Source organism: Moschus berezovskii, chromosome 4 (assembly GCF_049115385.1).
Source record: "Moschus berezovskii isolate FMDL1 chromosome 4, NW_MosBer_1.0, whole genome shotgun sequence".
Classification (NCBI taxonomy): Eukaryota; Metazoa; Chordata; class Mammalia; order Artiodactyla; family Moschidae; genus Moschus; species Moschus berezovskii.
In genome coordinates, this window is record NC_142463.1 from 112,451,309 (window position 1) to 112,523,397 (window position 72,089).

The following is a 72,089-nucleotide window of genomic DNA, read 5'->3' on the forward strand; positions in this document are numbered from 1 at the left end:
GGCTCCTCCACCCATGGGATTTTCCAGGCAAGAGTACTGGAATGGGTTGCCATTGCCTTAGAAAATGGCAACCCACTCCAGTATTCTTGCCTAGAGAATCCCGTGAACAGAGGAGCCTGGTGGGCTGCTGTTCATGGAATCACACAGAGTCAGACATGAGTGAAGTAACTTAGCATGCATGCATGCATTGGAGAAGGAAATGGCAACCCACTCCAGTATTCTTGCCTGGAGAATCCCAGGGACAGAGGAGCCTGGTGGGATGCTGTCTATGGGGTCGCACAGAGTTGGACAGGACTGAAGCGACTTAGCAGCAGCAGCCCATTAAACAGAATGTTTTTTTTTTTTTAATCTTAACACTGATGTATATTTCATGAAGAAATAGTATATCTGTGGACAGAATGAAGCTTTTTGGTCATTTGCAGTGGGTAGCTGGAACAACGCATGTGCACCAGAACATCATCAGTGACACTATCAACAAAAATGGAAAGGGAAACAAGATGTTTAGAACAAACAAATTGTTTATGTACAGACAGTACCCTAGAAGCTTTTGATCCCTCTCAGTTCAACTTTCAATGAATGCATCCTTGTGATCCTGGCTAGACTGCTTTTCCCTTCTCTTTAACAGGCCCAGGAGCTGAAGGCCTACCTGCCTTGCCTTCACAAGTATCCCCACTGTGAAAAGATTGCAGAATTTACTCAAATGTTCCTCACTATGTTCCTAGAGAACACACAGACTTGGGCACAGAAGAAGTTGACAGAACTTTCACACAGTCTCACATCCCCCAGTCCAGTCTTTTGGGATGCTGAGCACTGGAGGGAAAGAAAAGTATGGCCAGAGATAACCGAGACAGTGACAGGCTGCTTCACAGGGTCTCTGTGAGCCACTGTGGGTACAGAGCTAGCGGTCTAAGGCTGATAATATGCCTGGAACATTCTCATAGTTTTCTGCAGCATCTTCAAGGTCACTATCTTCAATGTTGGCTTGCCCTGTGGAGTCATCTGGATGTGCCTTCTTCAAATCTGAATAGATGACTGTGGGTTCCTAGTGGGGAGGGGAAAAGCACAAACAGTTAATACCAAAATATAAGTAAGGAAGAGCAGAGGGGAAAGAAAGCCAGGAAATGTGACTCACCTTATCTTCCCAATGTTTCTTTGGTGAATTTGCTGTTGAATTGGAAGAGGAAAGAAAAGTATTAAACTGTGGGTAATATATTGTAACTTACAATATACTCACAACGCATTCTAAACCAATTTTTACTCTGCTGACTCATTTCCTAACTATCTCTTCTGATGAATTCTTTCAAGTCCTCACAGACCAAGTATTCTATCCTCACACACACACAATAAAGCCTTTCCTCTGCCTTAAAATGTCCAGAATGACTTTTCTGAAAATATCTTTCTTTCTCCACTGCTCATCACAACTATAGCAGAGAAGCCCTGCTATTTCTACCTCCCCACCTCTATTAGCACCTCTATGGCTTCCAACAACACAAAAGATGACTCTACACATGGACATCACCAGGTGGTCATTATGGAAATCAGATTGATTATATTCTTTGCAGCTGAAGATGGAGACGCACTATACAGTCTTCAAAAATAAGACCTGAAGCTGACTGTGGCTCATATCAGTTCAGTCAGTTCAGTTCAGTCACTCAGTCGTGTCCGATTCTGCGCGACCCCATGAATCACAGCACGCCAGGCCTCCCTGTCCATCACCAACTCCCGGAGTTCACTCAAACTCATGTCCACAAAGTCGGTGATCCCATCTAGACATCTCATTCTCTGTCGTCCCCTTCTCCTCCCGCCCCCAACCTTTCCCAGCATCAGAGTCTTTTCCAGTGAGTCAACTCGTCGCATGAGGTGGCCAAAGTATTGCAGTTTCAGCTTTAGCATCAGTCCTTCCAATGAACATCCAGGACTGATCTCCTTTAGAATGGACTGGTTGGGTCTCCTTGCTGTACAAGGGACTCTCAAGAGTCTTCTCCAACACCACAGTTCAAAAGCATCAATTCTTCAGCGATCAGCCTTCTTCACAGTCCAAATCTCACATCCATACATGACCACGGAAAAAACCATAGCCTTGACTAGACGGACCTTTGTTGGCAAAGTAATGTCTCTGCTTTTTAATATATTATCAAGGTTGATCATAACTTTCCTTCCAAGCAGTAAGTGTCTTTTAATTTCATGGCTGCAATCAGCATCTGCAGTGATTTTGGAGCCCAAAAAAATAAAGTCTGACACTGTTTCCATTATTTTTCCATCTATTTCCCATGAAGTGATGGGACCAGATGCCATGATCTTTGTTTTCTGAATGTGGAGCTTCAAGCCAACCTTTTCACTCTCCTCTTTCACTTTCATCAAGAGGCTTTTGAGTTCCTCTTCACTTTCTGCCATAAGGGTGGTGTCATCTGCATATCTGAGATTATTGATATTTCTCCCAGCAATCTTGATTCCAGCTTGTGCTTCTTCCAGCCCAGCGTTCCTCATGATGTACTCTGCATATAAGTTAAATAAGCAAGGTGACAATATACAGCCTTGACGTACTCCTTTTCCTATTTGGAACCAGTCTGTTGTTTCATGTACAATTCTGACTGTTGCTTCATATCATCAGCTGCTTATTGCAAAATTCAGGCTCAGATTGAAGGAAGTAGGGAAAACCACTAGGTCATTCATGTATGACCTAAATCAAGTCCCTGTGATTACACAGTGAATAGATTCAAGGGACTAGATCTGGTAGACAGAGTGCCTGAAAAACTATGGATGGACATTCATAACACTGCACAGGAGGCAGTAACCAAAACCATACCCAAGAAAAAGAAATGCAAGAGGCAAGGTGGTTGTCTGAGGAGGCCTCACAAATAGCTGAGAAAAAAAGAGAAATGAAAGCAAAGGAGAAAGGGACAGATATACTCAACTGAAAACAGAGTTTCAGAAAATAGCAAGGAGAGATAAGAAGGCCTTCTAAAGTAAACAATGTAAAGAAATAGAGGGAAACAAGAGAATGGGGAAGACTAGCAATCTCTTTAAGAAAATTGGAGATACCAAGGGAACATTTCATGCCAAGACAGGCACAATAAAGGACAAAAATGGCAAGGACTTAACAGAAGAGGAGGCACTACACAGAATATACAGAACTGTATGAAAAGCTCTTAATGCCCCCAGATAACCATGATGGTATGGTCACTCACCTAGAGCCAGACATTCTAGAGTGTAAAGTCAAGTGAGCCTTAGGAAAGATTGCTACAAACAAAGCTAGTGCAGGTGATGGAATTCCAGCTGAGCTATTTCAAATCCTAAAAGATGATGATGTTAAAGCACTGCACTCAATATACCAGCAAATTTGGAAAACTTAGCAGTGGCCACAGGATTGGAAAAGGTGAGTTTTCATGCTAATGTCAAAGAAAGGTAAGGCCAAAGAATGTTCAAATTACTGTACAATTGCACTCATTTCACATGCTAGCAAGATTTTGCTCAAAATCCTTCAAGCTAGGCTTCAGCAGTAAGTGAACCAAGAACTTCCAGATGTACAATTGCCAACACATGCTGGATCATAGAAAAAGCAATGGAATTCCAACAAAACATCTACTTCTGTTTCATAGACTATGCTACAGCCTTTGACTGTGTGGATCACAACAAACTGTGGAATATTCTTAAAGAGATGGGAATACAAGACCACATTACCTGCCTCCTGAGAGACCTGTATACAGGACAAGAAGCAACAGTTTGAACTGTACATGGAACAGTGGACTGGTTCAAAATTGGAAAAGGAATACATGAACTTTGTATATTGTCAGTCTCCTTATTTAACTTACATGCAGAGTACATCATACAAAATGCAGGGCTGGATGACTCACAAGCTGGAATCAAGATTGCTGGGAGAAATATCAACAGCCTCAGACATGCAGGTGATACCATTTAGTGGCAGAAAGTGAAGAGGAACTAAAAGCCTCTTGATGAAGGTGAAAGAGGAAAGTGAAAAAGCTGACTTAAAACTCAACATTCAAAAACTGAAGATCATGGCATCTGGTCCCATCACTTCATGGCAAATAGAGGAAAAGTGGAAGCAGTGGCAGATTTAATCTTCTTGGGCTCCAAAATCACTGGGGATGGTGACTGCAGCTATGAAATTAAAAGATGCTTGCTCCCTGGAAGAAAATCTGTGACAAACCCAGGTAAGTGTATTAAAAAGCAAAGACATCACTTTGCCAACAAAGGTCATTTAGTCAAAGTTATGGTTTTTTTTCCGGTAGTCATGTACAGATGTGAGAGTTGGACAGTAAAGCAATTCTTCTCTGGACACTGAAGAATTGATGCTTTCAAACTGTAGTACTGGAGAAGACTCTTGAGAGTCTTTGGACAGCAAGAAGATCAAATCAGTCAATCCTAAAGGAAATCAGTCCTGGAAGAACTGATGCTGAAGATGAAGCTGCAAAACTTTGGCCACCTGATGAGAAGAGCTGACTCATTGGAAAAGACCCCAATGGTGGGAAAGATGGAGGACAGGAGGAGAAGGGGACAACCGAGGATGAGATGGTTGGATGTCATCACCAACTCAATGGACATGAGTTTGAGCAAACTCAGGGAGATACTGAAGGGCAGGGAAATCTGGTCTGCCTCAGTCCATGGGGTCACAAAGAGCCGGACACAGCTTAGCAACTAAGCAACAACAACAATGTCTATATTGGTCACTTGGGAGAAGGAAGTAAATATGATTCACTTCTCTCTGCACAGAGAAATTGGGGGAGGCTTCTCCAATGGCAGCTTGGGATTCTAAGATCACAAAGACAATTCCCAGTAAGCCAAAGATTTGCAGCGTTAACACTGAGAAAATCCAGTGTGTGTATTTCTCCTATTCTTCCAAGAGACTATTTGGATTTTTTTCATTTACTTAATCACCCAATCATTCAGTGATTCACTGCATGCTTATTCAGTGAATAATGACCTCCTATTAAGCATTAGTTGGAGAAGGAAATGGTAATCCACTCCAGTATTCTTGCCTGGAGAATCTCATGGATGGAGAAGCCCAGTTGGCTACAGTCCATGGGGTCGCAAAGAGTCAGACACGACTGAGCGACTGAACTGAACTGAACTGAATCTATAAGGAGGAAAAAATGACACAAACTCAGTGCATATGATCAGAAATCTTACCAGTAAGGAGAAAAATACAGATGATAACAAATTCAACAAGTATTATAAGCACCAAGATAAAAATGCTTATTAAAATATGCTGCTGCCCCAAAGAGTAATCAGTTCCTCTCAGGTTTGGAGATATGGAGAGCTGGTGGGAATCATTGTGAATTCCATAGTGATAACTGAATTATGCCTTGAAATGTGACTAAGGTTTATAGGCCAACTAGAGGCAAGAACATTACAAGACAGATAAGAAGCACAAAATAGCTCAGTTTGATCAGGGAAATGCTGAGAGTTTAACATGGCTAAAGCAAGTACATAAGGCAGAGCTTAGAAGAAGGACAAAAGCATGGAGGGAGGCAAAGGTCATGCTTTAAAATGAAGAATCACTGAGGACAGTTAATCTAGACAATGATGTGATCAATTGTGCATCTCAGAGGGATCATGCTGGAAACAGATTGTTAGAAGGTTGGAAAGTTAAAGTCACTCAGTCGTGTCCGACTCTTTGCAGCCCCATGGACTATACATTCCATGAAATTCTCCAGTCCAGAAAACTAGTTGATAGCCTTTCCCTTCTCCAGGGGATCTTTCCAATCCAGGAACCCAGTGATCAAACCCAAGGTTGGAAGGAGAACAATATTGGAAATAAAGAGACCAGTTAAAAGAATTACAATTGTTTACTCACTAGATAATAAAAGGCTTAATTTAGTAATTATGTTCATTCATTCACTAAAAAAACTATTTGAGGGGGCCTATAGTTTTCAAAGCATAGTACTAGATGCTATTGACATATTAGCAAAGAAATACAGTATCTGTCCTTAAAGAATCTATGGGGTAATGATGGCAGTGTACACAAGTAAGAAGGAATACATATGATTATAGGATTTGTAATATAAGAAGAATAGTTAATGCCTTTCATGTTGGATTCATATTTGAGATGACTCTTTGATCAAAACTCCCTTGCTGGATCTGATAAAACACTGCCACCTTACCTCTACTAATTTCAAGTTTGTCTTACCTGAATTTTCTTTTGTATGTTGGGTGCTCCAGATCTGGCAATAAACCAGGTCGCTATCTCCAGGATTCACTGTGAAAGAATAGATTACAGTTGGCTATAGTCAAGACCTCACACTACAGACTCTTCTTCCAGTCACCAAGTTTATAACCACCTTCTATCCCTGACATAAGGTAATAAATGACGTTTTAAAACTGAATACGACTGAACCATGGGCTGTTGCTCAATCTCTCTTCCCTCCCTGATTCATTCCTGGAGCTCTCTGTCCCTTAGGAAGTCCTCACCATTGTCATACACTGGCTGCTGTTCCACTGGGTCTGGTGGCTCTTGAGGATTTGGGTTGGAGGTTCTGGAAGGTTCCTTAAACTCCCTGGGACTGTAACTGTAACGAGGGGATGAGAGAAAAAAGAGAAATGTATTTGTGGATTATATAGAATTTCAGGAAAATCAATACGCAGGAAGAGCCCAGCATGCTTATGTAAAATATCATGACTGCTTACTCTAAGAGTCTGCATGGCTCTTTTGAAAAATGTCGGAACTATGGTGCAAGATATAGCCAGGGCAACATTACAGAGAAGACCAGCTGAGGCAAGGTCAGAGGGCAAAGACTACACAGTTCAAGATCCCTTTGATAGAGTAAACACTTGTATTTATCTATTTTTAAAATTATTTTCAAAAGTTGAAATGCTTCAACATCAATTAAGAGAGGCTTCTACATTCCCTCAGAAATTGGCCTTTGTCTTTTTTTAAGGTCCCTTTCAGTTTTCTACCTCATATTATAATGATCTACCTTTCCTGTAAAATACTATGAAAGCTCTTCAGGAAATGTATTTTTTTCCAATTTCATTTCGTTCCACAGTTAACATTGTGAGTTGACCACTGCCAGCATTCAATCATAGTCTCCTGAATAAGTGTATGAGTGGGAAAATGAATAAGGGAATAAATAAATAAAGCCTTCAGAAAGATGATGTCATTAAGTGGTCAGTTCTCTGCTGGGGCACACTTAACGAAGAAGATAAATTAAGATGGATGGATAGTAAATAACATTAATTCCATGTATAAGTAAGTATTTTGTTGTTCAGTTGCTCAGTCATGTCTGACTCTTTGCAACCCCGTGGACTACAGCATGCCAGGCTTCCCCGCCCTTCACCATCTACCAGAATTTGCTCAAACTCATGTCTATGGAGTCTGTGATGTCATCCAACCATCTCATTCTCTGTCGTCCCCTTCTCCTCCTGCCTTCAGTCTTTCCCAGCATAAGGTCTATTCTGATGAGTCAGCTCTTCACATCAGGCGGGCAAAGTATTGGAGCTTCAACTTCAGCACCAGTCCTTCCAATGTATATTTAGGGTTGATTTCCTTTAGGATTGACTGGTTTGATCTCCTTTCAGCCCAAGGGACTCTCAAGAGTCTTCTCCAATACCACAGTTCAAAAGTATCAATTCTTTGGCACTTAGTCTTCTTTATACTCCAAGTATAAGTATGCTCATTCATAACTATGATTGAAAGTAGCCTTCCGAACCACATTTCAGTTCAGTTCAGTTCAGTCACTCAGTCATGTCTCACTCCTTGCATCCTCATGGACTGCAGCATGCCAGGCCTCCCTGTCCATCACCAACTCCTGGAGTCCACCCAAACCCATGTCCATTGAGTTGGTGATGCCATCCAGCTATCTCATCCTCTGTCGTCCCCTTCTCCTCCTGCCATCAATCTTTCCCAGCATCAGGGTCTTTTCCAATGAGTCACTTCTTAGCATCAGATGGCCAAAGTATTGGAGTTTCAGCTTCAGCATCAGTCCTTCCAATGAACAGTCAGGACTGATCTCCTTTAGGATGGACTGGTTGGATCTCCTTGCAGTCCAAGGGACTCTCAAGAGTCTTCTCCAACACCACAGTTCAAAAGCATCAATTCTTCAGTGCTCAGATTTTTTTATAGTGCAACTCTCACATTCATACATGACCACTGGAAAAACCATAGCCTTGCGTAGACAGACCTTTGTTGGCAAAGTAGTGTCTCTGCTTTTTAATATGCTGTCTAGGTTGGTCATAACTTTCCTTCCAAGGAGTAAGGTTCTTTTAATTTCATGGATGCAGTCACTATCTGCAGTACCACATTTATGTCATAAGAATTTGAAACTAAAAAAAAATTTATTGTTGTATAAGCTGCAATGTTGTGTTAATTTCAGGTGTACAGCAAAGTGAATCTGTTATAATATATACATATATCTACCCTTTTTTTGTCCTTTATCAAGCCCATCGTTGCATGAAATATTCCCTTGGTATCTCTAATTTTCTTGAAGAGATCTCTTGTCTTTCCTATTCTGTTGTTTTCCTCTATTTCTTTGCATTGATCGCTGAGGAAGGCTTTCTTATCTCTCCTTGCTATTCTTTGGAACTCTGCATTCAGATGCTTATATCTTTCCTTTTCTCCTTTGTTTTTCACTTCTCTTCTTTTCACAGCTATTTGTAAGGCCTCCTCAGACAGCCATTTTGCTTTTTTGCATTTCTTTTCCATGGGGATGGGGATGGTCTTGATCCCTGTCTCATGTACCATGTCACGAACCTCCGTCCATAGTTCATCAAGTACTCTATCAGATCTAGTCCCTTAAATCTATTCCTCACTTCCACTGTATAATTGTAAGGGATTTGATTTAGGTCATATCTGAATGGTCTAGTGGTTTTCCCTACTTTCTTCAATTTAAGTCTGAATTTGGCAATAAGGAGTTCATGATCTGAGCCACAGTCAGCTCCTGGTCTTGTTTTTGCTAACTCTATAGAGCGTCTCCATCTTTGGCTGCAAAGAATACAATCAATCTGATTTCAGTGTTGACCATCTGGTGATGTCCACGTGAAGAGTCTTCTCTCATGTTGTTGAAAGAGGGTGTTTGCTATGACCAGTGCGTTCTCTTGGCAAAACCCTATTAGCCTTTGCCCAGCTTCATTTCATGTTCCAAGGCCAAATTTGCCTGTTACTCCAGGTGTTTCTTGACTTCCTACTTTTGCATTCCAGTCCCCTATAATAAAAAGGACATCTTTTCTGGGTGTTAGTTCTAAAAGGTCTTGTAGGTCTTCATAGAACCGTTCAACTTCAGCTTCTTCAGCATTCCTGGTTGAAGCATAGGCTTGGATTACTGTAATATTAAATGGTTTGCCTTGGAAACGAACAGAGATCACTCTGTTGTTTTTGAGATTGCATCCAAGTACTGCATTTCAGACTCTTTTGTTGACCATGATGGCTACTCCATTTCTTCTAAGGGATTCTTGCCCACAGTAGTAGATATAATGGTCATCTGAGTTAAATTCACCCATTCCAGTCCATTTTAGTTCACTGATTCCTAGAATGTCGACGTTCACTCTTGCCATCTCCTGTTTGACCACTTCCAATTTGCCTTGATTCATGGACCTAACATTCCAGGTTCCTATGCAATATTGTTCTTTACAGCACTGGACCTTGCTTCTGTCACCAGTCACATCCACAACTGCGTATTGTTTTTCCTTTGGCTCCATCCCTTCATTCCTTCTGGATTTATTTCTCCATTCTAAAGGAGATCAGTCCTGGGTGTACATTGGAAGGACTGATGCTAAAGCTGAAACTCCAATACTTTGGCCACCTCATGCGAAGAGTTGACTCACTGGAAAAGACTCTGATGCTGGGAGGGGTTGGGGACAGGAGGAGAAGGGGACGACAGAGAATGAGATGGCTCAATGGCATCACCAACTTGATGGACATGAGTTTAAGTGAACTCCGGGAGTTGGTGATGGACAGGAAGGCCTGGTGTGCTGTGATTCATGGGATCGCAGAGAGTCGCACATGACTGAACTACTGAACTGAACCCTTTTTTAGCTTCTTTTTCCATGTAAGCCATTACAGAATATTGAGTAGAGTTCCCTATGCTATACAGTAGGTCCTTATTAGTTATCTATCTTATTGATACATATTGTAATGTGTGTGTGTCAATCCTGTTCTAATTTATCCCTCCCCACCAAGCATTTGAAAATTCTAATAGGAAATCAGTAAAATACTTTTAAATGCACGTAGTTTCATGTTCTATCCTGGAAACATAAATTAAAAGAAAAGGCTGGCAGCACCAGAAGCAGAAACCTTACCTGGGTGTTCCAGTGGTGGAAAGTCTTTCTGAAAAACAACAAAGGAACATTGATGATAAGTGATCTGTGTGGACAATGTGCTATATGTTAGAATGTCCTTTCCCAGAAATCAAATTCATCCTAGATTTCAGCTATGGCAAATCTTTGAGAACATCTGGCTCCACCCCATGGGTCATGTTATAGAGAAGGAAGGTGGGATCTGAAGAGCTTTTTGCACAGAATCACAATTATTCTCAGTCATTCAATCAATAGAATGAACTCTACATAGTTTGTAACTGAGTAGCAGAAGAGAGACAACTTAATGTTTAACTCTAGGCCAAGTGCTAACCCTACTCCCACTTCTCTATTCTGACTGCAGCCCCATGAGGTGGAGACAAGGAGACTGTAGCTTAGAGAGGGGTTAAAATTAATGCTGAATTGTTACACAAGTATGATTCAATGGGACTACAAGACTCTTGTAGTCAGACCTTCCTTTATCTATGACCTTGCAAGTCCATTTCAACAGCATTTGGTGCATATTGTTTTCTCCATATCGCTTCTTTCCTTCCCTTTCACCTAATTCCAATTTATCCTTCCTCCTCCAGAGCTTCCTCTGATGCACATAGGACCCTGCTATATTAAAATTACCATATTGCATTGTAATCATCAATTTCTGTTTTTGCCTCTAACACTGCTTCATGAAAGGCTGTGTTACTTGAAGGTACAAAACTCGTCTTAATTATTTTTGTATTTCCTGTGCTTAGAAGTTTGAAAATATTTAATAAAGATTTGCTAAACAACTGAAAAAATTAAACTATGTACTACAAGGACTAGAAAACAAGTTGACAATTACCTGAAGTGAAGTGGAGTGGCTCAGTTGTGTCCAACTCTTTGGGACTCCATGGACTGTAGCCTGCAGGCTCCTCCATCCATGAGATTTTCCAGGCAAGAATACTGGAGTGGGTTGCTATTTCCTTCTCCAGGAGATCTTCCCGACCCAGGGATTGAACCCGGGTCTCCTGCATTGTAGGCAGATGCTTTACCATCTGAGCCACAAGGGAAGACAATTATCTAATTGGTGATTAAATGTAATCCTAACCTGGAAGCCTACTCCATCAGCCTTAAAAATATATCATATTTCCATCAACACTGCAATATTGAAGTCTTTCTGACCTGTCCAATACAACCCTCCTGCTAAGCTTCCCATCTCTGCCCTTTACCTTTTGCCTATGATTCTGTATCTGTCTGGAGAAGGCAATGGCAACCAACTCCAGTACTCTTGCCTGGAAAATCCCATGGACGGAGGAGCCTGGTGGGCTGCAGTCCATGGGGTCGCGAAGAGTCAGACACAACTGAGTGACTTCACTTTCACTTTTCACTTTCATGCGTTGGAGAAGGAAATAGCAACCCACTCCAGTGTTCTTGCCTGGAGAATCCCAGGGATGGCGGAGCCTGGTGGGCTGCCATCTATGGGGTCACACAGAGTCGGACACGACTGAAGCGACTTAGCAGCAGCCGCACACTGTATCTGTCTCACTGGGCTTAGAGAACACAGGTTATTGCCCAAAGTAGACATATTCAGGCTTGTGCGTGTGCTCAGTCACTCAGTCATGTCCAACTCTTTGAGACTCTATGGACTGTAGCCCACCAGGCTCCTCTGTCCATGGGACAGACTCTATGGACTGTAGCCTGCCAGGCTCCTCCATCCATGAGATTTTCCAGGCAAGAATACTGGAGTGGGTTGTCAGTTTGTTCTCCAGGGGATCTTCCTGACCCAGGGACCGTACCCATGTTTCCTGTGTCTCCTGCATTGGCAGGTGGATTCTTTACCATTGAGCCACCTTTACATGCCACAGAAGAAGACTGATTCATGCCTGCAGACCCTGTCTTCGGGAACCAGGTGTCCTGAGTTAAACTAAAGGCATGTAAGTGGGACCCTGGCCTGTATCTCTCTCCTCTGGAATTGTAACCTCATCAATCAACAACCAATATTCTTACTTGTAGAGAGGTTATCTCGGAGAAGGCAATGGCAAGCCACTCCAGTACTCTTGCCTAGAAAATCCCATGGACAGAGGAGCCTGGTAGGCTGCAGTTCATGGGGTCGCTACAAGTCAGACATGACTGAGCGACTTCACTTTCACTTTTCACTTTCACACATTGGAGAAGGAAATGGCAACCCACTCCAGTGTTCTTGCCTGGAGAATCCCAGGGACGGGGGAGCCTGGTGGGCTGCCGTCTCTGGGGTCGCACAGAGTCGGACACGACTGAAGTAACTTAGCAGCAGCAGCAGCAGCAGAGAGGTTAACTAAGTTCAGGGTGCATCTGAGAGTCAGACTATCTGTTCATTTGCCTGAAGGAAAACAGACCCAAAATGTGGCTATTTATAAATAAGCTAATATTCACTGAAAATATTTTGGCCAGGCACTGGGCTCAGCAGTTTACATAGATTGTCTCATAGGGCCTATAATGTAGATATTATTATCATGACCATCAAAGAGCTAAGGAAACTGGGGTTTGGAGGGCATTACATTACCAGAATGCTAATCCAAGCAGTTATAGAGCTAATAAATATACCACTCTTTTTGGTAACTTGGAGGAAACAATTAGGCTTAAGGAGCAGAATTCTTCATTTTTAGAAGAATTTGGAAGGCCTGAGCTCTTCCCTGAGAAGACTGGTCAGTAATGAGAAGGAAGACTTTGCTTGGAGGGAATTACAGTAGGCAAGATTTTGAGCTGTGATAGGCGGAGACCCTCTGATTGGTAGCCTGTCAGAATTTCTTAGTCATGTTTGATATTCAAAACAGCAATCTACCCTTAGTCTGGAGGGCAGAACCTCCTGGGCCTCTGCCCTCATGGACCACATAAAACGATGATTGGTAATCTTTCCTTCTCTTGTGTTATTTGGTGTTGTACTGACAGCAATCTGTTTTTGTTTTTTAATATTATCAACTGAAATACTGAGGTTCTCATGTCTGCATGTCTAGTATATTACTGATTAATAAATGAAATCCAGACAGGCAATGACATAGAAAAGTAACTTTTTAAAGTAGGAGGTACAACGAGCATTTTACAAGTCACCAAGATGTAATGGGAGCTTCCCTCATAGCTCAGTGGTAAAGAATCTGCTTGCAATGAAAGAGACCTGGGTTCAATCCCTGGGTTGGGAAGATCCCCTGGAGAAGGGAAAGGCTACCCACACCAGTATTCTGGCCTGGAGAATTCCATGGACTGTATAGTCCATGGGGTCTCTAAGAGTCAGACAAGACTGAGTGACTTTAAAAAAAAAGATGTAATGGAGAGAATATGGACTTAAGGGCTAGGGAGACCCCAGTTATGCCCTAAATCTGACTCTTACTAGATATACATGAATCTAGAAAGGTTGTTAAGTACCCTAATTCTTCATTTCTTCATCTTCAATATAGTTATAACAATAGTGGTTGAATTGAAGTCAAATGTACACAAAACTGTTCACATTAAAAAATCACATATAATAGATTCCAAATGAATGGTAGATTTTATGATGAGTGCTATCAGGGTTACACTCATTGCATTGGTCATATAAATGCCCTCTTCCAACAACCCAGAGAAGATTCTATACATGGACATCACCAAATGGTCAATACCAAAATTAGATTGATTATATTTGTTGCAGCCGAAGATGGAGAAGCTCTATACAGTCAGCAAAAACAGGACTGGGAGTTGACTGTGGGTCAGATAAATAGCTCCTTATTGCAAAATTCAGACTTAAATTGAAGAAAGTAGGGGAAACCACTAGACAATTCAGGTATGACATAAAACAAATCCCTTACAGTTATACAGTGGAAATGACAGATTCAAGGGATTAGACCTGATAGACAGGGTGCCTTAAGATCTATGGACACAGACATTTGTGATATGGTACAGGAGGTAGTGATCAAGACCATCCCCAAGAAAAAGACATGCAAAAAAGGCAAACTGGTTGTCTAAGGATGCCTTACAAATAGCTGAGAAAAGAAGAGAAGGGAAAGGTAAAGGAGAAAAGGAAAGATATACCCATTTGAATGCAGAGTTCCAAAGAATAGCAAGGAGAGATAAAAAGCCTTCCTAAGTGATCAATGCAAAGAAATAGAGGAAAACAATAGAATGGGAAAGACTAGAGAGCTCTTCAAGAAAATCAGAGATACCAAGGGAACATTTCATGCAAAGAAGGGCACAGTAAAGGACAGAAATTATATGGACCTAATAGAAGCAGAAGATATTAAGAAGAGCTGGCAAGAACACGGAAGAACTATACATAAGAAATGTTAATGACCCAGATAAGCACGATGATGTGATCACTGGACTAGATCCAGACATCCTGGAATGGGAAGTCAAGTGGATCTTAGGAAGCATCCCTACAAACAAAGCTAGTGGAAGTGATGGAATTCCAGCTGAGATATTTCAAATCCTAAAAGATGATGCTGTGAAAGTGCTGCACTCAATATGCCAGCAAATTTGGAAAACTCAGCAATGGCCACAGGACTGGAAAAAGATCAGCTTTCATTCCAATCCCAAAGAAGGGCAATGCCAAAGAATGTTCAAACTACCACACAATTGCATTCATCTCACACACTAGCAAAGTAATGCTCAAAATTATCCAAGCCAGGCCTCAACAGTATGTGAACCGTGATCTTCCAGATATTCAAGCTGGATCTAGAAAAGGCAGGGGAACCAGAGATCAAATTTCCAATATCCGTTGGATCATCAGAAAAGCAAAAGAGTTCCAGAAAAATATCCACTTCTGCTTTATTGACTATGCCAAAGCCTCCGACTGAGTGGATCACAACAAACTGTAGAAAATTCTGAAAGAGATGGGACTACAAGACCACCTTACCTGCATCCTGAGAAATCTGTATGATGTGAAATGATGCCATTGACTGACCTGAAAGTAGAAGTAAGAAGACATGCTTAACCACCATCATTAAGATGGGTTTTCATTAAACTGAGATCCAATTATTTGTTTATTTGCTTGATTTTCAGTTTGAGCCCTAAAAAATGGAAAACAGAATCATTTGGTCTGATAGAAAAGGAGAGTTCATGTTATACCAAAGAGAAAGACAGAAAGTAAAGGATTAATAGTTCCAAATATAAAGTCTTGAAACCTTATAAGCACCCAAAGCACTTAATAAAACAGTCCATACATCCCAAGATTTCTGATCCACAAAAAGCATTCAGAGAGAAAAATTAAAGCAGTCAGATAAGAACAAAGCCAAGGATGACGGCAGGTTTCCTGTCAGAAGCCATGCACACAGGAAGACAGTTCAGCAACATCTTTTAAATATTGAAAGAAAAAAGTTGTCTTCAACTTAGGATTCTATGCCGGTAAAAATAGTTCTCAGAAATGAATGCAAAACTAAGACTTTTATAGTCATACTGAAGCTTAGATAGTTAATCACTAGCAGACCCATCCTACAAGAAATCTTTTAAGCAGAAAAAAAAAGATGATATTAGATGAAAATATGGATACACCTAAAGGAAGGAAGAACACTGAAGTGTTAGTTGTATGAGTAAATGTATAATATTCTTAAATTACATGTAAGCTTCTTTTAAAAAATAACTGATTGTTTACAAAAGTAATAACAATGTACCAGGGAAGGGAGAAATGGAGTATACAATGATAATATCCTTATGCTATACATGCAGTGACACAATGTCACTTGTGAGTAGACTGATGAGTTAGATATGTATATCATATACCTTAACATAACCACGAAAATAACAAAACAAAGAGTTATATAGCTAATAAACCAACAAAGGAAATAAAACTGAATCATGGAAATACCCAAGAGGGTAGACAAAAAAAGGAAATGGAAAACAAAGAACAGATAAGACAAGCAGAGAGCAAATAGGAAAATAATAGACATAGGAACAAAATTGTATAGACAAATCATATTAATGTAAATGGTCAAATTTGTTCAAGTTAGAAAGTCGAAAGAGACTGCCATATTAGATAAAAAACAGAATTAATTGTATGCTATCTATAAAAATATGCTTTAAATATAGAAGCACGAATAGGTTAAAATTTTAAAGAGTGGAAAAAAGAAATATCAAGCTAACATTAATTATATGCATACATGTTCAATTGCGTCCAACTCTTTATAACCTCATGGGCTGTAGCCCTCCAGGCTCCTCTGTTCATGGGTTTCTCCAGGCAACAATACTGGAACAAGTTGCCATTTCCTGCTCCAAGGGACCTTCCCAGCCCAGGGATCAAACCCACATCTCTTGTGTCTCCTGCTTTGGCAGGCAGATTCTTTACCACTAAGCGCAACATTAATTATATAGCTTTTTATTCCTGGTAGTATAATTTACCTTGAAATATATTAATATAGGCTCCTCTTTCCATGGGATTTTCTACACCAGAATACTCCAGGCAATCTTCCCAACCCAGAGATCAAACCTGGGTCTCCTGCATTACAGGCATATTCTTTACTATCTGAGCCACCAGGGAAGCCCTATAGTTAATACAACATTAATTAATTTTTTATTAATATCAAATAGTGTTTCAGGGTTAAATGATACCACCAGGAATAAAAAGGTCATAAAGTCATAAAGGATAGCATGGTCATTTCATCAAAAACACATAACAGTGATAAATATTTGTGCACCTAATAATAGAGTTTCAAGATATATGAAGCAAATCTGATAGAACTGCAAGAAGAAATTAAAAAACCCACAATTATTGTTGAAGATTTTAATATCCTTCTCTCAGTAATCAATAAAGTAAGAGAAAAATCAGTACAGATATCCAAGACTTCAGCAACACTATCAATCAAATTCACCAACAAACTCATGCTACAAGAAATGTTAAAAAGAAATCCTTCAGGCAGAGAGAAAATGATACCATGTAGATGCATATATGTATAAAGAGGAATGAAGGATTCTGGAGGTCGTAATTAAACGGATATTACCTTGACATCCAGCCAGAAAAAGAAATGATAAGAAATAAAGCTCCCAAACCAATATCCCTTATGAACATAGGTGCAGACATTCTTAACAAGATTTTAGCAAATCAAATTAAAAAATTATAACCAAGTGAGGTTAAAGCCAGAAATGCAAAGCTGTTTCAACATTCAAAATTCAAAATCTGTATCAGTAGACTAGAAAATAAAATCATATGATTTTCTCAACACTGAAAAAGCATTTGTCATTGTTCTATAAAAAGTGGCAGTAAATTACAATTAGTAGGGACTTCTTCAGCCTAATAAACAGTAGCTACAAGAAATCCACAGCTAAGATTATCATATGTAAACGGTGAAAGTTCAAATACTTTCCCCTCCCTAAGCTCAAGAATAAGACAAAGACTTCTGTTCAACATCATACAGGAGGTTCTAGCCAGTACACTAAAGGAAAAAGAAATAAAAGGAATCGAGATTGGAAAGGAAGGCATAAAATCATCTTTATTCATAGATGACTTGATCATCTATGTAGAAAATCTGATGAAACTGACAAAACTAATACTAGAACTAATAAGTGTGTTTAGCAAAGTTGTAGGATATGAGACCAATATAAAAAAATCAATTGAATTTTGATATAGTAGCAACAAGGGACTTCCTTGATGGTTCAGGTGTTAAAGAATCTGCCTGGAATGTGGGAGACATTCAGTCCCTGGGTTGGGAAGATCCTCTGGAAAAGGAACTGGTAATCCATTCCAGTATTCTTGCCTGGAGAATCCCATGGACAAAGGAGCCTGGTGGGCTAGAGTCCATAGGGTCACAAAGAGTTGGACATGGCTGAGCAACTAACACACACACAGTAGCAACAAACAATCAGAAACTGAAATTTTAATTTCATTCTCAGAATATCTTAATTTTGTCTAAATATCACTATATTTAAATGGTATTTAAATATATACGAGTTTATGGATTGTACCTATGGCTATTGTTTATCTCTGTTGTTGTTACAGATGAAGGACTTTCTCTTTCATTCTTTTTATTTTCAGTAAGCTTTGGACTGAGATTGGAACAGTAAATACTTAACTTTCTCATTTTTAAATGGAAACAAAACTCTATTCTCTGATCTAAAATTCAAATGAAACACATGAAATAACAACTTCATTAAGGAATTTGTTTTGCCTTTTTATCTCTGCCAATCTGTATGATCTGTACTTGGAAAAGGATAATCAACCTTTGTAGGGTGCACTACACAAGTCGAAATAATAATAGCAATGGCAAAAGTCACATCAAAGAGTAAGTTATAGCCACTTACCTGAATTCCTTTGGGCCCTGAAGTGATGCACCAGAGCAGCAGTGGCAGCAAGGCCAAGGGTGCTCAGTATCCCTGCGGTGACCCCCTCGGTGATAAGGGCTGTTTTGTTACTGGATGGTTCTAAGTGAAGAGACCTGTACTTGAGTTCAGTGCCAAATATATTTCATCCAGACAAAAACTATGTAGGTACGGGACTAGCTATATATTGGGACTAGCTATATATTAGGACAGGCTTTTGCCAGGTTCTGATTTCTCAGTTGGAATCATTTCCAGTATAATTTATAGTTTTCAAAATAATAGCACAGGGAGAGTGATTGCCAGAATCTAACATTAAAATTTATTTCTTTTCCCTCCCCTGTCCCCATGAAATCAGTACCAATCTCCAGAAGCCCCAAGCCTTGGTTTCATGTTAACAACTCTTTGACATTGGGAGGATTTGTACAGTCTATTGGAGAAATGTTTTATTGACTATAAATGTAACCTGTGGCCCGGGTACCACCAACCTACCTTTGATGCTGAGTATCACCGTCTCACTGTGCTGTACCCCTAGGCCATTGTCAGCCCCACAAGAGAAGTTTCCAGAATGCTCTGCCGTCAGAGTGAAGTTGAAGGATGCTCCTCCTCCAAAGAGGACCTCTCTGCTCCCCAGCGTGACATTCTTGTGATAAAACCAGTACAGGATCGGGGGAGAGCCTCTTTGGGCCTCACAGCGAAGCTCTAACACATCTCCTGCCACAGCCTGGGCCCCAGAAGGACTGAAGGTGAAGACAGGATGAGACACTGGAGCTGAAAGAGGCAATGTGGCTTCTGAGCAGTCTTGGTTAGGCATGTACGAAATAATTTAATAAAGGAAATATCCAGCATAGTTCAGGAGTAGGAGCATGGGCTTGGAATTCAGGACAACCTGAATTTAAATTCCATCTCTGCTCTTTATTAATGGCACAGACAGGATTTAAACTCAAGTTCCTTGGTGGCTCAGATGGTAAAGAATCTGCCAGCAGCGCAGGAGACCCAGGTTCAATCCCTGGGTCTGGAGAAGGGAATGGCTATCCACTCCAGTATTCTTACCTGGAGAATTCCATGGACAGAGGAACCTGGCAGGCTACAGTCCATGGGGTCACAAAGGGTTGGACACAGCTGAGTGAATAACACTTTCACTGCTCTTTATTAGCCCTGTGATCTTGATGTTTTAAAACATTTTACTTTCTCCAAGTCTCAGTCTATTCCTTTGTAAAGTGGAGGTAATAGTAAGAATCACGTATGTAAAGCACTCAATAAATGCTAGCTACTGTTGCTGAGAGGAATGATTACTAAAAGCAAGGTTTGTTGCTCCATATTATTAATTCCTGAGACTTAGCTTTAAACCTAGACATTCACACTTATTTGAAGTATCCCCTACTCAATTACCTTGCTTTATTCTTCTACTAGCATCTAGCAACCTGTTATGTGTGAATGTATATATTCATCATTGCTATATATCTGATTCCCCCAAAAGAATGTAAGCTTCATAAGAATGAGAACTTAACTCTTTGTTATTTTTGTATTTCCAACTGCTAGAATCTTGCCTTGGCATGTCATTCAGTTCAGTTCAGTTCAGTCGCTCAGTCGTGTCCGACTCTTTGCAACCCCATGAATCACAGCACGCTAGGCCTCCCTGTCCATCACTAATTCCCGGAGTTAGACTCCGGAATTAGTTCTCAGACTCATGTCCATCGAGTCGGTGATGCCATCCAGCCATCTCATTCTCTGCCGTCCCCGTTTCCTCCCACCCCCAGTCCCTCCCAGCATCAGTCTTTTCCAGTGAGTCAACTCGTCATAGTTTATCAATAATTGGTGAATAAGTGGATAAGTAAATTAATCTATTTTGGCGTCAAAATATCCAGATACAGCAATAGCAACAAAGATTTCCATTTTAATTTGTGATTATAGAAATAGGGAAGCAAGGAAAAACAGAAAATCATTATGTTTTAAAGTAATATATGGAATTATTCATCAATAATCAATTAATGTGAAATGTGAACTGTAAGATTGCTGATTCTGTTAAGGTGTGAGGAAACCCAGGTAAACCAGTCTGTGTGCAGTGCTTTCGATATAAACTGTGTGCTTCAATGGCAAGAGGAGTTTGGCAAGGATCTAGAGCTCAGCTTTGCATCTGAGATTGGGTAAAGGAGAGGGGTAATGGAGACCATCAGTTAAATGGGAATAATTCAGCTCAAAAATGTAAGGCAGCTGGCTCCAGTGATCTCATCTGGGTAGAAATGCCAAGTCGTGCTTTTGTAAAATTCAAACAGATACCTTGGGTTTTGCCCTTCTGTATATCCTTTACAATATACAAATGTTAAGGGCCAAATGCTAAGGGTCTCAGGGGTAAATCTTTATATGTTTGTGCATCTCAGTGTGCTTTTTCACCCGTGTCACCACTTCATATATTTTATTCAATTTTTATTGCTGTAAAATATACATACATACCTTTAAATATTCCACCAAAAACCTTTTAAGTGTATAGTGAAGTGGTATAAATACTTTCATAACACTGTGAAACCAACACCATCATCAATTTTCATAATTTTTTTCTTGTAAAACTGAAATTCAGTTCAGTTCAGTTTAGTCGCTCAGTCGTGTCCGACTCTTTGTGACCCCATGAATCACAGCACACCAGGCCTCCCTGTCCATCACCAACTCCCGAAGTTCACTCAAACTTATGTCCATCAAGTCGGTGATGCCATCCAGCCATCTCATTCTCTGTCGTCCCCTTCTCCTCCCACCCCCAATCCCTCCCAGCATCAGACTCTTCCTGTGAGTCAACACGTCGCATGAGGTGGCCAAAGTATTGGAGTTTCAGCTTTAGCATCAGTCCTTCCAACGAACACCCAGGATTGATCTCCTTTAGAATGGACTGGTTGGATCTCCTTGCAGTCCAAGGGACTCTCAATTACATACCCATTAAACAGTAAGTAAGTACCTATGCTCCTTCTCCCCAGCCCCTGACAAACATCAGTCTACTTTCTATGATTTTGATTACTCTGAATATATTATATAAGTGGGATCATATAGTATTTGACTACTTTTGACTGGTTTATTTCACTTACCATAATGACCTCAAGATTTATCCATGTTGGTGCATGTATCTGAATTTTCATTCTTTATAAATCTAAACAAATTCCATGTCATGTGTATACTACATTTTGATTACCTATTTATCTTTTAATGGACACTTGGGTTGTTTCCATGTTTTAGCTATAATGAATAATGTTCTGTACATGAGCATACAAATGTCTTTGTGAAAATATATTTTCAATTTTTTCTCTCTTTTTTGGGGGGAGGGGAGGGAGTATCCAGAAGAACAATAGAATGGGGAAGACGAGAGATCTCTTTAAGAAAACTGGAGCTACCAAGGGAATATTTCATACAAAGATAGGCACAATAAAGGACGAAAATGGCAAGGACTTAACAAAAGCAGAAGAGATTAAGAAAATGCAGCAAGAATACACAAAAGAACTATACAAAAAAGGCCTTAATGACCCAGATAACCATGATGGTGCGATCACTCATGTAGAGCCAGACATCCTGAAGTAAGAAGTCAAGTGGGTATAAGGAAGCATCACTACAAACAAAGCTAGTGGACCTGATGGAATTTTGGCTGAGCTATTTCAAATCTTAAAAGATGATGCTGTTAACGCACTGCACTCATTATGCCAGCAAATTTGGAAAACTCAGCAGTGGCCACAGGACTGGAAAAGGTCAGTTTTCATTCCAATCCCAAAGAAATACAAGGCTAAAGAATGTTCAAATTACTGTACAATTGCACTCATTTCACATGCTAGCAAGGTTTTGCTCAAAATCCTTCAAGTCAGGTTTCAGCAGTATGTGAACCAAGAACTTCCAGATGTACAAGCTGGATTTAGAAAAGGCAGAGGAACCAGAGAACAAACTTCCAGCATACACTGGATCATAGAAAAAGAAAGGGAATTTTAAAAAAAGATCTAATTCTGCTTCATTGACTATGTTAAAGCCTTTGACTGTGTGGATCACAGCAAATTGTCTAATATTCTTAATGAGATGAAATACCAGTCCATATTACCTGCTTCCTGAGAAACCTGTATGCAGGACAAGAAGCAGCAGTTAGAACTGGACATGGGATAATGGACTGGTTCAAAATTAGGGAAGGAGTACATTGAGGCTGTATATTATCGCACTGCTTATTTAACTCATATGCAGAGGACGTCATGTGAAGTGCTGGGCTAGATGAATCTCAAGCTATAATCAAGATTGCTGGAAGAAATATCAACAACTTCAGATATGTAAATGATACCACTTTAATGGCAGAAAGTGAAGAGGAACTAAAGAGCCTCTTGATGAAGGTGAAAGAAGAGAGTGAAAAAGTTGACTTAAAACTCAACATTCAAAAAACTAAGATCATGGCATCCAGTGCCATCACTTTATGGCAAGTAGATGGGGAAATGAGAAAACAGTGTCAGATTTCACTTTCTTGGGCTCTGAAATCACTTCAGACAGTGATTGCAGCTACAAAATTAAAAGATGCTTTCTCCTTGGAAGAATAGCAATGACAAGCCTAGACAATGTATTAAAAAGCAGAGACATCATTTGGCAACAAAGGTCCACATAGTCAAAGCTATAGTTTTTCCAGTAGTCGTGTACAGATGTGAGAGGTGGACCATAAAGAAGGCTGAGTGCCTAAGAACTGATTCTTTCAAATGGTGGTGCTGGAGAAGACTTTTGGACAGCAAGGAGATCAAACCAGTCAATCCCTAAGGAAATCAGTCCTGAATATTCATTGGAAGGATTGATGCTGAAGCTGAAGCTCCAATACTTTGGTCACCTGATTCAAAGAGCTGACTCACTGGAGAAGACCCTGATGCTGGGGAAGACTAAGGGCAAGAGGAGAAGGGGGGTGACAGAGGATGAGACGGTTGGATGGCATCACTGACTCAATGGACATGGTTTTGAGCAAACTCAGGGAGACAGTGAAGGTCAGAGACGGCTGATGTGACGCAGTCCATGGGGTCACAAAGATTCAGACACGACTTAGAGACTGAACAGCAACAACTCACAAGTGGAATTTATGTGTCATACAGTCAAATTTTTAATTTTTTTAGGAGCTTCCATAGTGATCTCAATAATGATTTCATCATTTTACATTCCCACCAAAATTACATAACATTTAGAATCAAACTCAATACCCGCTAGAGATGCTCAGAGGGCTCAAACAAAACCTTGTGGGCGCTAGGACCCAGAAACCCCACAGAGACTGAGCCAGAGCTGCCTCTGAGTGTTTGAGTATCTCCTGTGGAGGCACCAGTCAGCAGTTGCCTGCTGCGGGGACAGGGACTCTGGCTGGCTGCAGCAGACCTGGGTCACGCATTGTGTGGCATAAGCCCTCTTGGAAGAGGTCACCATTAACTCCACCATAGAGCCGCTGAGCAGACAACCCACAAACTGCAGAACAATTATACCAAAGAAATTCTTGCACTGTTGGAAAGTTATAGGACCCGCAACAAATTTCCCAACCTGGATATCCTGCAAAGGGACTGAGAACCCCCAGGGAATTTGACTTTGATGGTCAGTGGGATTTGATTACAGAACTTCCACAAGACTGGGGAAACAGGCTTTTGGAGGGCACAAACAAAACCTTGTGCACACCAGGAGCCAGGAGAAAGGAGCAGTGTCCCCACAAGAGACTGAGCCAGACTTGCTTGCGAGTGTCCATGAGTCTGTGGTGGAGGTGTGGGTCGACAACAGGGAGGGAATACAGCCCTGCCCATCAACAGAAAGTAGGGTTAAAGATTTACTGAGCATGGCCCCACCCATCAGAATAAGACCAGTTTCCCCCATGGTCAGTCTCTCCCATCAAGAAGCTCCCATAAGCCTCTTATACTCATTCATCAGAGGGCAGACAGAATGAAAACCACAATCACAAAAAACTAACCAATCTGATCACAGGGACCACAGCCTTGTCTAACTCAATGAAACTATGAGCCATGCCAGGTAGGGCCACCCAAGACAGAAAGGTCATGGTGGAGAGTTCTGACAAAACATGGTCCATTGGAGAAGGGAATGGCAAGCCACTTCAGTATTCTTGCTTTGAGAACCCCATGAACAGTATGAAAAGGCAAAAAATATGACACTGAAAGATGAACTCCCCAGGTCAGTAGGTGCCCAAAATACTACTGAAGAAGAGTGGAGAAATAACTCCAGAAAGAAGGAAGAGACGGAGCCAAGGCAAAAACAATGCCCAATTATGGATGTGACTGCTGATGGCAGTTAAGTCTGATGCTGTAAAGAACAATATTGCATAGGAACCTGGAATGTTGGGTCCATGAATCAAAGTAAATTGGAAGTGGTCAAACAGGAGATGGCAAGAGTGAACATTGGCACTTTAGGAATCAGTGAACTAAAATGGACCAGTATGGTTGAATTTAATTCAGATGGCCATTATATCTACTATTCTGGGCTACAATCCTTAGAAGAAATGGAGTAGCCCTCATAGTCAACAAAAGAGTCTGAAATGCAGTACTTGGGTGCAATCTAAAAAATGACAGGATGATCTCTGTTTCCAAAGCAAGTGAAAGTCGCTCAGTCACGTCCGACTCTTTGCGACCTCATGGACTGTACAGTCTAAGGAATTCTCCAGGCCAGAATACTCGAGTGGGTAGCCTTTCCCTTCTCCAGGGGATCTTCCCAATCCAGGGATCAAACCCAGGTCTTTCACATTGCAGGTGGATTCTTTACCAGCTGAGCCACAAGGGAAGCCCAAGAATACTGGAATGGGTAGACTTTCCCTTCTCCAGCAGATCCTCCAACCCAGGAATCGGGGTCTCCTGCATTGCAGGCAGATTCTTTACCAACTGAGCTCTCAGGGAAACCCACCCAGTCAATATCGCAGAAATCCAAGTCTATGCCCCAACCACTAATGCTGAAGAAGCTGAAGTTGAATGGTTCTATGAAGACCTATAAGACATTCTAGAACTAACAGCCAAAAATGATGCTGTCCTTTTCATCATAGGGGGATGGAATGCAAAAGTAGGAAGTCAAGAGATACCTGGAGTAACAGGCAAGTTTGGCCTTGGAGTACAAAAGGAAGCAGGGCAAAGGCTAACTGAGTTTTGCCAAGAGAACGAACTGGTCACAGCAAACACCCTCTTCCAACAACGACAAGAGATAACTCTACTCGTGGACATCACCAGATGGTCAACACCAAAATCAGATTGATTATATTCTTTGCAGCCGAAGATGGAGAAGCTTTATACAGTCAGCAAAAACAAGACTGGGAACTGACTGTGGCTCACTTCATGAACTCCTTATTGCCAAATTCAGACTTAAGTTGAAGAAAAACAGGAAAAACCATTAGACCATTCAGCTATGACCTAAATCAAATCCCTTATGATTATACAGTAGAAGTGAAAAATAGATTCAAGGGATTAGATCTGATAGACAGGGTGCCTGAAGAATTATGGACATGGACATTTGTGATATGTTACAGGAGGCAGTGATCAAGACCATCCCCAAGAAAAAGACATGCAAAAAGGTAAAATGGTTGTCCAAGGAGACCTTACAAATTGCTGAGAAAAGAAGAGAAGCGAAAGGCAAAAGAGAAAAGGAAAGATAAACCCATCTGAATGTAGACTTCCAATGAATAGCAAGGAGAGATAAGAAAGCCTTTTTCAGTGATCAATGCAAAGAAATAGAGGAAAACAATAGAATGGGAAAGACTAGAGATCTCTTCAAGAAAATTAGAGATACCAAGGGAACATTTCATGCAAAGATGGGCTCGATAAGGACAGAAATGGTATGGACCTAAGAGAAGCAGAAGATATTAAGAAGAGGTGGCAAGCATACACAGAAGAACTGTACAAAAAAAGATCTTCATGACCCAAATAACCATAATGGTGTGATCACTCACAAGGATTACACAAGGATTCCAATTTCTCCACATCCTGGCCAATACTTGTTATTTTCTGTCATTTTTTTTGTAGTATCCATCCTAATGAGTATGAGGTGGTATTTCATAGTAGCTTTTTTTGGTTTGAATTTCCCTAATAATGAGTAATGTTGAGCTTTGTGTGTGTGTGTTTGTGTGTACTTAATAGCCATTTATGTATCTTCTTTGGAGAGATGCCTATTCAAGTCCCTTACTCGTTTTTTACTGGGTTCCCCATGACCCCAGTTCTGGCCCCTACCCCTTAATCCACAGCAGCAGAGTCCACAAACTTTCCAACAAGAGACAAGGCAGAGGTACTAGTCTCACCCTGGCTCCCATTCTACCCTTTCTCTCTCCCTGCGTTGGTGAAACTATGACTCAGGGGATCCCAGACATGAGAGAAGAGCCCACCATCCTGGGGCACCAGGTGACAATAACAGCATCACCTCGGGGGCAAAGCAGCAGTAACCCCGGAGACACAAGAAGTGATAATGGAGCCACACCTTTTGCAGAGACGGGGAGGATGGAAATTGACTACTACCAAATATGACCAGAGTAAGCCTAGGTGTGAGAAAACAAAAACTTATGCCATAGCACCACCTGCTGGAAAACAAAAGAAAGACTTCTAATTTCTAACACTACATCAAACGCACCAGCGGAGGAAAAACGCAAGTACCATGAAGAATCACAGTCACACTGTACCACAAAAAGAAAATGGCAATTCTCCAGAAACCAAACTTACTGTCATAAAATATTATGATCTAACTGAGAAGGAATTCAAAATGGCTGTCATGAAGAAACTCAACAAGCTTCAAGAAAAATCAGAAAGTCAGACTAATGAGCTCAAAAACAAAACTAGTAAACAGAAAAAAATACCAGAGACATTAAAACTCTAAAAAAAGAGCCAAACAGAAATTTTGGAATTGAAGAAATCAGTAAATGTTAAGAATAATGCCTTGGAAAGCTTTGGAAATAGATTAGACTGTATGAAAGAGAGAATTAGCAGTCTTGATGATAGAAATTTAGAAATGTGACAAGTATATGAGGAGAGAGAAGTAAGATAATTTAAAAATGAGGGAATTCTCCAGAAGTTACATGACTCTTTTAGGAAAGGCAACATTAGAGTAAGGGGTATCCCAGGAGAAGACGGGGAAAGGGGAAGTCTCTCGGTTATATTTAAACAATAATAGCTAAGAACTTCCCAAATCTGGGAAAGAAATTGGATATCCAAATTCATGAAGCTAACACCTAATTACCTCAATGCAAAAAGACCTTGCACAAGACATATTATATTAAAATTGTCAAAAGTCAGTGACAAATAAAGGATTTTTAAGGCAGCCAGGAGGAAAAAAGGATGGTACCTACATGAGAATCCCCATGAGCCTATGATCAGGTTTCTCAACAGAAACTCTACAGGACAAGAGGGAATAGAGCAACATTCTCAAAATACTGAAAAATAAAAAGTGTCACTCAAGACTATTTTTTCTAGCAAAGTTATTATTCAGATGTGAAGGAAAAAGAAAGATCTTCCCAAACAAATAAAATCTGAGGAAATTCATCAACACTGATTCTGCTTACAATAAATCTTTAAAGAAGTCCTCTACTAAAAACAAAAAGGCAAAAATACACAATACTTTGAGGAAAGTTATATATAGAATCAGAAAATTGAAACTCAGAATAGGCTTTAAATAGCATAAAAAGTAAAAGAAGGAAGCAAAAAAAGAAAAAACTATCACCACTTCAATTTGATAGCAATCTCACAACACAAGAAGAGATAATTTGAGACAATAAGAACATAAAGGGGGAATAGGGAAAGAATGGAACTCACATAGGTAAATGAAAATACAATGCTTTCAGCAGTGTGTGCTTCAGTTGTGTCTGACTCTTTGTGACCCTATGGACTGTAGCCCACCAAGGCTCCTCTGCCCATGGGATTCTCCAGGCCAGAATACAGAAAATAGACCACTTTATCTGTGAGAGGTTTTATGCAAACCTCAAGGTAACCACATAACATAAATCTAAAGCAGAGATACAAAATAAAAAAAAAAGAGGAAATTGAAAAAAATATCATAGAAAGCCACAAAACCAAGATGACATGCAAAATCTTAAGAGGAAAAAAATGGAGATATAGAGCAACCAGAAAATAAAAGATAAAATGGACGGCACAGAAGTTCTCCTTTATAATAATCACCTTAAACATGGATTGAATTCACCAGTCAAAAGACATAGAGTGGCTAGACAGAGTAACAGAAGATGACACTCATGCGTATGGCAACCAAAACAAAGTGGGTGTAGCCACACTCATTAAATGAAATAAGCCTCAAACCGGGGAAGGTAACAAAGGACAAAAATGGATATTATGTAATGGTCAAGGGACAATTCACCAAGAAGATAAAATAGTGATAAACACATACGTAGCTAACATAGCAGCACCCAAATATACAAAGCAATTATTAACAGACCTAAAGGGAGAAATGGAGAGCAACACAATAGCAGTAGGGAACTACAGCACCTCACCTACATTAATGAATAGATCACCAGACAAAAAGCCAGCAAGGAAATAGCAGCCTTAAAATAAACATTAGACCAGGCAACCTTGATAAATTTATATGGAACATTCCATTCAAATGAAGTACAGTACACGTACTTAGCTGCTCATGAAACTTTCTCAAGGACTGACCATGCATTGGAACACAAAACAAGTCTCAATAACTTTAAGATTGAAATCATATCAACCATCTTTCTTGATTACCATGGTATGAAACTGGAGATCAACCGCAAAAAGAAATCTGGAAAATCACAAACATGTGAAGACTAAACAACATGCTGAGGAACAACTATTGGGCCAAACAAGACAGCAAAGGAGAAGTGAAAAAATGAAGACAAATGAAAATGAAAATATGACATAAAAAACCTAACTTTGCACAGAAAGGAACTAGAAAAAGAACAAATGAAGCTCAGAGTCAGTATGAGGAAAGAAATGATAAAGGTTAGAAGAGAAATGAAATATATACTAAAAGCAAAATACAAAAGATTGACAAAAACTACGACCTGCTTCTTTTAAAAGACAGATAAAAATTGACAAACCTTTTGCTAGATTCACTAAGAAAAATGAGATAAGGCTTTGATAAATAAAATCAGAAGCAAAAGAGGAGCTATAACAATGAATGTCCAAAAATACAGAGGATTATATAAGAATGTTATGAACAGTTATGTGCCAACAAATTGGGCAACCTAGAATAAATGGACAAATTCTTACACTCAAGAAACCTTCCAAGACTGAATCATAAAAAGTGAAACTTGAATGACCAATCACTAGTAAAGAGAAAAACAATAATCAAAACTCCCAAGAATAAAAAACCACAGGATCAGATGACTTCACAGGTAAAATTCTCCAAAAAAAGTCAAAGGTGATTTAAATCCTATTCTTCTCAAAATATATTTTTTTAAACTGAAGAGAAAGGAATACTTCCTGACATTTTACAAAGCCAGCATTCTGATACCAAAACCATACAAAGAAAATTATAGGCCATTATCCCAGTTAACATGGACACTAAAAATCCTCAACAAACTATTAGGAAACCAAGCACAACAATTCTTTAAAAGAATTGTACACTATGACCAAGTGGGACTTATTCCATGTATGCAAGTATGGTTCAACATTTTCAAATCGGTCAGCATGATATGCCATATTAATAAAGTGAAGAATACAAACCATATGATCATCTCAATAAATGTAGGAAAAACATTAGGAATGGCCTAAGTTCCTGAATGTATCGTCAGAAGAAAGAATCCCAGGACTCTCAGGTAGAGGCAGAAAAACAAGGAGTCTGATGGAATGTTGCACCAGCAAGAAGCCCAAAGGAGAGGACATACTCTGTTCTTGTCTGTAACTGCTGTAGGCACATCCTACTCACCTGTGACACTGAGAATCACCCTGTCACTGCGCTGGGCCCCCAGGCTATTGTCAGCCTCACAGGAGTAGTTTCCAGAATGTTCTGCAGTCAGAGAAAATGTGAAGACTGCTCTTCCAGAGGGAACTGAGCTGCTTCCAAGGGTGACATTTTCATTATAAAATCGGTACAAGATAGGGGGAGAGCCCCTTTGGGACTCACAGTGGCGTTCCACCACATCCCCCACTATAGCCTGCATCCTAGGAGACATGAAGGTGAGGACAGGGCAAGATACTGGAACTGAAAGATACGAGTTGTCAGAGGACTGTGATGCTGTGCCGGACTCATAACCACACCCAAGAAGCCTGGCGGTGCTTTAGTCGTTAAGTTGTGTCTAGCTCTTATGGTCCCGTGGACTGTAGCCTGCCAGGCTCCTTTATCCATGGGATTTTTTGGGTAATAATACTGGAGAGCATTGCCAGTTCCTTCTCCAGGGGATCTTCCCAACCCAGGGATCAAACCCTGGTCTCCTGCATTGCAGGCAGATTCTTTACCAACTGAGCTACCAGGGAAGCCTAAATAGAGATATATCACTTGAACCATGAAGAGTTATCTTGGATGACTTTGTTTTCATCACTACTACTGTTTCCAGTTTGCTCCATAAGACATAAGATGTCTTCAACTTTTGTCATCTTTGCCATTCATTAGTTAGCTTCTAAGTCTTTACACCTCTATTCCTTTGCCTCCTTCCAAACAACTTCATGGCTAATTGACAAGCTAAACCCTGGTTTGTGAACTGAGGCCGAATAGAAGGAATCGAGAACTTACTTCTCAGTGTGACTCTGATCAGTTTACTGAGGATGGGACCGTGAACGTTGTCAGCTGCACAGTAGTATCTCCCAGCGTCGCTCTCCTTCACAGTGCGTATCTGCAGCTCCGCCGACAAGGAACGCTGGGTCTTTGTTCCCAAACTTCTTACTGTGCCCTCTCTGTGCCAGGAGAATGTGACAGTCCCTGTGCCCTTGGCTACTGAGCAGATAAGGAGCAGATTTTCTCCTTCAATAAGCTGCCCCTCAGGGGGCTGGATCTCTAGAGTTACATCAGACACAGGGATTCCTGGGAGGACACAAGATGACACATGAAGATTCTCATGGCAGAAACTTCAGGATCAAGGAGAAGGCTGGTTCTGCCATGATTAAGTCAACAGCAGCAGACACAATACGTAGGGAGCCAAAGTGAGCAACAGGGAATTAATTGTGTATGTTATTATAAAGGTAGCAAATACTCCTCCCACCACACACAACAGTTCCCATCCTTGGAGAATGCGGCAACGGGTTCTTGATCTTAAACCTAATATAGATAGCAGTCACATTTTATGGACGGTTATACTTAAGGAATCTTTGGTGCACCAATGACCACAAATTAAGAGTGGTCTTACTTCTGTTCAAAAGAAACAGAACCCTGAGAATATTACTTCTATCCTGAAATTCAAACCCTCTCCTATCCTTCAAGACTCTTCTCCAGTCTCACCCCCATCTTCCCATGTTTTTTTTCTGATTACACAGTTCATGTTTAATTCCTCTTTTATTTTGGAATATGTTTAGGTCAACAAATGGAAGAAGCATAAGGACCTCTAAAGACTGCATGTGGTCATCTGTGCTTCCGATTATCTGTGACTCTTGAGAGAACATATGCTGTATGGCTCTGTCACCCTCAAAGGGCTGGGGACCCATCAATTGATCAACAGTTGATATTAACTGAATTAGGTGGAACAGAATGTTCTAGGGACATTAGGCTAGTGTTGAACCTGAATTGAGAAGGATATCAGAATAGCAGAAAGCTCCTCTCAGTTATGTTCACTGTCCCAGGGAGCAGGAAATGGCATTGCTCTGCTCACATCTCCCCAGCTCTGACTCTGGAAGAACAACTCCATAAATACTCACTCTGCACATATAACTGGGATCTCAAACTTCTTTTTCTGATAGGTGGAGTCACTGTCTCTGCTTGGCACCAGTAAGACTCTGAGTCTTCACTCCACACAGTGGGTAATTTGAGCTCTGGAGAGCTGCTCCAGCATTTCCCCAAAGCCTTGTCTTCTCTGAAGAAGCAGAATTGAAGCTGAATGTGTGACCTCTGTGGAGGGAGCCACGTCTCACATTTCAGGGTCACCGGGCTCCCCTCTGTGGGTGAGGAGGGGCTGGCTATCAGCATAGGAGGGGGAAACAGCTCTAAAGAGAAGAACAAACACAGTTCTCAGGGTAGCACAGCTCAGGGATCCTGGAAAGATGCATATGAGCACTCGGCATCAGCCAGTAGAACACAAGGAACCCAAGCAGGTGAAATCATCTCCCATCTCCCTCCTAGGACAGGAGGCATTTCATGAAATCCCCATTGATGAGCCTCTCCCTAAATTGTCACACACAGTTTCCCTGCTGAGTCAGGTTACCCACAGGAGGGGAGCCATTACCTTGAACTTGAATCGTTAGATGTTTTGAATTTTCTTTCTTCCATCCCCAAAAGCTTTTTGTAAGAGCAGTACAATGATATTTGTCATTGCTCCTGGAGACTGACTTTAAAGTGAAGTTTGATTGAATTTGTGTTTCATTTCTGTAAAAATGTATTTCTTTTGCTTCTTCTCTCGCCTGGCATCTGAGAACAACCTTATCTCCTTCAAAGACAGAGTATGGAGCCTGAAGGATCAGCTTGTCTGCAAAGAGTAGAGGAACACACTCAGTTTATTCCCTGATGCTTCTTTCTTCAGACTTTCATTTCTGCCCATGAAGAAAGAGCTACAATCCTGTACACCTGAAAATATCCTCCATCAACATTTCTACATGGTCCCCAAATCCAGTTCTCCCTTATCCTAGGATAATGAACTCATTTCCAGAAAATGTCCTTAAGAAATCCCCATGCATATTGTTAAAAGAGGAATTTTATACCTCATCTTTATTCAGACTTGAATCCCTTTTACCTGGTGATTTCTGACTTATACTTCTCTGGATGGAAAAGACAGCATCCTGTTGCTGCCCTATCTCCTTATTTTCCCCACTGGGGTCAGTACATCAAATATTCTCATGCCTATTTACAATCTTATCTCAAATGCCTGCAGTTCCCCAGCCCTTAGACATACTGCCCAGGAGTTTAGTTTCAGAGACCACCCCCTTTCCTTTCTCACCAAAAGAAAAATCCACATGTATGGGGTCACTGAGAGAAGATCTTCGGGTCTTGCATTTGTAATATCCAGTCTTGTCTATTTGGATCTCTTCAGATTTTTGACTCAACAAATTCTCATTATAGTACCAATATATGTCTCCTTGGGCTGGAGAAAGGGAATCCCTGCATGTGAGAGTCACCTTGTCTTTGTGAAAGTTTGTGGACCATGGAGGGTTGAGGAGAAGGAAAGCTTTTGGAGTTACTCCTAAAGAGGAAATAGGAAGATGAAGGCAGGTGAAGGTGAACGGGAGGTGGGTGGAACATAGGGAAAGGCCCAGCTGCAACTAGGAGTTTTTCTGGGCTAATTCCTATTAGGGACAGGATTGGAAATGGAGTAATACCTCCATTTGGAGGTATTAACTTGGAGAAATACCTCATACAGAATCTGTTCATCTCTCTCTCTCTCTTTTTTTTTTTGTCTAGTGGTAGTTAGGGGGTAGGTTCCTGGAATGGGCTCAGAAAAGTTCAGGAGATATGATTTACAGATGGGTGAAGATTGAGCTATCGTTGGGGGACTCTGTAAGTGGGCTGATTCTGAAAGCTCTTGTCCTACACTTTCTTGTCAAGGTAGAAGTGAACCTGGGATGTATATACCTCAGGAGCAGTTTCTAGACTGAAAAACCAGTTCCTCCTTGGTTCTTAATATTTAATGAGCAAGATTTGTTTCACTTACAATTCTTTTAAACCTTGCTTAATTTTAGATTCGATGGGAAGGGCAACATTTTTCAACTCTCCACCTAAGGTGAACATAATCAGCAATTGATACACGACACACAAAAAAGTGATTAAACAAAGGGGCATGGACTGCTTGTATAATCATATTTGTGTATATAATTGCAAATGACCAATGGGGCCAGAAATTGAAACAGTTCAGTGACATGAGCTTCTTTTGGAGATATATAAAGATTTGGCCATAGCATTTTCCTCTGTGAATAGGAGCTATTTCTGTGTTCTTTGATAGTGGACCAGCTTGGACATACAGAGGGCGGAGTCTTAGGGAATAGAGGAGATTAGACCCGAGGTTCTTTAAGCATCAGTTTCCTGCCTCTGTCGTGCCTTCTGCAAACATTTTCTTCCCTTCTGCACTATGGTATTCAGTAATAGGGAAAGAACTGAAGACAGGAGCGATCAGAGGAGGGTTTGCTCACCCACTATAGCAACAGGTGTGACCTCAAAGTAGCAATACCACTGATGTTGGCGCATTACCACAGGCCTCATTTATGGGGACAGGCAGTGCTGGCTGGAAGGACCAATGCCCAGAGACCGGGAGGAACAGAGAAAAGGGAAAACTGACCTGATTGATCTCTTCCAGGAGCTGTGAGGGAGCCAAGATTTAAAGATTAGCACAGAGCAAAATTTTCAAACATTTTCACTTAGACAATCTGAGAAATGTTCCAATAACACAGCCACCACCACTCTTTTAGTTTTTCCTTCCCATTTCTTTGCCCCCATTCTGATTCCCATAGTCCTCAAAAAAACAAAAAAAGAATAGCCTGTAATTTGCTTTATAAATATGAAAGACTTGTATCCACAACCCTGGCTCATCTCTTAGCAGCTTCATAGTTCATTCCTTCCCTCTATTCTCTAGCCTGAACTCAGCAATGTAGAGAAGGGCTTGTAGAAATGGTTTATTCTCCCCTCATTTCTTGGGCATTGTTCCTCCTTTTTCAATCTCTGGTAAAATTATGGTTTCAAGTCTCAAGAAGGGAGCCATATTTCTTAGTAGATCTTCCGTTACTCACCTAAATTTTGAAAATAATTTTTTTATGTGAGGGATATAGAGGGGGTTTGACAGAAAGAAACATCCAAGCTTCCTACGAAATGGAAAAAAAATAATTGGTTGAGGAACAAAGGGTAATATACTTGATTTGCCATGTTGGTTGTATGTAGAGTCTTTTAGTTCTCCTGGGACCCACTCTGCTCATTTTGCATCTCTTGTGTAAAGAAGAAAATGTTGCCTGCCATTCCAGTTTGTACAAGGATCAAGCTATTAGCTGCCACAGCTGCCCACAGACAGGGTACTCTGCAGGGAATTCAGGATAAAGACAGGAAGCAGTCTGTGCTTTGGGTATATTGGCTCCTTAGATAGTTAAGATGCATATCTAAGGGAAATTTTCAAATGATCCCAAATTCTTACATCTTCCCATACAGAGAAAAGTACCAAAAACTTTGAGATTTCCCTTCCATGTGATTAGCAGTAACCTTTTGATGCTTGACTACATGTTTTTCCCACGAAAAAAGTTTATGTGTATGTCCTGGCTCCTGCCTTATTTCTTCAGACCAATTCCTTAGAGCTATCTGAGAGGCTGTCTTTTGGACTATAGTCCTCAGTAAGGTCGCAAGTAAAACATGACTCGAATTTTACATTGTGAGCTTCTCTTTCATTCAATGGTATTGGTGATCACAGAGAGACCCAGAGCAGACTTCATTCCTTTGCCTGAACTCTACAAAAATCCAGAGCCCTGATACCATCAAGGACTCTTGTGCCCATTCTTCTCCTCTGTGAACTTAGGCAAATTTGGATGAGTCCCTCCTGGTTCTTGCATCTCCCAATTATTGGTTGATGATCCTGAGTTTTATTCTGTGGTATATGACAGGGATCTAGCCTCCGCCTCTCCCGACCCCAGTTTAAAGATACTGGGGGAGCCTGGTTAAAAGACATGAGGATTTACTCAGTTGAAAGACACTGAGCAGTCTAGATTGGGTGAAATGAGGGGCATCAGAAAGTCAGCCTCCAACTAACACTCAAGCCTTGTTTATGTACCTATGGAATTTATTCTTATAGGTACTTGCTTAATTAGAAATCAAAGGAAATCTTGTCTTAAAGTGGCCAAGATAGGCTTCTTTTGACATTTCAAGACTGATTAGAAGAAAGTCAGCCTGATAAAACATCTTTTCAAAATTCTGACCTTAAAGGAATCAAGCCCTTCCAGGAGGAACTTGCATTTCTCTCGTGCCTTTGAGATGTAAATGCTATATCTGGACTTCTTAGTCATTTTATTCTGTGTTTTGAGAGCTAAGTCTCTGCAATGGGAAGGTACACATATGGTGTACATTTGGCAGGCAATTGAATCAACTGGGATTGCAAGCAATCATTTTGTCTGGCTATGCCAGCTCTTTTGAAAATTTGTTATAAAGAATCCTAGTCCACATGAAAAGATGCTCAACATCACTCATAACCAGAGAAATGCAAATCAAAACCACAATGAGGTACCATTTCACACCGGTCAGAATGGCTGTTATCCAAAAGTATACAAACAATAAATCCTGGAAAGGGTGAGAAGAAAAGGGAACCCTCTTACACTGTTGGTGGGAATGTAAACTCGTACAGCCACTATGGAGAACAGTGCGGAGATTCCTTTAAAAACTGGAAGTAGAACTCCCATACGACCCAGCAATCCCACTGCTGGGCATGCACACCAAGGAAACCAGAATTGAAAGAGACACATGTACCCCAATGTTCATCACAGCACTGTTTACAATAGCCAGGACATGGAAGCATCCTAGATGTCCATCAGCAGACGAATTGATAAGAAAGCTGTGGTACATATACACAACGGAATATTACTCAGCCATTAAAAAGAATACATTTGAATCGGTTCTAATGAGATGGGTGAAACTGGAGCCTATTATACAGAATGAAGTCAGAGAGAAAAACACCAATACAGTATATTAATGCATATATATGGAATTTAGAAAGATGGTAACGATTACCCTATATGCAAGACAGCAAAAGAGACACAGATGTAAAGAACAGACTTTTGGACTCTGTGGGAGAAGGCGAGGTTGGGGTGATTTGAGAGAATAGCACTGAAACATGTATATTATCATATGTGAAATAGACCACCAGTCCAGGTTCGATACATGAGACAGGGTGCTCAGGGCTGGTGCACTGGGATGACCCTGAGGGATGGGATGGGGAGGGATGTGGGAGGGAGGGTCAGGATGGGGAACACATGTACACCTGTGGCTGATTCATGTGAATGTATGGTAAAAATCACCACAATATTTTAAAGTAACTAGCCTCCAATCATAAAAAAGAAAGAAAAAAAAAAAAAGAATCCTAGCCCATAATGGGCCTTTGTCATTTCAATTTTTGTTGTGTCTACCTGCGCAACAAAGGCACTAATTTCTTAGACTATTTTGGGGAATAAACTTTCTGTATCTTATGAAGGTTGCGTCTTTTGCATTCTCTTATGAGAATGCCTCTTGTGTTTTATGGTTTGAGTCAGTATTTAGATACTATTCAGGGCTTCTCTGGTGGCACTAGTGGTAAAGAACCAACCTACCAATGCAGGAGATGGAAGAGATGAGGATTCAATCTCTAAGTCAGGAAGATCCCCCTGGAGGAGGGCATGGCAACCCACTCCAGTATTCTTGCCTGAAAAAGCCCATGGACAGAGGAACCTAGCAGGCTACAGTCCAGAGGGTCACAAAAGTTGAACACAACTGAAGCAACTTAGCATGCTCACAAGATACTATTCATCAATGGCCAGACAATGGATTCTTTAAATAGGAGAAACTTCTAAACTGGTATATTTCTAGAAAGCTCTGAAATTAAAGAGCTGTTCTATTGTTGAAATTAATACTATATTAATACTAAAATAATTAATACTAAAAAATACTATATATATGTAACAGCTAATCTTAAAAATTTCCTTAGTTTAAAACAAACAAAAACTGTTTGGAGAAGCTTTATTTGTAGTCTCAGCTTCCCCTCAATGAGCCTTAAAGATGCTAATAAAAAATGAGCTTAATTAATGTAAATTAAGTAGATTAACAGAGAAATGAGAAACTGAAGGGAAAGTCAAGAGACTTCTTTCTAACAAGGTAGAAATTTTAAAGGGGTTTATCTCAATAGGATGGAAATCTTTAGATGGTTATTAGGAAATGAGATAAATAAAATAGATGCTGATGGGATTAAAACAAAGGTTTTGAGTTAACACTACCTGAGGTTGGATAGACCAAAGGGAACCCCCCAGTTGGTCCCTGCAACAGTGTAGTTCACTCTACTTATCCCTGTTTTAAAACAAAATTTAAAGGCTGGAAGAAAATTACGCTGAGATACCTGACTAGCATTTACTTGGGACAACAGTGAGATCAATAAATCAAGTTAAGACTGACAAAAGGGCCTGTGTCCCTGGGTTTGAGCCCTCACTGGGGACCCAAAAACCTTTTACACACAAATGGATTAAATGGCCAGGGTGATAAAAAGGAAAGTTTCGGGACTCCTTTTAAGACCAAGACTTGTTGATGGAGGGAGTCTAAAGTTAAAGGTATAGGAGTTATAAAACTGAGATGAAATCTTATAAAAACTGGAGTATTTGAATGAGATTTCAATAAGATAGTTGCATCTCTTTCACCTAACTGTACTGTGGGATAGACATTACATCTCTAAGCAATGCTTCCCTTGCCTTGTATTATAAGATGGAGCATATACATCTGCCCCTTGGGCAGTATTAGTTAAATATACTAAAAGAAACCAATAGAGTTACCTGAGCCCACACAGTATAAAGTAAAAACTGGGACTAATACTCAGGGACTAATAAAAGCAATATTTTTTTTTCTCTAGGATAAATTGCTATGTTTAACTTGTCAACTCACAAAGAGTGTCCTTATTGAATATCTTGTATACACTTTTGAAGACATAATAAATTGAATCCTAAAGTTCTAGAATATAGAACTCTTTACTACCAGTTTAGCTGAATATCATCTTGTTGATATATAAAAAAAGGAAAGTAAAGAAAATATAGCTGGATATAGCTGGGCAAATCAATTTTTTAAAATCATTTAAGCAGAAGACCAGTTCTTTGGGGAATTAAAAGCAACTGTCTTTGTCCCTCAAATGGCTACAAATCAGAAACTACAACTCACGGTGACCTGAGACTGAGCCTAATTAACTCGATCAGGTTGAATCTGAAGCTGAAGAGGGAAAAAAGAGACCTTTTAAAACTTAAACTGCTGGCACTCTTGCCTCCTGAGATGGCCCACACTCTGTAGAGTATCTTTCTTTCAGGACTGCCTTCTTTGTCTTTTCAGATGGACTGCGTTCTGTCTGTGGAATGTGTGTCACTCTAAATAAATCCATTTTTTACCTGTCTAAAACAAAAGCAAACAAAGTGACTCAAGCTGCTGGAAAGTTTCTTTCACCCAAAATCTAATTAATGGCCTTCTTAAGGATTTATCATGGAGAAGGCAATGGCAACCCACTCCAGTACTCTTGCCTGGAAAATCCCATGGATGGAAGAGCCTGGTAGGCTGCAGTCCATGTGGTCGCGAAGAGTTGGACACGACTGAGCGACTTCACTTTCACTTTTCACTTTCATGCATTCAAGAAGGAAATGGCAACCCACTCCAGTGTTCTTGCCTGGAGAATCCCAGGGACGGGGGAGCCTGGTGGGCTGCCCTCTCTGTGGTCGCATAGAGTCAGACACGACTGAAGTGACTTATAGCAAGGATTTATCAAGGACAGATACAAATCTCAAAGGCTTTTCCACAAATAGTAAAAAGTCACCATCTGAGCAAATAAATTTTACAATTGTTATTTATAAATTAGTACATTTATATTGTAATACCTCATGACAAAGTTTTACAATGAAGCTATGCAATCTCAGTTATGTCTATTACACATCCGTGAGCATGTTCAGTTAGAACTGGACGTGGAACAACAGACTGGTTCCAAATCGGGTGTACATCAAGGCTGTATATTGTTACTCTGCTTATTTAACTTGTATGCAGAATGCATCATGTGAAATGCCAAGCTGGATGAAACACAGGCTGGAATCAAGATTGCTGGGAGAAATATCAATAACCTCAGATATGCAGATGACACCACCCTTATGGCAGAAAGAGAAGAACTAAAGAGCCTCTTGAGGAAAGTGAAAGAGGAGAGTGAAAAAGTTGGCTTAAAACTCAACATTCAGAAAACTAAGATCATGGCATCTGGTTCCATCACTTTATGGCAAATAGGTGGGAAACAATGGAAACAGTGAGACACTTTATTTTGGGGGGCTCGAAAATCACTGTAGATGGTAACTGCAGCCATGAAATTAAAAGACGCTTGCTCCCTGGAAGTAAAGCTATGATCAACCTAGACAGCCTATTAGAAAGCAGAGACATTTCTTTACAAACAAAGGTCACTCTAGTCAAAATTATGGTTTTTCCAGTAGTCATGTATGGATGTGAGAGTTGGACTATAAAGAAAGCTGAGCACCGAAGAATTGATGCTTTTGAACTATAGTGTTGGAGAAGACTCTTGAGAGTCCCTTGGACTGCAAGGAGATCCAACCAGTCCATCCTAAAGGAAATCAATCCTAAATATTCATTGGAAGGATAGATGCTGAAGCTGAAACTCCAATACTTTGGCCACCTGATATGAAGGACTGACTCCTTGGAAAAGACCCTGATGCTGGGAAAGATTGAAGGGGAGGAGATTAATGCTGGAGGAGAAGGGGACAACAGAGGATGAAACATTTGGATGGCATCACCAACTTGATGGACATGAGTTTGAGTAAGCTCTGGGAGTTGGTGATGGACAGGGGAGCCTGGCATGCAGCAGTCCATGGGGTCTCAAAGAGTCAGACACAACTGAGTGACTGAACTGAATTAAGTATGCTATCTTTACCTTCAGATAATATTATCAAAATTAAATTTATAACAATCTCTATCTAATTGACTTAAAAGTAGATACTTACAAATTAAATAATTTTAAATGTTTTAGAAACTTACCAGAGTAAATTTAAAATTCACACAATGTGGGAAATATTCAATATTAAATTAATATTTGGTATTATATTCAACTTTGTTGGTTTAATTAATACAGACATGTCTTATTTTTATTACACTTAGGTTTACTAAAATTCAAATCATATTATCTCTGTTATAAAATTTATCAGCAAGAAAAATAGCTTGGGTTGATGGCTGACTTGGTCTCATGTCTCATAAAGTTCTCATGGGTAAGCTAAACAGAATTGTTGAAAACAAATTAACTTAATAGATACAAATGGGGTAAGAACTTTGAGGTGAACGCTTAAGAAATAATTGTGTTTTATGGTACATCTACTTGAAAATATTTTTTCCAGATTTTTGATTTCTTAAAACTTTAGAATTTTTCTAAGCGAATTCAAATGATGAAAATGTATTAAATATCAGATCATTTGCAAATAAAATAATGAAACATTAATTACTAAATATAGGCTTCATTTTATAGAGAAACTAAAGATACTTGGAACTATTAATAAAAATTTTGGTGCCACACTAAAAAATATCCTATAAAAAGCACAAATTTTTAGGAATCATAAATAATATTTATGTTTTCCAATCTACAGAATGCTAATGTAAAAGACAGTTCATTATTTCTTACTTCTTACTGTTTACTAGAAATTAAGGTACTTAAAAGTTAAGAATTCTAATTTATATATAATCTAAAGTACTAAAATTATTAAGGGCAATATCTTTGTGTAAAAGGAAAAAAACATAAAGAATGGAAATTTATTCTGTTATGGGAAAAAATAATCATTTTATTCTGGAGAGAAAGAAAGAAAGAAAAATCCCACGGCAAAATCTGAAAGAAAAAAGAAAGTTATAAAAGGTTTGTGGGAAATGAGCTTCAAAAGAGTTTTGTGCATGGTCAGGACTGGCTAAGATTAAAATAAAATTTGAGTAAATTTAAATATTAAAAGTAAGCTGGTACAAAGCTAGAATTTTTTTTTTTTATGTTCAGAGGGCAGAGCTTTTTGGAATATTGATCTGCTTTTGTTAATGAAATGTAAAGTTTCTTTACCTTTTAAGTAATTTGTTGTAACTTTCTGTCTGCATTTGCCTTTAAAATCTTTTATTATCACTTTAGTTGGGTGAATAAGTATTGTTTCACAGTGACCTATGGTCCTACTTAACCAAATATTTTAAAAACCTTTTAATATCTTTGATGAACTTCCCAAGTCAAATTCCAAATGAAGTTCTTTAGACTTCTAGCTAACTTTGAGATGTTTCAAAGAAAGATATTAAACTAATTAGGTTTGTTGGGTATGTTAAATTATTAATACATGGGAAATATTGTCAAATAAGTGGTGATAAAACTTCTTAGGTTTTGTTATATGGATATATCATTAACATTGAGATTCCAAAATTATATGAAATTTCTAAAAATTTGATATATCCTGGTATAATGTTATTAGTCATCATTCTAACTATTATCTCAAAATGTTGTATGTCACAAAATATTGTATATTCTTTGTCAGTTACATTGCAATCAGATATTTAACCATGCCATTTAAAATCTGTTGTCTTTTATAGACAGTCATTGTTTTACTCTGATGGTTTTACAAAATGAAGATCTTTAAGAAGATTCACAAAAAGGACTTTTTAACAAATAAGTTTTCTGATTACTTTTAGATCATACCTCTGAACTGGGTAAGAAATTACAAAATGAAAAAATAAATGATGATTTCATCCAGATCAATAAGAATCAATTTATGGGACTGAAATAGCTAATAAATATATATATATTTTTTAATTTGGCTGCCATGTACCATGTGGGATCTTAGTTCCCTAACCAGGGATGGAACCTGCACGCCTTGCATTGGAAGTGTGGACTTCTAACCACTGGACTGCCAGGGAAGTCCCTATAATTTATATTTTTTCTGAAGTATTACTTTTAATTCTTAGTTTTCCAGAAAACCTTTCCTTTAACACTATGACTTACAACCAATATATACCTTTGTAAACAAATATGAAACATTTATCTTTTTCTTTCTACCTGATCCTCCAGAATTTGGCTTTTCCAGCTGGCCCCCCTCTGGAATTTATGGCTTATTATGATCTAGGTTATACCTAGTTATACAAATCATTTTAATCTGTTCTTTCTTTGTTGTTTTCGAACTATGCTTTATACCTCTTTCTTCTCTAGTCTGACCCTATTAATGTTCCTAGCTCTATTACTTATATTCTATTTTGTAAAACTGTTGTCTCTTGAATTACGTAATATGTATAATAAAGCCTCCAACAAAATTCAGTTCAGTTCAGTTCAGTCATTCAGTCGTGTCCGACTCTTTGTGACCCCATGAATCGCAACACGCCAGGCCTCCCTGTCCATCACCAACTCCCGGAGTTCACTCAAACTCACCTCCATCGAGTTGGTGATGCCATCCAGCCATCTCATCCTCTGTCGTTCCCTTCTCCTCCAGCCCCCATTCCCTCCCAGCATCAGGGTCTTTTCCAATGAGTCAACGCATGTTGTGGCCAGAGTATTGGAGATTCAGCCTCAGCATCAGTCCCTTCAATGAACATCCAGGACTGGTCTCCTTTAGAATGGACTGGTTGGATTTCCTTGCAGTCCAAGGGACTCAGAAGAGTCTTCTCCAACACCACAGTTCAAAACATCAATTCTTCGGCACTCAGCTTTCTTCACAGTCCAACTCTCACATCCATACATGACTACTGGAAAAACCATAGCCTTGACTAGATGGACTTTTGTTGGCAAAGTAATGTCTCTGCTTTTTAATATGCTATCTAGGTTGGTCATAACTTTCCTTCCAAGGATTGAGCGTCTTTTAGTTTCATGGCTGCAATCACCATTTGCAGTGATTTTGGAGCCCCCCAAAACAAAGTCTGACACTGTTTCCACTGTTTCCCCGTCTATTTCCCATGAAGTGATGGGAACAGATGCCATGATCTTAATGATGGCTAAAAGTCTTGAAGCAATGATTACACATATAACTCTACACAGAATAACTGTAATCATGCAACTCTAGACATGGGAAAAAGTAACAAGGGAAAAACATTTCCTGGATCAAAATAGATTAGTAAGATAGATGATCCAGAGAACGTAAAGTTCCTAACAGGGCCTAATCCAGATATAGTACGTGAATGGCCTATCATGGAGATCTTTGCCTTAATCAGGAATAAGCGTTCTCAGCACCATGGGATAAATCTATCATGAAATGCCTCCCAAACCTTGGTCAAATTTACGACCAACAAAGGGCACTGTAAGGAAAAAACTGTTGCTTGCTACTCCATGTCTACAAGGATCAAGCCATTAGCTGCTATGGTTGCCCACTGGCAGTAGGCTCTGAGGACAATTAAGGATGAAAAACAAAAACAGAAAACATTCTATGCTTTGGGTTTACTCATCGTTAGATAATTAAGATGCATGGAGTAAAGTCGCTCAGTCGTGTCCGACTCTGCGACCCCGTGGACTGTAGCCTACCAGGCTTCTCCGTCCATGGGATTCTCCAGGCAAGAGTACTGGAGTGGGTTGCCGTTTCCTTCTCCAGGAGATCTTCCCAACCCAGGGATCGAACCCGGGTCTCCCACATTGGAGGCAGACGCTTTACCATCTGAGCCAAAGGAAAAAAATTTAAATGACTCAGCTTTTTCACCTTCCCATACATCGAAAAGCATTTAAATTGCTCAACTTGAGATTCCCGTTCTTTGTGATTAGCAGTGATCTTTTGATGCTTGACTACCTGTTTTTCCCAGCAAAAAATGTTTATATATATCCTGCCTTCTGACTTCTTCAGAGCAGTTCCTCAGATCTATCTGAGAGACTGTCTCCTGGTTGATGATCCTCAGTAAGTTTCCCGAATAAACCTTAATTCACGTTTACATTGTACATTTGCCGGGAGCCAGCGAGGGAAATCCTACCCATGGCAAAGGTCAATTGGGGAAGAGGCCTGACGGGCAAAGGCTAATCAGGACTCGAGGAACCCCCTGGACTTACCTGAGCATCTACCCCAAAGAAAACTGGAGTCTGACTGCTTTACTATCTTACGCCTCTTACCAAGTCCTCTAATACTTACGGAGGCTTCCCCCCAACCACCTTTCTCTGAAAACATTAATTCAGAGCTGTAGTTTAAAAGTTCTCCTCAGCTTAATAGGAGTGTTCCAATCCAAGCCCCTCTGATAGTTTTCTAACTTGCATGACAAGTTTGTCCAGGCTCTTACAACTATGAGTGTGACTGTTTATAGCCTCCCAGCCATGCAAGGACAGAAAGCCTAATATTCTAAAATACAGAAATCTGTTGAAGAAGTTAAAATCAATAGAATAGTACTAAAAAAGATTTCATTGTTGAATCAATGCTTGCTGCAAAGTTTCCTCTATCTATTGTATCCTTGGAAATATATTAATCACATATAGAGAATATAAGTGGTAGCCTTTGATTTAACCACATCAGATCTTAAGTTAATAAATTCCTTTCTTGTAGCTCACTACACCTGTACCTTATAGGAATGTAACCTTGTCATGTGTATAGCACCTGACTTCAGGAAAATCAACTTAAAAGAATATAAGCCTTTTTCTAGCTAACTAACCTTTGTTAGGAGAGAGGGCCATAAACTGTTAGCAGGCCCCCTGGCCAGAAGATGATGTAAACCACCTAAAACTTTTGTATATCACAAAACATACAAAAATGAGCCCTGATCCTGATAAGGGTCAAGACTGCTGACCCCACGCGATTTTGGCGTGACTCTATATATACCTCTCTTTCTCTATTTTTTATGTGCACAACTTAGGGTATAAAAGCAGCACTGGAAAATAAAGTTTTGGGCCTTGCTCACTGAAGCTTGGTCTCCCCGTGTCGTTCTTTCTCTTTTTCCGTCCTTTTCTCTATTCTCCTTTTTTCTGGTTGAGATCCTTGGAGCACTGGGCCCTCTGAGTTTACTTATCTGCCTGGGCTTCTAAGACCCACTCGAGGGGGTGCCCTGGTGGGGTACCTCCAGTGATTCGAGAGGGCGCCTGCGGCCTACGTAAACAGAGCAAACCCCATGCTGGGGTTTTATTGGTTTCCAGCGTAAACCAAGGAATCATCAGCCCCTGTCTCTCTCTCTCTCTCTTTCTCTCTCTCTCTAACGCCGACGCCGTTCATCCCAAGGATACCCTGGGCCATATCGAGGCTGGTCCCCGATATACATTTTTCTTTTGGTTGACACTTGCTATATGTCTCTGACCCCTGAGTGAAAGCAGAGGCAGAAACTCCTTGGTTTTTCCCTGGCTGGTATTATGAACAGAGGCCACTGTCCAGTCCAACCCATCTACTCACCCAGGATCAGCAGCAGCAGCAGCCACAGAAGCATGGGGAACTGGCGTGGCTGAGGGCAGGGCAAATCTGTCTCACCAAAGCTGGGCTTATTTCCCATCCACAAAGAAGACAGAAGGGAGGTGCTCAGAGGAGATCTGCAAGAATTAGAAAAGGGGAAGTGAAAGAATCATACTTCACCTTGGGTTCTGAAAAATTAATGTAATTAAATGTTGTTTGTATTTCAACCCCAGCAGCTGTGCATTTTCAGATGTTGACAGTCATCTTTCAACAGCTCAGCTCTCAGGAGAATTGTCTCCAAGATTGTGCTGGGTTCTTTAGTCATGCTATGGATTTGCTAGTATTTAAATAACTTTTTTTTTTCCATTTTTTAAAATGAAAAACCCACATTACCTTGAATTCATGCAACTTCTGGTTCTGCATAAGGCTCCTAACATAGATTGTGGTGTCCCACTATGATTTGCAGTGTGAGTCAAAGTGTCAAAGCAGACCTGAAAAACTTTTGGCCTAATGCACATTGGCATGAAGTTTTTGAAGAGGAAATTTTTTTTTTTTAATTCACAGACTAGCTAAAGGGTCTGTCCCTAAATTCCTCCCAGATCTGTGAAAATTAGGAGATAAATGAACAAGCATTAAATAGGAAACGGTTTTGTGCCCACCTCAGCCTATAACTGGGCTTCCCAGGTGGCACTAGTGGTAAAAAAAAAAAAAAAAAAATCACGCTTGCCAATGCAGGAGACATAAGAGACACAGGTTCCTTGGTAAGGAAGATCTCCTGGAGTAGGACATGGCAACCCACTCCAGTGTTCTTGCCTGGAGAATCCCATGGACAGAGGAGCTTGATGGACTACAGTCCAGAGGGTCTCAAATAGTCAGACACAACTGAAGCGACTTAGCACTCGCACACCCAGCCTATGTAACCAATGGTGTGGCTGGGCAGAACTTTGTGGTTCTGATTATGCTCTCAAGACACACTGTCGACTCAAAAAAGAAAAAAAGTGCAATGTGAAAATTGTGAGTTAAGCTTTATTTGAGAGCAAAATAAGGACTGCAGCCCAGGAGACAGCATGTCAGATAGCTCTGAGAAACTTCCCCAAAGAGGTAGTGGGGAAAGGTCAGTATATATGTGATTTTGGTGAAGGGGGAATATCTACAATCAAGCACATATTTTTCCAGAAGATTTCTACTAGTCTAGTGAAGCTTTTGGCTAGTTGTAAGGAATAGTCATCGTGATGTGCTTTTCTAGATATGAGCAGATACAAGAATTAGGCTCATAAAATCGACTCCTTAAAATATCTAACTATCTGAAGACCTGTCCAGCCAGTCCCAACCCCATTGAGCACAGAGTGCCTCATTTCTGATCTCCACCCTGAACTCCTTTCAAAGGGTGTTGAAAATTGGCAGCGGCAGCAGCACACGATTTGATCCTCTTAGCAGCAGATGGCAAGTGCCAGTTTGTAGTTGACGCCCCTCAGCAATAAGCAAGAAGAAAATTTGAAAAAGAAAAGTTTATTACTCACAGATCCAGGAAAGCACATGGCACGCCTGAGGCTATACTTTATGAGGTCAAAAACCTGGGGTTCTGGTTTTGTTGATGGGGAGAGGGGAGCCTAGTGTTTCTGAGGGCTCAGTCTTTATTGGTGAATTTGAAATATAAAAGCCAGAATTTAAAGCACAAGAAGAGAGGGGGAAAAAAACAAAACAAGCCCAGATTTTCAGTTATGAAAATCAACCAGTGTCTCTAAAACTAAGAAGTCTGGGATTGGGGATGGGCTTTCATGCTGCCTTTTTAATCCAGTGGCTGGAAACATGTTTATTCAAAGTAGTTCTTTGAAGTGGATGCCTCAGCAAACAAAGCTTAAGTTAGGCTTTCGCCTTACAAAGGAAAGACCAGGTGTTAGGCCTCATACTGCAGAACTTCTGTTTTTAAAGCCAGAGCCCTTATCTGAGAGGCCTTCCTTAATCTTTCAATCAAAGACATCTCAGCTGTTTATTTTCTATTTCAGGCCTCTGTACCCTTTTTTCACAGCATTTATCATAATTTGTAATTATTTCCTCTGTTTTCTTGCTTGCTCTTATGTCTTTTCCTCAGCTAACATGCTTATCTTACCCAACATTGTATCCCCTGTGCCTCTACCAATTCTCTCTTGCAGTGAGGCATTTAATAATTATTTTTTAAAGAAACTATGAAAAACTCTAGACCAGGATTTCTTGACATTTATTTCATTAGCACATCCCAAAGGGCTTGTTTAGATTTTTTTTAATTTATGTATTTTAATTGGAGGCTAATTACTTTACAATATTGTATTGGCTTTGCCATGCATTGACATGAATCTGCCCCGGGTGTACATGTGTTCCCCATCTTGAACCCCCCTCCCACCTCCCTCCTCCCCATATCATCCCTCTGGGTCATCCCAGTGCACCAGTCCCAAGCATCCTGTATCATGCATCGAAACTGGACTGGCGATTTGTTTCACATATAATAATATACATGTTTCCATGCCATTCTCCCAAATCATCCCACCCTCATGCTCTCCCACAGAGTCCAAAATACTGTTCTATTCTATACATCTGTGTCTCTTTTGCTGTCTCATTTTTTTTTCCCTAACCACCTCCCTACCGTATGAAGCAATAGCACAGATATGCTGTATATCTTTATGTATTTATTATATATGCTTTATACATAAAAAAATAAGATTTTTTTTTTCACCTCTACCGGGACCAGTTTTTGCTACCTTGAGGTTGATATCACCTCTGCTGGGAAAGCATGCTCTACACATAGAGACAGACCATTCTCAGTAGGGTAGAAACTTATAACCATTCAAAGACATTTTTATATTAGAAACAGAGAAATCTCTGATCAAGTTTCCCTTCTTTGAGGAGGCAATCCTGAGGCTACAAGGGAAAGAAGTCCCCTTTAAACAAATGTCTTTCTATTCTTTCCTCCCATGACAGTTACCAAATTTTGTTTTTCTGTATGTATTTATGTGATTGCACTGTTGAGGCAGTCCAAGTGCATGTTGGAAAAGAATTTCCAGGCACAGAGTACTGCAGAAAGGAGTAAGTTTATTAAGAATAAAGAACAGAGATAAAGTGGGCACTGTGAATACAGTGGGCCGACCTCCTGACAGAGCAGGGGGAGTAGACAGTTTTTGTGGGTTAATAGCCAATTCTTAGGGCCTCAAGACAAAGAAAATTTCTGTTGGAAGGTTGGCATTAGGTGCTTGGTTGGGAGACTATCGGGTGTTTCCTGGTGTGGACATTTGCCTAACTAGGAGTCAGGAAGCTTGCTACTGATAATCAAAGGCTTTTGGCAACGGTTACAGTGGGTCTCAGTCAGCTTCAGAGATGACCTTGGGCTCTGCTCCTGTGGCCTTGGTACAAGGTTATCTCACCTGTGGCCTGGGGCAGGACTCAACATGTATGATGTTCCTTTCTCTCCTTAAACTATAGTATCACAGGAGCTGAAAACAGTCTTGTGTGTTCTCCATCATGCTTTCCTTATTTTCTTCTTCCCTTCTCTTCTTTCCTGCTTCCTTTCTTCCTCCTTTCCTTTCTTTTTCTGTTAAAGAAGGAACACTTTACATGATGTCTATCTTCTTAATGAATTTTTAATTGTATGACACATTGTTTTTGACAATGGATGCAACAGTTATGCAGCAGGGCTCTAGAACTTGGTCACTGGTAATAATTTTTGGCTAGTAGAGTATGAGTGAAGATCAGTATATCATTTGGAGAAATTCTTTAGATTCTTGGACTTGAAACTAATATACTACAAAGAGATATCAGTTCAGTTCAGTTCAGTCGCTCAGTCGTGTCCGACTCTCCGCGACCCCATGAATCACAGCACGCCAGGCCTCCCTGTCCATCACCAACTCCCGGAGGTCACTCAAACTCATGTCCACAGAGTCGGTGATGCCATCTAGCCATCTCATTCTCCGTCGTCCCCTTCCCCTCCCGCCCTCAACATTTCCCAGCATCAGAGTCTTTTCCAGTGAGTCAACTCGTTGCATGAGGTGGCCAAAGTATTGCAGTTTCAGCTTTAGCATCAGTCCCTCCAACGAACATCCAGGATTGATCTCCTTTAAAATGGACTGGTTGGATCTCCTTGCAGTATAAGGGACTCTCAAGAGTCTTCTCCAACACCACAGTTCAAAAGCATCAATTCTTCGGCGATCAGCTTTCTTCACAGTCCAACTCTCACATCCATACATGACCACGGGAAAAACCATTGCCTTGACTAGACGGACCTTGGTTGGCAAAGTAATGTCTCTGCTTTTTAATATACTATCAAGGTTGGTCATAACTTTCCTTCCAAGGAGCAAGCGTCTTTTAATTTCCTGGCTGCAATCACCATCTGCAGTGATTTTGGAGCCCAAAAAAATAAAGTTTGACACTGTTTCCACTGTTTTTCCATCTATTTCCCATGAAGTGATGGGACCAGATGCCATGATCTTTGTTTTCTGAATGTTGAGCTTCAAGCCAACCTTTTCACTCTCCTCTTTCACTTTCATCAAGAGGCTTTTGAGTTCCTCTTCACTTTCTGCCATAAGGGTAGTGTCACCTGCATATCTGAGGTTATTGATATTTCTCCCAGCAATCTTGATTCCAGCTTGTGCTTCTTCCAGCCCAGCGTTCCTCATGATGTACTCTGCATATAAGTTAAATAAGCAAGGCGACAATATACAACCTTGACGTACACCTTTTCCTATTTGGAACCAGTCTGTTGTTCCATGTCCAGTTCTGACTGTTGCTTCCTGACCTGCATACAGGTTTCTCAAGAGGCAGGTCAGGTGGTCTGGGATTCCTATCTCTTTCAGAATGTTCCACAGTTTATTGTGATCCACACAGTCAAAGGATTTGGCATAGTCAATGAAGCAGAAATAGATGTTTTTCTGGAACTCTCTTGCTTTCTCCATGATCCAGAGGATGTTGGCAATTTGATCTCTGGTGCCTCTGCCTTTTCTAAAACCTGCTTGAACATCTGGGAGTTCATGGTTTACATACTACTGAAGCCTGGCTTAGAGAATTTTGAGCATGACTTTACTAGCATGTGAGATGAGTGCAATTGTGCGGTAGTTTGAGCATTCTTTGGCATTGCCTTTCTTTGGGATTGGAATGAAGACTGACCTTTTCCAGTCCTGTGGCCACTGCTGAGTTTTCCAAATCTGCTGGCATATTGAGTGCAGCACTTTCACAGCATCATCTTTCAAGACTTGAAATAGCTCAACTGGAATTCCATCACCTCCACTAGCTTTGTTAGTAGTGATGATTTTTAAGGCCCACCTGACTTCACATTCCAAGATGTCTGGCTCTAGGTCAGTGATCACGTTATCGTGACTATCTTGGTTGTGAAGATCTTTTTTGTACAGTTCTTCTGTGTATTCCTGCCACCTCTTCTTAATATCTTCTGCTTCTGTTAGGTCCATACCATTTCTGTCCTTTATCGAGAGTGTTGATTAATAAGAGGTGCATGCTTTTATACTTCTGGTAAGCAGGTCAAGAAGCAACAGTTAGAACCTGGAACACTGGACTGGTTCCAAACAAGGAAAGGAGTATGTCAAGACTTTATATTGTCATCCTGCTTATTTAACTTACATGCAGTGTACATCATCTGAAATGCTGGCCTTGGTGAATCACAAGCTGGAATCAAGATTGCTAAGAGAAATATCAATAACCTTAGATATGCAGATGACACAACCCTTATAGTAGAAAGCAAAGAGGAACTAAAGAGCCTCTTGATGAGTGTGAAAGAGGAGAGTAAAAAAGCTGGCTTAAAACTCGACATTCAAAAAATGAAGATCATGCCATCTGGCCCCATCACTTCATGGCAAATAGATGGTGAAACAGTGACAGAAAACAGTGGAAACAGTGACAGACTTTATTTTCCTGGGCTCCAAAATCACTGCAGATCGTAACAGAAGACATGAAATTAAAAGATACTTGATCCTTGAGAGAAAAGCTATGATCAACCTAGACAGCATGTGAAAAAGCAGACACATTACTTTGCCAACAAAGGGCCATCTAATCAAAGCTATGGTTTTTCCAGTAGTCATGTATGGATGTGAGAGTTGGACTACAAAGAAAGCTGAGTGCCAAAGAACTGATGCTTTTGAACTGTGGTGTTGCAGAAGACTCTTGAGAGCACCTTAGACTGCAAGGAGATCCAACCGGTCCATCCTAAAGGAGATCAGTCCTGACTGAACTGAACTGATAGAAGAAATTGAAACAATCTTTTTTCTGAAAATCACTAGAAATGGTGGGCAAAAAAAAAAAAAAAATTAAGGCTATTTAAAGGTACTGAGGACTTCCCTGGTGACTCAGATTGTAAAGAATCCATCTGTAATGCAGGAAAGGAGACCTGGGTTCGACCCTGGGTTGGGAAGATCCCCTGAAGAAGGGAACAGCTACCCACTCCAGTATTCTGGCCTGGAGAATTCCAAGGACAGAGGAACCTGACTGGCTATATGTAGTCCATGGGGTCGCAAAGAGTCAGACATGACAGGGTGAGTTTCACTTTCACTGAAGGGATAAGATAGTGAAGAATTTTAGACATGATTAAGAAAAAAGGAGCTCAGGCAGATAAACCTGACTTCAGGAACCAATTGTTCCAAAGGGCACTTGCCAGTCCAAAGAGGGCAGCAAGGAGGCTTATACGTTATTAGAATCTTGTGGGCTTGGATCAGCAAAAGCAAGACCAGGAGCTGACTGTGGCTCAGATCATGAACTCCTTATTGGCAAATTCAGACTTAAATTGAAGAAAGTAGGGAAAACCACTAGACCATTCAGGTATGACCTAAATCAAATCACTTATAATTATACAGTGAAAGTGACAAATAGATTAGGCGGATTAGACCTGATAGATGTGGTGCCTGAAGAACTATGGATGGAGTTTTGTAACATTGTACAGGAGGCAGTAATCAAAACCTTTCCCAAGAAAAAGACATGCCAAAAATCAAAATGGTTGTCTGAGGAGGCCATACAAATAGCTGAGAAAAAAAAGAAGTGAAAGGTAAAGGAGAAAAGGAAAGATATACCTATTTGAATGCAGAGTTCCAAAGAATAGCAAGGAGAGAGAAGAAAGCCCACCTCAGGGATCAGAAGGAAACAGAGGAAAACAATAGAATGGAAAGGACTAGAGAGCTCTTCAAGAAAATTAGAGTTACCAAGGGAACATTTCATGCAAAGATGGGCAAAATAAAGCACAGAAATTGTATGGACCTAACAGAAGCATCAGATATTAAGAAGAGCTGGCAAGAAAACACAGAACAACTATACAAAAAATATCTTAATGACCCAGATAACCACAATGTTGTGTTCACTGGACTAGATCCAGACATCCTGGAATGTGAAGTCAAGTGGGCCTTAGGAAGCATCACTACAAATCTAGTGGAAGTGATGGAATTCCAGTTGAGCTATTTCAAATACTAAAGATGATGCTGTGAAAGTGCTGCACTCAATATGCCAGCAAATTTGGAGTGGCCACAAGACTGGAAAACTCAGTTTTCATTACAATCCCAAAGAAACTCAATGCCAAGGATGTTCCAACTACGGCACAACTTCACTCCTCTCACACGCTAGTAAAGTGATGCCCAAAATTCTTCAAGCTAGGCTTCAACAGTATGTGAATCGAGAACTTCCAGATATTCAAACTGGATTTAGAAAAGGCAGAGGAACCAGATATCAAATTGCCAATATCCATTGGATCACAGAAAAAGCAAGAAAATTCCAGGAAAACTCTTTATTTCTGCTTCATTGACTATGTTATTGCCTTTGACTGTGTGGATCACACCAAACTATGGAAAATTTTTCAAGAGATGGGAATACCAGACCACCTGACCTGCCTCCTGAGAAATCTGTATGCAGGTCAGGAAGCAACAGTTAGAATAGGACATGAAACAACGGACTGGTTCCAAATTAGGAAAGGAGTACATCAAGACTGTATATTGTCACCATGCTTATTTAACATACGCAGAGTATATCATGAGAAATGCCGGGCTGGATGAAGCACAAGCTGGAATCAAGATTTAGAGAAACAGCAATAATCTCAGATATGCAGATGACTCCACTCTTATGGCAGAAAGTGAAGAGGAACTAAAGAGCCTCTTGATGAATGTGAGAGAATAAAAAAGCTGACTTAGAACCCAACATTCAAAAAATGAAGACCATGCCATCTGGTCCCATCATTTCATGGCAAATAGATGGGCAAAAATGGAAACAGTGACAGACTTTATTTTCTTAGGCTCCAAAATCACTGCAGATGGTGACAGAAGCCATGAAATTAAAATACTATTGTTCCTTGGAGTAAAAGCCATGACCAACCTAGACAGCATGTGAAAAAGCAGATACATTATTTTGCCAACAAAGGTCCATCTAGTCAAAGCTATGGTTTTTCCAGTAGTCATTTATGGATGTGAGAGTTGGACCATAAAGAAAGTTGAGCACTGAAGAATTGATGCTTTTGAACTGTGGTGTTGCTGAAGACTCTTGAGAGTCCCTTGGACAGCAAGGAGATCCAAACAGTCTATCCTAAAGGAAATCAGTCCTGAATATTCATTGGAAGGACTGATGCTGAAGCTGAAACTCCAATACCTTTGCCACCTAATGCGGAGAACTGACTTATTAGAAAAGACCCTGATGCTGGGAAAGATTGAAGGCAGGAGGAGTAGGGGATGACAGAGAATGAAATGTTTGGATGGCATTACTGACTCAATGGACATGAGTTTGAGCAAGCCACAGGAGCTGGTGATGGATAGGGAAGACTGGTGTGCTGCAGTCCTTGGGGTCGCAAATAGAAACAACTGCACGACTCAGCTGTGAGTTTGGGAGGTATGGATTGGAATTCATGTTGGTGAGTGTGTGGAGATATTTAAAATATGGGTATAATATAAAAAAGAATAAAATACTGTCATTTCCAGTGACATGGATGGATCTGGAAAATACTACACTTAGTGGAATGTCTGACCAAGACAAATTATATCACTTATACATCTAATCTAAAAATTACTACAAAGTAATCTATACCAAACAAGACAGAGAGGGAGGGAGGGTTATATTAGGAGTATGGGATTAACATATACAAATGAAATAGTTAAGCAATAAGAATGTACTGTATAGTTTGGGAATTATATTCAATATCTGATAATAATTTATAATGGAATATAATCTGCAAAACAAAAACAAATCACTGTGTTGTACACCTGAAATTAATGCAATATTATAAACCAACTATACTTCAATTAAAAAAATACATATGGTTGTAAAATTTTGGGCAGTTCCTTTATTTAGAAGTGGAGTCTATACTCCCTCTCTTTGCATCCAGACAGGTTTGTTGGATACTGTTGTTGTTATTATTTAATCGTAAGTTGTGTCCAATTCTTTCAACCCCATGGACTATAGCCCACCAGGCTCCTCTGTCTATGGTATTTTCCAGGCAAGAATACTGGAGTGGGTTGCCATTTCCTTCTCCATGGGATATTCCTGACCCAGGGATTGAACCTTTGTCTCCTGCATTGGCAGGCAGATTCTTTTTCACTGAGCCACCAGGGAAGCCCTTGTTGGGCACTGTGCTCAGTTGCCCTGTCATATCTGACTCTCTTCGACCCCATAGACTGTGGTCTGCCAGGCTGCTCTGTTTCAGGCAAGAATACTGGAGTGGGTTGTCATTTCCTCCTCCAGGGGATCCTCCCCACCCAGAGATCAAATTGGCATCTCCTGCATTTCCAGTGAAATTGTGATGGAAATGATACTGGTAATTTTTAAATTAGTTCAGGAGATGTTGTAGATTCACGATCACACTTTTTTGTGTGTGGGGGGGAGCCTAAGCCAGCATGTAAAAAGGCCTACCCTGAGGCCACCACACTACCCAAGAATTCAGATTACATTTACATTCACTCTCTAATTGACTGTTCTGATCCAGGTCCCAACCTATACCCAGTATCAACCACCAGACATGTACGTGTAGATCTGTAAAATAAATTCATGAATTCATAAAGGAGTCTCTGTTCTTATAATGAGAAGGGTAACTGACAAGAAATGGATAAGTAAAAGAGAAAATATTGTACTCAGTTGTTTTAATTTATTTAACTATAACTCATTATATCCTACTCCATTGAGTATAAACTAATTTTGTCTATTGAAATTGTTAAATTACATTTAATAATTGGACTTTTTATTTAAAAGTCAAGCATGGAGGAATGTGTTAATGATTTTAGTCTCAAGTGACTACATGCAGGGGAAAATGACATATTGCAAAATTAGTAATATAGCAACATTGTCCACTGCATGGAACCTTAGATAACTGTGAAGCATAAAAATAACTGTGCAAATTTTTGAAGGTTTTCTTTTTTATTTTCTCTCTTTTTTTCAAATCCAGTCTATATCAGTAATGGGCCCTGGAATCCTTGCAGGAATGGTAAATATAAATTCATGCAATTTTATCTAAATATAATGTGTAATTTTCAGGTTAGTGCAGAGAGAACAAAAGCAGTCAGACTTGGAATAAGCTCATTTTCTCCAACTCCTCCCACTTAGCCAACATCATCTAGATACTTCCACCTCTTTTCTGAAATTCCAATGCTTTACCAATAAAAAAAGTCATTGATTATAATACTATCCTTGTATCCGGGGATTCCCTGATAGCTCAGTTGGTAAAGAATCTGCCTGCAATGCAGGAGACCCCGGTTCGATTCCTGGGTTGGGAGGATCCACTGGAGAAGAGTAGGCTACCCACTCCAGTATTCTTAGGCTTCCCTTGTGGCTCAGCTGATAAAGAATCAACCTGCAATGTGGGAGACCTGGGCTCCATCCCTGGGCTGGGAAGGTCCCCTGGAGAAGGAAGAGGCTACCCACTCCAGTATCCTGGCCTGGAGAATTCCATTGATTGTATAGTCCGTGGGGTTGCAAAGAGTCGGACACGACTGAGCGACTTTCACTTTCATTTTCTGTATCCAGGGATCATCAACCCACCTGAGACACAGAGTGGCACCAGTTCCCTGAGCTGGACCCCCAGGCCTCTGTTGGCTTTATAGTAGTTTCCAGAATGTTTGGTGGTCAGGGAGAGGTTGAGAAATGCTCCTCCTCCAGAGGGTGCTAAGTGGTTCCCCAGATTGATGTCCTCATGATAAAGCCAGTACAGGACTGGGAAGATGTGGGAGCAGCTTCAAACCTTACAGCAAAGTTCCACCACATCCCCCAGGACAGTCTGGGTCCTGGGAACCCTGAGGGTGAGGACAGGACAAGATGCTGGAATTAACAGACCCGAAGTGGGGCTATCAGAGAGGACTGGTGATGCCATTAGACTCACAAGTTCCCATACCAGGATCTCAGCAAAGAGCCTGGCTTTCTGTCACTGTGTATTCCTTCCATTCCCTCATCCCCACTAGCGTTATCAGAGGTTGTTTCCTCAACAGGATCTTTAGACATTTGGGGAAATATAATTCTGGGTATTGTCTAGAGACATGATCATTTGTCCTTCTCATCTTACTCGTTTCTAATGCCAAGTCAGCCCCCTTTGTGCTTTCTTCCATGAAAAGAAAGAAAGATGTCAGCAGTTTCACTTGTAAAGGAAACCCACCCTCAAATTGTTGTTGGTTCTCCACAGCACTGATCGCTGGGATCTCCTGGGATGTCCTCATGACTCCTGGCTCTTGGTTTCAGGATTTCTGTCTGAGGTGAATGAGCGTGAAACTTCCTTCTCACAGGGATATTCATCACCTTGCTCTGGATGGGATTGTGGCCATTGTCAGCTCCACAGTACTACTGGCCAGCATGGTGGCCCTTCACAGCTGGGATCTCCAGGTCTGCTGACGGAGAATGCTGGGTTCCTGTCCCAGACGGGTTCCTGTGGCCTCTTTGTGCTAGGAAAATGTGATGTTTCCTATACCTTCAGCCCTTGAGCAGAACAGAATGAGATCTCTGTCTAATCTCTTGTCCTTTAAGGACCTGAGTATCTTAGCTTACATCATAGATTGGGACTTTTATCTGAATAAAAGATAGCATGTGAGAACCTTGACTATGAAAAACTCTGGGACCAGAAGGTAGACTTATTTCACTCTTTAATGCAAGGAGGAGTAACATGGGTATTGCCTATATAACATATAATAAGTACACAATGGTATGGAATCCATGGTAATTAGCCTTGAAATATGTAGATATTGATGCTTGCATGATCTGACCCAGATCTTAGCTAATTTCTTGGGAGGCAATTATTAAATAACTGTGACGAATCAACTCCATGAGAGAAGAAACATTTTTTTAGATGAGTCACTGTGTAGACACACTTTTTGCATAGAATGAAGACGATCACTGGTAGCCTCAATTCTACCTTGAAAAAGACACTGTTCCTAATAATAAGAACACTTCCTCCATATTCCCAATTCTAAGGGACAACACAAATTGTCACCCCTCCTCTGACTTCTCCTGTTCACTTTGATTTCTGCTTTCTCTGATACTTCATTTAGCTAAATATGTGTTGCAGTTCAGCACGTGGAGCCATCTGGAGAGTAGGAGCCTTGCCTTTTAAAGTCCCCAGCCCACTGCTAAATGCCAGGGCACACAATGAGTGATCAATGAAGATTTGATTAATGATATTACTTTCATGAAAAAGAGAAAGATTATAAGGAGCTTAGTGTATTTGTTATTCTTATGAAATGCCAACAGCAATTTGCAGAGTGTCTCTAGTCCAACCCCTACTTTCCACAAGGACAGGAATTGCACAAGGAAACAGAAGACTAGCAATCCAGTGTTCATGTTTTCCCCCATGCTCAGCTCCACTAATACTTATTCTGCTCATGAATTTAGGATTGAAGGCTCCAATTTCTGACACTGTGAATCACTGTCTCTGCCTGCCACCAGTAAGATCCTGAGTCTTCATTCTGTAACGGTGGATATGTGGAGCTCTGAGGAGCTACCCTAGTCTGACCCCAGGGTCCTGCTGTCTCTTAAGAAGCAAATTAGAGTTAGGCATCTGGGCTTCGCAAAAAGGACTAGTTCTCTCAAGAGAGCTCAGGGTCACTGGGCCCCCATCAGTGGGCCCAGAGGAACTAAATGTCAGCCTGAGACATGGAAACAGCTCTGAAAAGAGGGACCACAACGGTTTTCAGAACAGTGTGACTTACGGTTCCTGCTGAAAAGGACCTAGTGAAAAGCAATCCCAGCAAACAGGACATTCATGAAAAGACATGTCATCTACCATGTCTCCCTTGTATGGTTACACTACAAGGACTCCAATTCATATTTGATGTATGGTTAGGTTTCCACTAGGAGGTTCTCACTTGCTCTGCTACCACTGTCTCCTGTCCAGCCCAGCTTCCACAGAAGTGATGATTTTACCAAAGACAGTAATCTTTGCTATTATTATTATTATTATTTTGGTTGTGCCAGATCTGAGTTGTGGCACGCAACGAGATCTTCAACCTTTGTTACAGCACGTGAATTCTTAGTTGAGGTTTGTGGAATCTAGTTCCCTGATCAGGAATCGAACCTGGGCCCCCTGAATTGGGAGCTCAGACTCTTAACCACTGGACCACCAGGGAAGTCCCCCTACTATTTTTTACTATTTATTTCTTTAGAATTTTCTCCCAGTATCAGTACAGTAATATTTGCCACTGTCACTCACAACTGCCAATTTTGGACAGGGAAGCTTAAGACTTCATTTGTGAAAAATAACTCCTTTCACAAAATAACTCTTGTGAGTTATTCACAAAATACCTCTTTTCTTTTGTTTGTGGAAAACAAAACTCTTTTCCAGTTTTGTCATAAGTTGCAGTCTTTGTTTTCCAGGTCTTTTCTCTCTGGAGTACCAGAATCACACTGTTTCATTCAAAGACAGAAGAAGGAGCCAAGAAAGTGAGACAGTCTGAAAAAGAGGGCAGGGGTGGGGACTGGACTTTTCATTTCTGCAGAAAATCTAATGTCTAAACTGCTGCCTTACTCTTAGGCAGTGAGATGGTACTAGGGATAATCTCTTCACCTTTAGACAAGATGGTAGTTGCAACCCATTAGGCACATAGACGTCCAGCTTATTTTTCCTGAGGGAATATCTTAGTCAATTTGGGCTGACTTCCCTGGTGGCTCAAATAGTAAAACATCTCCCTACAATGTGGAAGACCCAGGTTCAATCCCTGGGTTAGGAAGATCTCCTGGAGAAGGAAATGGCAACCCACTCCAGTATTCTTGCCTGGAAAATCCCATAGACAGAGAAGCCTGGTAGGCTACAGTCCATGGGGTCGCAAAGAGTCAGACACAACTGAGCGACTTCACTTAGCACTTAACAAAATATCATAAACCATAATACTGGAGTGGGTTGCCATTCCCTTCTCCAAGGGAATCTTCCCAACCCATGGTTCGATCCCAGGTCTCCTGCATTGCAGGCAGATTCTTTACTGTCTGAGTCACCAAGTGCCAGAGTAAATAGCCTTAACTTCCCATCAGGGAAGCCCCCATCATAAACCAGGGGGGCCTATCAATAACACAAATATTTCTCACAGTTCTAGAGCCTGAAAGCCCTATCTTGGCACCAGCATAGTCTAGTTCTGCTGAGGCCCCTTTTCCAGGTTGCAGACTACTGACTTAATACAGCAGGAAGAAAACTAACCAGTTCTGACCTCTTATAAGGGCATTAATCCCATTCATGAAGACTCTACCCTTATAATCTATTTACCTCACAAAAATCCCACCTCCAAATACTATCACTTTGGGAAGATGGTTTTAACACATGAATGGGTAACTGACTAAAACAATCAGTGCATTGCAGGGAATAACTTTTTACATGGATAAAGAGTATTCTGCTAAAGCTCCTACTTCTTAGCTTTCTGCATTGGTGACATCACACAGGGGACCATTGCCCTTAGTGGGCATTTGCTTTCCCATAGCTTATGCTTTTTTCCGATCTTTTAAGGCTCTATGTCATATTATAAATCCATGCTCTTTTCCTTCTTTTTAACTAGCTAGGTGAAACCACAAAGAGGCCTGGATAACTGCAGAATAAGCTGGTTACTAGAATAAGATCCAGTAATTTTAATTTTCAGAACTTTCTTCTTAAATGCTTCCAAAAATTTTTTGTCCATTCATTGAATGTATAGTGGGGAAGATATGAGTTTAAATCCAAGGTTCAGTTCTTAGGTGACTGACAATTGTGAAAAAAAAGTTTCGTTGCCAAATACAAACGTCCTCCCCCAGGGCTGCTCTTCTTAGATTGGTCATGGATTATCTAATTTCCACCCTGTATCTTCACCTATTTATGGTACCAAATTATGTTTTGTGTTCGTCACATCTCCATTATATTTTAGGATTATAATTGAGGATTTTGACCCCAAAGTGAGGAACTAAGCTATATCTCAAATGAAAATATTCTCCCTATCACTGTCCAATTACACCATTATTACCAGAATTTGGATGTATGGTGTAAGGAAGAAGAGGTCAGTCATATAAGAGATGTCATACCTCCTGAAGTATCACTGTAAATCCAGAGCCAAATGCCACAAGAAGCTCACGGAATTTAGAACTGTAATTTTTGAGAAAAACATGTGGTTTGTTACTGACTAATATAGGTGGAAAATCAGACTTACCTGTTGAATATTGCGGGACAATCTGTTGTTTAATAAAATTAGAAGAGCTGAAAAGGTGCATTGCAGTAACAATAGCTTAATTCAAGAATTTTGCTCTCTTTTATAGATGGAGACTAGATCCCATGGGGACTTGGCCCTGGGACTTACGATGAAGCCAGTCTTTAAACCATTAAAGTCTAGGGTCTTCACCTAGAAGCTGGAAAAATTTCCCAGGGATAATACTTTCCAAGATAGGAAGGAAATATTCTAAGTCATGGTTAGAAATGCTATTGAAAGGGCTCATGATGAGCAACTTCACAGGCTTGGGGTATAGTTGACTAACTGAATCTTTGAGTAAGTCACTAAGAATTATTCAAACGACAGAGTGAATGCAAGAGATGAGTCTTGCTCCTGAGGAAGCTGAAAGCCAAAATTCCTGTAGGTGTCCCTATACATTCCTGTTCCACTAATGTCTCACAGTTAAAGATGAGACAGGGATCTGTTTATCCCAGTACAATTCCTTAGAGCCCACAAAGACCCTCCCATTTGGTGGTTATCATTGGATAAGCAAGGGAACAATTCTCCAGCTTCTCAGATTCAGTCTTGGCTCATGTGGACTCTGTGTCTAGAACAAAACATTGTCTTCATTTATCTCCTTTGTTTAGCACAGTTTTAAATCAAACAGTAAGATGAAATTATCTTTATTAATACAATGTTAGAAAAGAATCACACATATGAAGAAATTCAGAATTGCATAATGGCCTAGAATCAGAACTAGCAGACAGTGCCTTGTGAGCTGATCAGTTGTTGCCTGTTCTGGTAAATCAAGTGTAATTGAGACAAAGTTGCGCCTATTCATTTACACATGGTCCATAGTGACTTTTCTGCTACAGTGACAGAGTTTACAAAGTTACAGCAGAGACATGAAAGGCCTAAACTGTTTACTCTCTGGCCTTTTACAGAGAAAGTTTGCTGACTCCTGACCGAGAGTCTACTGTCATTCTCATTCTGATAATATGTAGTCTTCCTAAATGTTTTATAGAACAATCTGCTAGGGTGTCCAGGCAAATGCAAGTTGTGTTTTTGGACCTTATGCAACATGAAACGTTAAATCACAAAATCACAGATGTTTGTAACCTGGAAACTGACTGACAGTGAAATAATAATCATAGACTGAATGTTATCTGTTCAGGTGAATACTTAATATCATTCACTATAAACGTAGTTTTATTTTGGGAAATGCTGATATATGCATGTGATGTTATGAACCATTATAATCATGTAAAAAGAAAATGCTAAAAACATCCAACAAAGACAGTTTGAAAATAAATTATAAACAGACTACCAAGCTGCCATTAAAATGATTCTTCAGGAGAATATTTTATAAGAATAAAAGATGTTTATGATATATTGCCAAGGGGAAAGTGAAAAGAAAGTGAAAGTTACTCAGTCGTATCCAACTCCTTGCGGCCCCGTGGACCACAAAATCCATGGAATTTTCTAGGCCAGAATACTGGAGTTGGTAACCTTTCCCTTCTCCAGGGGATCTTCCCAACCCAGGGATCGAACCCAGATCTCCCACATTGCAGGCAGATTCTTTACCAGCTGAGCCACAAGGGAAGCTCAAGAATTCTGGAGTGGGAAGCCTATCCCTTCTCCGGTGGATCTTCCTAACCCGGGAATCGAACCTGAGTCTCCTGCATTGCAGGCAGATTCTTTACCAAGTGAGCTATCAGGGATGCCATTCAATGCTACTTTAACTATCTGCATAAATGGTTTATTTGTGTTTCGAACAGGCTACGTTTTCTTTCCCTGAGACCAGAGCCGATCATCAAGTCCTTACCTGCTAGAAGTATTCCGAGTTGGCCTATAATTCCTTCTCTTTTTGACCAGCCAGAAAGTCATAGAATTTTGATGGGTGGAAGCAAATTAGGGAAGGGAGTAGAGAGAGGAGAAAGTAAAAGATGGTGGAGGAGTTAGTGGTAGGTATAAGTTTTCATGAATATTTGAGGAAGTTTTTCAAAATATTCACAACCTTTCTCTAATTCCAATATGTCCTGTACAGAAATGTAGCCTGTTTGGTTGGAAATTAATATTTCCTTGACTCACTGGAAAAGACTCTGATGCTGGGAGGGATTGGGGGTGGGAGGAGAAGGGGACGACAGAGAATGAGATGGCTGGATAGCATCACCAACTCGATGGACATGAGTGTGAGTGAACTCCGGGAGTTGGTGATGGACAGGGAGGCCTGGCGTGCTGTGATTCATGGGGTCGCAAAGAGATGGACACGACTGAACTGAACTGAACTGAACTGAACTGAACTGAAGGTGCTACCAAATGGTGTGGGATAGAATTCACGGTTTCTGTGAAGGTGAGTGTTGTAGATGGAAAGGAGAAATAATGAGTTGTTAGAGACAATTATTGTCATAGTGAGGTGGATGAACCACAATGGTGGCAACAAGTTCTCTGAGATGATTGACATGCTCCATCTGTGTGCTAATTTTTTAAAATATGTATTTATTTACATGGCTGCATCAGATCTTAGTTGCAGCATGCAGAATCTTTTAGTTGTGGCTTGTGAACTCTTAGTTGCAGCATGTGGGATTTAGTTCCCCAACTAAGGACCCACCCTAGGCCCCCTGCATAGGGAATGTGGAGACTTAGTCACTGGACCATCAGGGAAGCTCCTGGATACTGTTTTGTATTTGACAGATGGCAGACATGTGCCTGTGGAAAGACACAGACTGAAAGCGTACCTAAACTTGGAAGCAAACTAGGGACCACAGCAAGATTAGGAAGCTAAGTAGTACAGTGGAAGAAAGGGTAACTTAATGTTTAATAAGATTTCAATGTCAAAGTGAAATTGTGTGTGAAAGGAGCGGGGAGGTTAACCAGTGAGCTGCTGCTGCTGCTGCTGCTAAGTCGCTTCAATCGTGTCCAACTCTGTGCGACCCCATAGATGGCAGCCCACCAGGCTCCCCCGTCCCTGGGATTCTCCAGGCAAGAATACTGGAGTGGGTTGCCATTGCCTTCTCCAATGCATGAAAGTGAAAAGTGAAAGTGAACTCACTCAGTTGTGTCTGATTCCTAGCGACCCCATGGACTGCAGCCTACCAGGCTCCTCCGTCCATGGGATTTTCCAGACAAGAGTACTGGAGTGGGTTGCCATTGCCTTCTCCGAACCAAAGTGAGAGATTTTTTAAAAATCCTTTGTGCAGAGATAATTAGCCACCAGCAAAGTGGGGTAACAGGTACCAGAGGACAGCAGATTTATGCATAGATAGAAAAGTTTCTTGGAGCAACCACGTAGATGCTTGACTTGGAGATTCCACAGGTGGTAATGTACAGAAAGATATTTTCTCAGATGCAGAGCAAAAGCAGTCCCTGCAAATTCTGTTCAATATCTTTAATAGGACACAAAGTACAGTGCCAAACCAAGATGGAGTATGCCAGAATTGAAACCAAGAGTACTTTCATGAAATACAACTAAGAAGGGAAAAACATAGCATCTCCCATTTGAGGATGTTGACTACTAGGATAGTTAGGATAGAAAAGGTAAACTTCTCTAGGCTGGTAAACTTCAGAGATCTCTGGACGTATCTGGTTGAATGTGGTCACTCTGACAGATTAAATGTCATTATATATATATATATGCAGTACACATGGCTATAGAAGTAGTCATTGGCAAGATCATCATCATTGTGTGGTAGTAATTGTGGTAGTAATTTTAATAGTTACTATAATTATTATGAACAACATGATATGTTTTTCTTGATAGGTCTTGACTTAGGAATTTTATGTCCAGGCTAATAAATACATACTTTTGGAGGTATGGAAATGGTAAGGAAATGACAACCCACTCCAGTATTCTTGCCTGGAGAATCCCATGGACAGAAGCTATAGTCCATAGATCACATGACTGAAGCTACTTCACACACATGCACAGAGGTAATGTTTGTTGGAGACTTTCTGGAGAAGAATTGGCTAGTGGAAATATGGATTTTGTCCAGATGTTATTTAGGCAGAAACAGGCCTCTCTGCCCAGCACATTCTCTACAATTCAATTAATTAGTTTCTAGAAGGAAATGGCAACCCACTCCAGTATTCTTGCCTGGAGAATCCCGGGGACAGGGGAGCCTGGTGGGCTTCCGTCTATGGGGTCGCACAGAGTCGGACACGACTGAAGTGACTTAGCAGCAGCAGCAGAAATCTACTAAGCTGGTTTTAGGAAAGGTAGAGGAACCAGAGATCAAATTGCCAACATCCACTGGATCATCGAAAAAGCAAGAGAGTTCCAGAAAAACATCTATTTCTGCTTCATTGACTATGCCAAAGCCTTTGACTGTGTGGAGCACAATAAACTATGGAAAATTCTGAATGAGATGGGAATCCCAGACCACCTGACCTGCCTGTTGAGAAACCTGTATGCAGGTCAGGAAGCAACAGTTAGAACTGGACATGGAACAACAGACTGGTTCCAAATAGGAAAAGGAGTATGTCAAGGTTGTATATTGTCACCCTGCTTATTTAACTTATATGCAGAGTACATCATGAGGAACACTGGGCTGGAAGAAGCACAGGCTGGAATCAAGATTGCTGGGAGAAATATCAATAACCTCAGATATGCAGATGACACCACCCTTATGGCAGAAAGTGAAGAGGAACTAAAAAGCTTCTTGATGAAAGTGAAAGAGGAGAGTGAAAAGGTTGGCTTGAAGTTCAACATTCAGAAAACAAAGATCATGGCATCTGGTCCCATCACTTCATGGGAAATAGATGGGAAAACAGTGGAAACAGTGTCAGACTTTATTTTTGGGGGCTCCAAAATCACTGCAGATGGTGACTGCAGCCGTGAAATTAAAAGACACTCCTTGGAAGGAAAGTTATGACCAACGTAGATAGAATATTAAAAAGCAGAGACATTACTTTGCCAACAAAGGTCTGTCTAGTCAAGGCTATGGTTTTTCCAGTGGTCATGTATGAATGTGAGAGTTGGACTATGAAGAAAGCTGAGTGCCAAAGAATTGATGCTTTTGAACTGCGGTGTTGGAGAAGGCTCTTGCAAGACCCTTGGACTGCAAGGAGATCCAATCAATCCATTCTAAAGGAGACCAGTCCTAGGTGTTCATTGGAAGGACTGATGCTGAGGCTGAAACTCCAATACTTTGGCCACCTCATGCAAAGTGTTGACTCATTGAAAAAGACCCTGATGCTTGGAAGGATTGGGGACAGGAGGAGAAGGGGACGACAGAGGATGAGATGGCTGGATGGCATCACCAACTCGATGGAGGTGAGTTTGAGTGAACTCCGGGAGTTGGTGACGGACAGGGAGGCCTGGCATGCTGCGGTTCATGGGGTCGCAAAGAGTTGGACATGACTGAGCAACTGAACTGAACTGGGGCCCTATACAGGCCAAATAGCATGACACAGAATTCAGACTAAGAATGCCTGGAAGTTGTTCTCTATTACCTCCTTGGCAGATGTAAAGATGGAGATACTCCAGGGATTTTCCCACTGATGGTCCAGTGGGAAGATTCAGCACTCCCAACTTAGAGAACCTGGCTTCCAATCCCTAGTCAGGGAGCTGGATCCCACATGCTGCAACTAAAGACCCTGTGTACCACAACTAAGACTTAGCACAACCAAATATTAAAAGGTGAGGGTGGGATGATTTGGGAGACTGGCATTGAAACACGTATGTTGTCATATGTGAAATGAATCACTAGTTCAGGGTCGATGCATGTTATAGGATGCTCTGAGCTGGCGTGCGGGGATGACCCAGAGGGAGGATAAAGGGAGGAGGGAGGTGGGAGGGGGGTTCAGGAGGGGGAACTTATGTAAACCCGGGGCGAATTCATGTCAATATATGGCAAAACCAACCAATATAATATTGTAAAATAATTTGCCTCCAATAAAAAATAAATTAATTACTTAAAAAAAAATAAAGTGAAAAAAAACAATGGTTATAAAGACTCAGCACTATGGGAAAATGTTTATGATGTTATAATTCATTCAAAAGGATAAATAAAAAATAATAAGTACACTAAAAACAACAACAAATATTAAAAAAATAAAAAGTGTGCTCCAGAGATCCAGCTTCTAAGAGTTACCCCTGTATTTGCTCTACTAGAGAAGGGCAGAAGTAACTTTTGGCTTCAGATAATGATTGTTTTAAGAGACTGAAGTTTTACAGAGCTCAAATTTTTCATCTTCACAAAGAGTACCAGTTTCTTCAATATTAGTAAAAGTTGCTATAAGCCCCTTCCACAGAAGGCATGGCCATTCTTGTGGTGGGGAGTAGAGGTAAACCTAGTCTTGGAGTCTGAGGGGAGACAGAAGCACAGGTTGACTTACTGAGACTCTTGACAGATATCTGAGTAGCATCTGAAACAGGGAGCTGCCCTTCCTCAATGTGTAAAAATACCACCTGGTAAGTGGCCTAGACTCCCTGGGGATGGCAGGTGCAGAGGGGCCCCCAAGAATCTGACAATTCAGTTTGAAGCCTTCTACTTTCTATTTTAATTGTATGTTTGTGGATTTTCCAGAAGATGAATGGCTTATGACTTTCCATGTGGGAAAGACAATTGCCGAGAGCTGTGGACCATGGGTCATTGACTATCCCATCCCAAACTAGTATCACCTACAGCAGCTTTCTATGGGTATCTTCCTGGCAGTTAAACATCAGTTTGTGACAGAAAAATAAATAAGCACTAAGATCCAAATTATGTCCTGGCTTTCAATCTTGATTTCCCTTTAGAGGTTTTTGCTCACTCTTCTAACATGCTCTCCTAGCAACTCTTTCCCAGTTCACATAGGTATAATCCCCAGTCAGAAAAAGTTTTCATACATTCATTCAGGGATGGATAAATTTTACCTAATTTTTAAAATGCATAGCCAAACAGATAAGAAGGGAAATTCCCATATTATAGATTTTTAAAAAGGAAGTGAAAACAGAGTGTTAAACATGTAAATTACATTACTGTTCCCCTGGGGAGTAGTGGGGGAGAAAATATTACACTAAATAAGTTTTATGGGCTTCACACTTAAAGTCCATATTGAATCAGGAGACAAAACCTTGTTCTTTACATCTGTGTCTCCATTCCTACCCTGCAAATAGGTTCATTAATACCACTTTTCTAGATTATATATATGTGTTAATATGAGATATTTGTTTTTCTCCTTCTGACTTGCTTCACTATCTATCACAGGTTCTCAGTTCAGTCACCTCACAGTTCTGCATTTGTACCTTTTGGACAAATGAACTCACAGACTGTAGCAAAAAGAACTAGAAAGTAAAAATTCATGAAGAAAGGAAACTGGACCAGAGTGATATTATCATCATAGCAGAATAAGAATTTTCTTCTGTCTTTCCTTTAAGACCACCGACTTAGACAATTACCAAAGAACAAGAGAGCCTTGTGGAAATCCAGGAGTCCAGCAGAGAATTTCTAGCACACTATTGGAGCAAAAAGTCAGATGTTGGATAGACTGAAGGGGAATATTTAGGTGTGCTGTGTGACAGTGGTGGGGAGAAACTCAGAAAGTGGCAGAAAGGACTCTCAGAGGGGACCAAAGGGACGTAAATGTTACTAACTGCATCACAGAATCCATCAAGACGTCTGTCCGTGAGCCACAGGGGATGGCATTTGTAAGTTCCTACACATCAGTAATTACTTCAATTTAAATTCAATTCTTCAATCAAGTGGTTGAATGGGTAATAAAACAAGGCTTAACTATACTCTGCTCAGAAGAGAGACACATCAACTATGAAGATACACACAGAACAAAATAAAGGAATGAAAAAGCAAATTCTGAGTAAATGAAATCAAAAGAAAGAAGCTATGTTTATAGCAGACAAAATAGACTTTAAGTCAAAAGCTATAACTTTTGGACACAGTGGGGGACGGAAAGGGTGGGATGAACTGAGAGACAAAGAAGGTCACTGTATAGTCTTCTGCTGCTGTTGCTGCTAAGTCATTTCAGTCGTGTCCGACTCTGTGCGACCCCAGAGACGGCAGCCCACCAGGCTCCCCCGTCCCTGGGATTCACCAGGCAAGAGCACTAGAGTGAGTTGCCATTTCCTTCTCCAATGCATGAAAGTGAAAAGTGAAAGTGAAGTCGCTCAGTCGTGTCTGACTCTTAGCAACCCCATGGACTGTAGCCTAGCAGGCTCCTCCATCCGTGGGGTTTTCCAGGCAAGAGTACTGGAGTGGGGTGCCATTGCCTTCTGGGTCAATTTACCAAGAAGATAACAATTGTAAATATTTATGTACCCAACATAAATATATAAAGCAAATGCAAACAGAACTAAAGGAGAAATAAGCACGAATGCAATAATATTTGGGGTGTTATCTACCCAGTGTCTACAATGAATAGATCATCCAGAGAATCAATAAGGAAAGAACAAACTAGAACAACACTATAGACCTAATAGACCTGACAGACATATATAGAACATTCCATCCAAGAGCAAAAGAATACACACCATTTTCAAGTACACATGGAACATTTTCTAAGCTAGATAATACGTTAGGCCACAATACAAGTTCTCAACAAATTTTAGGAGAAATAAATTATATCAAGTTTTTTCCCCCTACTGTAATGATAGGAAACTAGAAATCAATAAGAGGAAGAAAGCTGAAATTTTACAAATACATTGAAATTAAACAACACACTTATGAACAACCAATGGAGCAAAGAAGAAAACAAAAGGGAAGTCAAAAATATATTTAGACAAAGTAAAATAAAAACATAACACACCATTACTTGGGAACGCAGCAAAAACAGTTTAATGAAGAAAGTTTATGGCTGTAAATGCCTAAATTAAAAAAAAAAAAAAGAAGAAGAAAGACCTCATTGAACAACCTAGCATTTTACCTCAAAGAACTAGAAAAACAAGAACAAATTAAGTTCAAAGTTAGCAGAAGTAAGGAAATAATAAAGATCATGCAAAAATAAATAAAATAGAGAATAGGAAAACATTAGAAGACAATAAACCTTGTTCTTTGAAAAGGTAAACAAAATTGACAAATCTATTAAACAAGAAAAAGTGGACTCAAATAAACAAAATTGTAAGTTGAGAGTCCCTTGGAATGCAAGGAGATCCAACCAGTCCATTCTCAAGGAGATCAATCCTGGGTGTTCATTGGAAGGACTGATGCTAAAGCTGAAACTCCAATACTTTGGCCACCTCATGCATCGAGTTGACTCACTGGAAAAGAGTCTGATGCTAGGAAGGATTGGGGGTGGGAGGAGACAGGGACAACAGAGAATGAGATGGCTGGATGGCATCACCAACTCTATGGACATGAGTTTGAGTGAACTGCAGGAGTAGGTGATGGACAGGGAGGCCTGGCGTGCTGTGATTCATGGGGTCGCAAAGAGTCGGACACGACTGAGCAACTGAACTGAACTGAAGTGAAAAAAAGAGACATTGCAACTAATACCACAGAAATACAAGGGATCATAGGAAACTGCTATAAACAATTACATTACAAGTTGGACAACACAGAGAAATAATTAATGGATTCCTAGAAACATGCATTTGAATGAATGCTTTCAAATCGTGGTGCTAGAGAAGACTCTTGAGAGCACCTTGGACTGCAAGATCAAACCAGTCAATCTTAAAGGAAATCAACCCTGAATATTCGTTGGAAGGACTGATACTGAAGCTGAAGCGCCAATATTTTGGCCACCTGACGTGAAGAACAGATTCATTGGAAAAGACTCTGATGCTAGGAAAGATTGAAGGCAGAAGGAGAAAGGGGTGGCAGAGGATGAGATAGTTAGATAGCATTTCTGACTCAATGGACATGAACTTGAGCAAACTCTGGAAGACAATGGAGGACAGGGAAGCCTGGTGTGGTGCAGCAATATATTAATTTAATAGATGAAAAATTAAAACTATAAAATTATCTCTATAGACACAGAAAAGGCATTGACAAAATGTTTCATGATAACAACTTTCAAAATTGTATATAGAAGGAATGTACTTCCATATAATAAA

At 40.4% G+C, this 72,089-nt stretch overlaps 1 protein-coding gene across 14 annotated transcripts; it reads right to left on the bottom strand.

Moving 5' to 3' along the window:
* Nucleotides 1-478: 478 nt before the first annotated feature.
* LOC129540952 (Fc receptor-like protein 3) lies at nt 479-46,783 on the bottom strand. 14 transcript variants are annotated; one of them, XM_088835917.1, is made up of 14 exons: nt 46,539-46,763; nt 34,796-34,816; nt 33,464-33,706; nt 32,756-32,995; nt 32,232-32,516; nt 31,117-31,404; nt 18,964-19,242; nt 18,457-18,576; nt 15,083-15,130; nt 10,252-10,315; nt 6,430-6,527; nt 6,149-6,217; nt 1,133-1,164; nt 479-1,042 (listed from the first exon to the last, which is right to left on the bottom strand). In XM_088835917.1, the coding sequence occupies exons 1-14, from the start codon at nt 46,633-46,635 to the stop codon at nt 899-901; spliced, it is 2,028 nt and encodes a 675-aa protein (XP_088692043.1). In that variant the 5' UTR covers nt 46,636-46,763; the 3' UTR covers nt 479-898. The 14 variants fall into 14 exon arrangements, with proteins under 14 accessions (XP_088692043.1, XP_055258498.2, XP_088692046.1 ...); XM_055402523.2 differs by having other exon boundaries at nt 10,252-10,279; nt 46,539-46,757; XM_088835920.1 differs by lacking the exon at nt 18,457-18,576 and having other exon boundaries at nt 46,539-46,767.
* Between the last annotated feature and the right edge of the window lie 25,306 nt (nt 46,784-72,089).

Excerpts from the sequence above, each read along its gene's own strand:
- LOC129540952 (XM_088835917.1), bottom strand. The coding sequence starts at position 46,635 with ATGGGAAATAAGCCCAGCTTTGGTGAGACAGATTTGCCCTGCCCTCAG. Across the intron at positions 32,996-33,463 it reads ACATGTGGATTTTTCTTTTG|ACAAGCTGATCCTTCAGGCT; the intron begins GTGAGAAAGGAA and ends TACTCTTTGCAG. Across the intron at positions 19,243-31,116 it reads GATCAGAGTCACACTGAGAA|CTCCAGTGTCTCATCCTGTC; the intron begins GTAAGTTCTCGA and ends TGCCTCTTTCAG.